Genomic DNA, 72089 nt, shown 5'->3' with positions numbered 1-72089 from the left:
GTGAGGGAGCGTGTGAGGGTGCGTGTGAGGGTGCGTGTGAGGGTGCGTGTGGGGGAGCGTGTGGGGGAGCGTGTGAGGGTGCGTGTGAGGGAGCGTGTGAGGGAGCGTGTGAGGGTGCGTGTGGGGAAGCGTGTGAGGGTGCGTGTGAGGGAGCGTGTGGGGGAGCGTGTGAGGGTGCGTGTGGGGGAGCGTGTGAGGGTGTGTGAGGGAGCATGTGGGGGAGCGTGTGAGGAAGCGGGGAGCGTGTGAGGGTGCGTGTGGGGGAGCGTGTGAGGGTGCGTGTGGGGGAGCGTGTGAGGGTGCGTGTGAGGGTGCGTGTGGGGGAGCGTGTGAGGGTGCGTGTGAGGGTGCGTGTGGGGGAGCGTGTGAGGGTGCGTGTGGGGGAGCGTGTGAGGGAGCGTGTGGGGGAGCGTGTGAGGGTGCGTGTGAGGGTGCGTGTGGGGGAGCGTGTGAGGGTGCGTGTGAGGAAGCGGGGAGCGTGTGAGGGTGCGTGTGGGGGAGCGTGTGGGGGAGCGTGTGGGGGAGCGTGTGAGGGTGCGTGTGGGGGAGCGTGTGGGGGAGCGTGTGAGGGAGCGTGTGAGGGAGCGTGTGGGGGAGCGTGTGAGGGTGCGTGTGAGGGTGCGTGTGAGGAAGCGGGGAGCGTGTGAGGGTGCGTGTGGGGGAGCGTGTGGGGGAGCGTGTGAGGGTGCGTGTGGGGGAGCGTGTGGGGGAGCGTGTGAGGGTGCGTGTGAGGGTGCGTGTGGGGGAGCGTGTGGGGGAGCGTGTGTGTTGTTCATTTATCACTGATCTGCTTGGTCGGTTCTGAAAGAGGAAACCAGGGGTCTCATGTACTAAGACTTGCGTGGAATTCCTGCTGAGATATTGCATACACTCAGAGCTCAAATGTATACAATAAGCAGGTTGCCAAAAATCAGTGTCTCAGAACATTTGAATATTATATAAGACCAGTTGGTACTTTCTGCAGTGTGGGCAGTGTGCCAAGTCCTGCTGGAAAATGAAATCCACATCTCCATAAAAGTTGTCAGTAGCAGAGGGAAGCTGTAAGATATGAAGTGCTGTAAGATTTTGTGGGAAAACAAAACTGCACTGACTTTAGACTTGATAATAAAACACAGTGGATCAACAGCAGCAGATGACATGTCTCTCCAAACCATCACTGATCATCAGTACATTTTACATTTCATTTGTAAATCAAGGGAACAGAGTCTGGATGAAGAGTGGAGAGTCTTTGGATGTATGATGATAATATAATACAATTCACCCTGTTACTTAGAGAGTCACCAGCCTACTGAAATTGCTCAAAAAGGGCACGGACAACTCATCCAGGAGGTCACAAACGAACCCAGAAAAGCATCTAAAGTATGCAGGTCTCACTTTCCTCAGAAAAGTCATACTATACTGTTTTTGTAGTCTGGTATTTTGACCCATACCTGTTTTCGACTTCGTCTCTAGTACGGCCTGTTCTTGACAGATTTGAAGAATCCAAATTAAAATTTTCTTACAATCATTTGAAGGTTCATGCTTTAAAGATTTTTTTTTTCTGAAGCAGTCCCTGGTTCTGGTTTAAAGTCCTGCTGGAAAATGAAATCCGCATCTCCATAAAAGTTGTCAGCAGCAGAGGGAAGCATGAAGTGCTGTAAGATTTTGTGGGAAAACCAAACTGCACTGACTTTAGACTTGATAATAAAACACAGTGGATCAACACCAGCAGATGATAGACATGTCTCTCCAAACCATCAGTGATCATCAGTAAATTTTACATTTCATTTGTAAATCAAGGCAGCAGAGTCTGGAGGAAAAGTGGAGAGTCTTTGGATGTATGATGATAATATAATACAATTCACCCTGTCACGTGTAACCAGCCTATTGAAATTGCTCAAAAAGGGCATGGACAACTCATCCAAGAGGTCACAAACCAATCCAGAAAAACATCTAAAGAGTGAAGGTCTCACTTTCCTCAGAAAAGTCATACTATACTGTTTTTGTAGTCTGGTATTTTGACCCATACCTGTTTTCGACCTCGTCTCTGGTACGGCTCGTTCTTGACAGATTTGAAGAATCCAAATTAAAATGTTCTTACAATCATTTGAAGGTTCATGCTTTAGAGGTTTTTTTTTTTCTTCTGAAGCAGTCCCTGGTTCTGGTTTAAAGTCCTGCCATTCCGCATCACCAGCTCTCTCATGTTAGACACATGAAAAGTCAGAGCAGTGGGAGATCCAGCCATTCACTGCTGTGAGGTTCCCTTACACGCTGCAGGAGCTTGAGAAAACACGCAAAAGCACAAGAGCTGGCAACCCTGCATAGTGGAAAATGTATAGGCTGATATATGATAGCTCGCCTGCAGTAGCAGACCCTACCCCTCTGTGTGACGAGATGAAATGCAAGCCAAGGAATTGAAGTCGCGAGTTAAATCAGATTTTTTAGCACATTGATGTGTTTTAACGCACCATGTGCTCCCACCAGCTTGAGCGCATTGCACTACAGTGCAATGGCCCATCTATTATAAAACAGATATACACTGCCTAATATATACAATATATAGAGATATACAAGGCCTAATATTTGGTTGGATCGTCTTTAGCTTTGATTGCAGCACACATTCACTGTGGAATTGTTCTTGCAAGATCTTGCAGCAGCATTGATGATGGTAGAGTCTGACAGCTGCACAAAGCCTCTCTTCTCCATCCAGCACATCCCAAAGATTCTTAAGCTTAAGGTTAAGCTCTGAACTCTCTCAATCCATGTGTGAAAATGATGATCTCATGCTCCCTGAACCCTGAACTCTTTCACAATTCCAGCGCCATGAATCCTGGCATTGTTATCTTGGAATATGGCCGTGTTCATCAGGGAAGAAAAAAAAATCAAATCCATTGATGGAATAACCTGGTCTATATTAAGTATATTCAGGTAGTCAGCTGACCTCATTCTTACAGCACATGCTGTTGCTGAACCTAAACCTGCAGACCAACTGCAGCGTCATCAACCATCACGTCATTTACTTACTTACTTGACTTGTTTGGGGCCAGGCAGTGTATCACACTCAGCAACAAAAACAGGCAGGTACGTAAATGATTACGTAAATGAAAAGTGTAATGGGATGAAATGATACAGACTAGTAGCTCTCCAGCCCAGAGGGTTGTTGAACCCAATGGCAGAACAGTTGATCTCAAATCAGGTAAACCCAAGAAGAAATGAAAAAATAAACACTTATACAGACAAAGGTAGTAATGAAAATTATTTTTAAAAATAGTAACGTACAGTTACTTTAATAAATCATTTTAATCTGATTACTGGATTGGACATACTAATGTGTTAGATTTCTCATTACTGGACAAATGGACAGATTAGAGTAATGTGTCACTAAATAACTGACATCTCTGGACCTCTGGATCTCTGAGTGGATGAGTATCAGAATCATCTCAGCATCTGAGAGATAACTCCAGCAATCACGCTTTCTAAAGACTGATCCTCACAATCTCCCGCACTAGATATAAGAGCACCACAGCCAGGGTTCTCTCAGAGGTCTGCTGTAAGAGCCAATCAAACGTCACTATAAAGAAAAGCAATTTACCAGAGTTTGATCTGAGTGTGAAGGCCAGCTGACCATAACACCGAATGCAAGCTTAGAAACACAAGTGTAAAAATTGCTTTTTTTTGTTTTGTTTAAAGTTGAATCAAATAAATGGAAAATAGTAATTGTATTTAGTTTGGCTTCAGCTTTTTGCTACAATTCACTCTTGTTGTGAGTTCAGAAGGTAGAACCCCCCAACACGCGCCCAACACGCGCCCAACACGCGCCCAACACGCGCCCAACACGCGCCCAACACGCGCCCAACACGCGCCCAACACGCGCTCAACACGCGCTCAACACGCGCTTAAGGTATTGACAAAGAGAGATGTTGAGAAAACACAAGGTATTAATGAAGAGAGACCCAACACACCCAACACACACCCAACATGCACCAAACATATGCCAAACACATGCCCAACACACGGTACCCAAGGTATTGAGAAAAAGAGATGTTGAGAAAGCAAAAGGTATTGAAGAAGAGACACCGAACACGCTTCAAACACATGCCCAACACACACCCAACACATTCCAGACACATGCCCAACACACGCCAAACACGCTCCAAACACATACCCAACACACTCCAAACACATGCCCAACACACACCCAACACATTCCAGGCACATGCCCAACACATACCCAACACACTCCAAACACATGCCCAACAACTCCAAACACATGCCAAACACACACTCAACACATTCCAGGCACATGCCCAACACACGCCAAACACATGCCCAACACACCAACAACACATGCCCAACGCATACCCAACACACACCCGACACACACCCAAGGTATTGAGAAAGAGAGATGTTGAGAAAGTAAAAGGTATTGAAGAAGAGATACCGAACACACTCCAAACACATGCCCAACACATACCCAACACACACCCGACACACAACCAAGGTATTGAGAAAGAGAGATGTTGAGAAAGCAAAAGGTATTGAAGAAGAGATACCGAACACACTCCAAACACATGCCCAACACACACCCAACACATTCCAGGCGCCCAACATGCATCAAACATACACCAAACACATGCCCAACACACCTACATTTAAACCCTGGCTTAAGAACTGCCCCATAACATAATAAGTATTATCATAAACTGTTTTAGTAAAGTTTTTGTATGTTTAATAGTAGCATTTATTAATTATAATGTTACTTTATATGTTTAATAATTGCTCATATATAGTAATATTCTTTATTGTTGGTATTGATGTTGCTTTCCTGAAGCAGTGCAGTGTTGTATCATTAGTCTGAAGTCTATATACATATATCAGCAGATTTACACTCTCGTGTGTGTGTGTTAGTGTGTGTTTGGTGTGTGTGTTGCTTGGCCGATGTAAAAAGCAGATATTAGAGATGTGGGTCAGGCTGATTACCCAGAATGCACTGGGCGGTATGGACCAGGGGAAATGGAGGCTTATGGTATTGATTCTGTCGCAGGATGAGATGCTCTGGAATGCCATCGTTTGCTAGTTAGCGCGGCTAGCTAACTCTGACACGGGAGCTAATCAATCGGCTGCATGCCCACTAGCACTACCGATAAGGAGTGTGTCCTCGGGGACTCCAGGAACTATACACACTGCCGGTTACACACACACACACACACACACACTGCCGCCATTGCAGTTCTATAAAAGCATTAACGGCTCACATTCGTACAGAGTGAGAGAGAATGGGTATAGATTCCACTGAAGATGAGGGAAAATTTCTTAATACATGTGACGACAACAGGTCTGACCCATCTCCGAAGTACTTTGGGACACTGATATGGACGTTGCATACAGTCTTATCTAAGATATTTTCCTGTGAAGTGCACTAGTTTTTTTCCTTTTTGCTGCACATGAGCCTCAAAAACCTCTCAAATAACCTGAAAACAAAGATTGTTCAACATCATGGTTTAGAGGAAGGATAGAAAAAGCTCAGTGATCCACAGGCACAGTTCTAGTTAAGACCCGAAGTGGCAAAACAAGAAAAATCTCAGATAATCAGAGGAGAAGGATGGTGAGAACAGTTACAGTCAACCTACAGACCTCCAGACCAGCTCCAAACACCTACAACATCATCCTGCTACAGATGGAGTCACTGTGCATCATTCACTATTCACTACTATTCAGCTCACTTTACAGAGGCTGTATGGGAGAGTAATTAATGCAGAAGAAGCCTTTTCTGAGCAAACAGAGTCACTTCAGGTATGCTAAAGATAAAGCTAAAGAACATTTGAACAAGCCAGCTTCTGGAATTTTGGAATACGGTTCTGATGAAGGTGATAAAGACTGATGAAGCTAAAATTGAGTTATTTGAAGGGTGGTTATTTTTATGCATGGAGGAAAAAGAACACAGCATTCCAACACATACACTTTACTGCTCCCCACAGTAAAAATTAGTGCCAGTTCCATCATGCCGTGGGGCTGTGTGATCAGTGCAGGTACTGGGAATCTTGTTAAAGTTGAGGGTCACATGGATTCCAGTCAATATCAGCAGATTCTTCAGAACAATTTAAGTTTAAGAATCTATGAGAAAGTTGAATCAGTTGAAGTTAAAGCGACGAGGCTGAATACTGCAACAAGTCAAGTCAATAGGCTTTTATTGTCATTACATCTGAGTGTAATGAAATTACGTTCCTCCGGAACCATGGTGCAACATGGAACAACAAGCAATAGACAACATAAAGTGCAGGAGTGACGACAGTGCAACATAAAATTATAAAATTATAACACTAAATAACAATAAATACAATAAATACAAAAGACGAGACAATTTAAAGACAGGACAGTGCAGTACCGATACGGTATAATAAAGTGTGTAGTGGGGATAAGGTGCAGAGATGTGTGACATACTGTAACATATATAATCACAGCAGTTACTGAGGTAGAGTTTATAGTTTTTAAGAGTGCAGCAAATATTGCTGAAGGGAATAAAGTCATGTCAGCCTCTGTGTGCTGACTGTGTGTGTGTGTGTGTGTGTGTGTGTGTGTGTGAGTGAAGTTCAGTTCTTTGTGTGTGTAAAGGGGAGGGTGGGGTGTACAGTTTAGTTTTGTGCGAGTGTGTTGGGTGAGTGGTGGGTGGGGTGGGGGTTCAGTTCTGTCTCTGTGCGTTGAGAAGTCTGACTGCCTGGTGGATGAAGCTGTTGCAGAGTCTAGTAGCGGAGGCTCGGATGCTCCTGTATCTTCTGCCGGACGGCATCAGAGCGAAGAGTCCGTGTGAGGGACGGGTGGGGTCGTCCACAATGCTGGTGGCTTTGCGGATGCAGCGTGTGGTGTAGATCTCAGTGATGGAGGGAAGAGGGACTCCGATGATTTTCTCAGCTGTCCGCACTATCCGCTGTAGGGTCTTGCGGTCTGAGGTGTTGCAGTTCCCAAACCAGACGGTAATGCAGGTGCTCAGGATGCTTTCTACAGTCCCTCTGTAGAACATGGTGAGGATGGGAGGTGGGAGATGTGCTTTCCTCAGTCTTCGCAGGAAGTAGAGGCGCTGCTGGGCTTTCTTGGTTATGGAGCTGGTGTTGAGGGACCAGGTGAGGTTCTCTGCAATGTGAACACCGAGGAACTTGGTGTTATCCACAATTTCCACAGCAGAGCCGTTGATGTTCAGCGGGTGGTGGACACCTGGAGCTCTCGACCCTAAACACTTTAAACACTGCTCTAAATCTACTAAAGCACTAAAGCATTCAAACCTGACTGAACTGTAAAGAAGAATGATCTAAAATACCTTCAACCAGAAGACTCATTCAACCAGACTCTCATTGGAAGCTTTAAGAAGCATTTAGAGGCTGTTTTTACTGTAAAAAGAGGATCTACTAAAAATGTATGTATTTTTTCTGTTGGGGTGCTTAAATGTACGCACCTGCCTAATTGTGTTTAAATAATTATTGCACACTTTCTGTAAATCCTATAAACTTTATTTCACTTCTTAATTATCACAGTGTTCATCTGCTATATGATACTGTATAGGGGTGCACAAACATTTTCATACCACTGTACCTATCCCTGCGCCCCACTCATTCCTGTGCTTGTGCTAAGCTAATTTCTGTGCATATGCTATTGCATTTTCTCATCATTTCTCTAACTACACCGTGCTGATTTCCCTGCTTACTTCCACGCTTCCGTTACATTTGTTTCAGTTCTTACGCTACGCTCATATCCGTATTTACACTACGCTCACTTCACATTTACACGGTGGTGCTACACCTACGGTTTCCATGGTTACGTCATTTCCTTTTCCATAGTTCTGCTGGAGGTAATGAGTTCTGATGAGGTGTGGTTCTGGTGTATCATCAGATGCGTGGATCAGGATCTCAGGATTGCACAGTGTGTGTGTGTGTGTGTGTGCTGCTTTGTTCTGTGATTGGTTATCAGGCCTGAATCCAGCAGCCTGTCAAACCCTTGTCCAGGACCTGAGTGAAAGCTGTTAATGGGTTTATCTTGGCGGAGCTTCATCTTATTCGTGTATAAAGGAAACAGGATCAGTGTTGAAACAGAGGGATGCAGATTTATCTCTCTGTATTGTTAAAATATTATTATATTATTTTTGCTCTGCATTTTAATCATTAGGCTGATATTTATCATTAAAACATGGTATAGAAGCTGTGTTTTTATTCTGCACATTGAAATTTTTACATTGAATTAACATAATTTTCTCAACCTTCTGCCTTTTGAATCAACATTTTAAATTTCGTCACCATATAATTTCTAAAAACGGTTGGATGGAGAAATGAAACAGTGTTTTACTTCTATTTTTAAATTTTTCTGTTTTTAATTTAACATCATGTTCATGTTCTAATAGATTTACTGTCATACCTGTCAAATTTTAGATTAAAAAATAAGGGATATTTTCCTCTGTCTGCTTAAAGTTGTCCCACCAGCCCAACGAAGGTTCAGTATCCCTTACATTTTAAGACAGGCTTACAAAAAATCTAAAATAACCACATGTGAACCATTTACACACAATCAGATTATCAGAATCTGAAATGTTGTGGACATTCCTACATATGTCATTCTTTTAATACAGCCAAATTAAAAATCCTTTTCTAGATATAAAAAAAAAAGTTAAGATTTCATGTCTTTTTTGCCATAAATGCACTCTTTTATATTATATATTTATTTATTTATTTAATAGATTTAAAATTGAACAAAGGGTGCACAAATTCTGCAAAATGAATGTAGGTGACCTAAAAATAGTATTATGAGCTTTTACTAAAAGGACATGGACCACATATATTCCATCAGTAAAAATTAGTCCTAAGTGGCCTGCACAATTAATCATTTTTAATTAATACTTCTTTCTTTTGATCACTCAACCCCTGATCAGTTAATTTCGGTCCTCTTCACATTTCTAGTTAAACTGAGTCACAAGCTGTAATTTTTTTATTTTAAAAGGTTTAATCTGAAGAAAAATCGCTGAATATCCAGATATGTTTTAACATCAGCAGCTCCGACTAGCTGCCTGAACTCACAGCGAGGAGGGCGGGGCTTCACCACACTGACTCTCCTTTGCAAGCTGATTGGCTGTTTCTCCTGAAAGGCGGGACTTTCTCCTTGAACAGGCTCCACGATTGGTTAAGAGACACAGCGCGGTCAGCTCCCTGTCTCCTCAATAATATATATTTTTTAATCTTAATATAATAAGGGAAATTTACGGGAAAATACTAATACGGGAGGACGGCGGGAAAGAGGAGTAAAATACGGTAGTTTCCCGGCCAAAACGGGAGACTTGACAGGTATGTTACTGTTTTAGTGTTTTTGAGATCAGATGTTCAGTAATCAGATTGGTAGTAGTGGTGGCTTTATACTCAGATTTACTACAGTGATGTGAGTTTATTGTAAACACTTTATTAACCATAGGATTTTCTCATTTAAGTGAGCTATGGTTTATTAAAGGTTAAACGTGTGACATTGAAACAACATTGCCATATCAACGTTAATTCACTTTTTAATATCAACAGTTGATTCAACGTTGAAATGCCAGCTGGGTAGCTTCAATGTTTAAACTTCAATGTTTAAAGCTTCATAATTTTACAAATATGAACAAAAATGTAGAGCTAAGTCAGGTATCATCCTTTCTACTTACAGGCAATGCTAATACTTGTGTTTATAAGAGTGGATGGATCTTAATGCTTCTTTAGGCAGATACACAATGGCTGCATCCAGAAACCCTAACAGTATGTGCGAGGTGCACATCAAGCTACGGCATAGGGCAGGGTGAAGGTGTAAGGGGTAAGCGACTACGCGATGTATGCAGCTCCACAGAGCTGAGCTTTCAGTGCGCTAGCTTGTTACGCTAACTGGCTAGCATTAGCTAGCGAGCTGTCCCAGTGTGTTTCTTTGGGGGTGCTGTTCTACACAGCGCACCGCAGCGCCTCTAGCGGTGTGGAGGCATGTGAAAAATGCATACCGGTTACTGCCAGCATTACTGACAATTTAGCAATTTTACCAAGAAAGTTGAAATAGAAAGTAATTTTAGTTGAGGTAATTAATTTAAAAATGTGATGTAAAAATCCTTAAAGAATTTAAGAACAATTTTAAGATCTGTTTTTTTTTTTGCAGTGTTTGTTTGCAAGAGAAAGAAAAAATACTGTGAGAGTTATTAGTTATGAGATTGAATTCATATTTCAGTATCTATAACTGAACTCTGCATTTTTAAGTCACAAATTAAAATTATATATACTAATAATAAAGCTAATAAACCACCAGGCTCTTTAAAAACAGTAGCATATTCATCATAATTCATCATTTTAGCACATTTGGACCCACAATTAAAGTTTCCAGATGAATTGCATGCTCTGCTCAGTACCTATGGATGAGTTATCAATGCTCCTTCAAAAACGAGTAGAAAACCTGTTTTTAATACTCTAGATTTTAGTAGAAACAGTGAATGAGCAGGCGTCCCAATGGTTTACAGAACATATAGAAGTTTAAACCCAGCAGAGATAGAGGAGGAAGATCTGGAGACACTGACAGAAGGTGGATCTCTCGGGGAAAGCTGTGGGATGTGAGCTGGGAGAAGCTGGATCGTTACGGTCAGACAGTTTTACCGGGATCCGTCTGTTCGGCCCAGATCTCATCAGCGGATCGATATCTCAGGAGTTCCTCAGAGGAGGTTCTGAAGAGCTGGAGCAGCCGGGCCTGTCCGTTTAACCCCAGTGTCCTTCTCTTCTCCAGAACAGAGCCAATAACTTTATTTCAAACTTTTCTCAACAAACAGCAGGTCAGCGCACTTTTCACTTTAATAGCAGAAATAAGTTTTTAATATTCCTCAGTTTACATTCTGCTATTAAAGAGATTTATCATCTTTCAGAACCAAGGGCGTAGGAGCAGGTTTGATATTGGGGGGGACACATTTGCCAATATGAACCCAAGCCCACCCTAGAGTTTCCTAGAACAACATTTGTGGAAATTACTTTTAATTACAAATAATATTTTTTTTCTGTATTTTGTTTTTTATGAGTTAACAAGGTGATTTTACAACCTAAACATGTTACTTCACATTACATTTACTGTTGTAAGAAAAAAATATGCAAATACATATACATATGACAAAAATGATCAGTTATCACCTAATATTTAAAATAATATAACAGATTTGGTTATTATTATTATTATTATTATTATTATTATTATTATAATCATGTATTGGCATGTCAATTCTGTTGTATATTTACATTTTCTCCACTCTTTAAAAAAAATCCTCCGCTTTTATTTTTCTATTAAGAGCTCTTCTAAAGATTGGTGTCCTTTTATGTAAAAGAATGTAACTTTACGTTTCATAAAGATTTTAATTATAAACGTCAGGACATGTGGCCTTACTGTGAACCCTGTTCTTCCAGATCTTAATCAGCTGAAGCTGCTGCAGCCCGATCCCGCCGCTAAATCTCACAGCGAGGGGGCGGGGCTTCCCCCACTAGCACACCGCGGGCCGCAAAACCAGCAAGATGATTGGCTGTTTGTGCTGAGAGGCGGGACTTAATACCTGAACCGGCTCCGTGATTGGTCCGGTCTGTCTCCTCATTAATAGTACAGCTGATCTGAGCGAAACTATATAATTTTTGGGGGGGACAAATCCACCTGTTTCCAATCCACCCATCCCCCCCGGTTCCTACGCCAATGTTCAGAACTGGAAAAGTGGAGGCAACCATACTAGCAGTCCTGAACTATGGTGATGTAATTTAAACCATTAAATTCAATCTACCATTCTGCTCTGAGACTTATAACAGGTGACCCTTACACTACTCACCTCTGCTCACTATACCATAGAGCTGGTTGGTCCTCACTAGCTGCACCAACAGAATCTAATTGGCTAATTTTTATTTATAAATCACTTTCTGGCCATTTGCCAGCTTAGATCACTTCTATTATCACATTTAATAGCAGTAATGATCAGACTCGCTCCAGTTTTCACTGCGCTGTAAAACCTGATAACTCAAAACTTTTGTTGCAACCGATTACCTAATACATTTTAAGTTAATGTAATATAATTTTTAAGTACAACCTAACCTAGCCCCGGGGGGGAATCACTACACACTGATGGTGAATGTAAGTCAGAAACTGGGGGACACACCCAGTATGCAAATCGATTGTGACAGAAGCCAATAGAAAAGAAGCTGTTAATGACAAAACAGATTGATTCAACTCAAAGATCTCACTTGAATAGTACAGTATATGTGCCCACGAATGTTCAACTAACTCAAAATAGTTGAGTTTTGTTTAGAAATCTCCAATTTTATGTAAAACAGACTTAAATCATTTGAGTTCAAACAACGAATGGGTTTACAGTGTGAACCGAACTGAAAATCTGATTTTAGCTACAGAGAGAGAGAGCAGTAGTGAGCTGAAATTCACTACAGGAAACAATAAAGCTCTCAAATTAAGCTCACTGGGGTCTCTGAATCATTAATTTTTTATTTGTTTTATTTTTATTTTTTAATTTGTTTTATTGAATTTTATTGATTTTTTCATTAATTCATAATTTCTTTACTTTTTGTTATGTTTTTTTATAATGTTTTTTATTCCTATCTTCTTAGTTCATTATTATTCATTTTATAATTTTTTAATCATTCTTATTATTTTACTTTACTTTTACTAATATTATCTTTTTATTTATTTTACATTTTATAAATCCGTTACTTTTTATGTGCCAATCTGTTTTTTATGATCTTTTTTAGAATTTTCTTTTTTTTCTTTTTACATATATATTTTATTAATCTATATAAATGTTGATTTAAAATGAGTATTTATTTTATTTATTACATTTTACTATTTTGTTCCATATTATTTTAAACTGTAAATGTACTCCTGAGTGGAAATGAAGGTTGATTGATTTGTATATGCGTGTATGTTACACATCTGCATACATCATATTTGTGTATTACACATTAATACTAAGGTATATAAGGTCTATATTAATTTTAATAGAGTAAGTTTAGCTGGTTAGGATCAGAAATATGAATGAAAAACCTCAGTAAAGGATGTATGTATTTAAAACATACATTCAGATTATTATATTATATTATATTTTAGATATTATATTATTTTTAGGTAATGTTTTACAGTCTCTTAACCTACACTCTGCTGGTTTTACTGATACTGAAATATAGGTAATATAGGTAATATAGGAGCAGACGAAGAAGCAGAGCAGATGGGAGGTGGATTTATATGCGGGTAAGAACAAACTTTAATAAATAACAAATAAACAAATAAGGGAAAACGAATATATATATATATATATATATATATATATATATATAAACAAACAAACAGGGAGTAACGAAAAACAGATAATAACTAAACCGGGCTAGGGAATATATACAAGGATAAATACGTAAATATGTACAAAACAAGGAATAGTAACAAAAAAGAGATATAAACAAATAATACAAACTAAACAAAGAACCAGAAACGTGGAGAAGAGCAAATTACGATACGTGGCAAAACTAAAGCTAAGATGTGACGAGACAGACAACGTAGGAAGGTGCAAAGACCAACGTTATGTTTTATGTTACAACACCTGGGGAGACAGGTAACGAGGGGCGGAGCTACAAATTACACACACGTGACGGAAAACTACTGGAGAAACACACTAGGAAACGAGGAAAACACAGGGAAACATAGCGAGGCCGTGACAGAACAGGCCCGTAGCCAGGGGGCCCGCAGGCCCCCCCCCCCCCCTCCCCCGCCTGCCCCCAGAGAAGTGACGAGTAAGAAAAATTGTTAATGTTTCTCTTTACACATTTTGTTCAGACTGTTTTACACCAATCCAGTAGGTGGCGGTAATTCCCACATTTCTGTTCTTAGCTTGTGGAAAGAATAAGAATCAGGGGAAAGTTACTTGAGAAAATGGGTAAAAAAGAAGACAAGGAGCGAAAACGGAAGAAATCGGCGGTAACATTGTCCCAAAACATTGGTGACTTGTTCAAAAAAAGGCCCAAACTTGGTAAGTTACTGAGTGCAGGGCTTCTATTTCTTTACAACTCCCCTGCATTAACAGTGCCGGGCTCGGCTAAGCCCAATAGTATATTGTACATGTAACACCGGATTATTACTGTTATTATTGCGATAACTCCAAAGTCTGGATTTTAGTTGATTTTTAAGAAATGTAGGTTAAGTGACAATAACATTCAGTCACTCACTCTGCAATGCTGACGATCAAGCTAGGGTGTGTTTTACTCTCAACATGCCTGTTGCTCCTAAAATACAGTATAGAGGTGTAAAAAGAGGGGGTTAACCTCTTAACACGCCCACGAAAAATATCATATTTAATATCTGGCTGTGTTTATGAATACTTATAGGTTCAATATAGACACCCAATATGCCATTTTAAAGCTTTTCAGTTATCTAGCCTATTTAGCCGTATCTCCTTTCAGAAAATAAACATTTAGGGCGAAATATGCCTAATTTATGAAAGTTATGAAATATTATTTTCATATTTGCGCTTTTCGTACGTCCATATTTGATCGAATGCGGACATGTTATACACCGAACCGTCTGCCTCTCCGGATTAAGGAACTGTGTTTAGAGTTTAAATCTGCTTGTGTTTCGCTTTGTGTTTACCTCAGGACACTCGAGACACACACCCAACTCCCTCCAGCGCTTCCCCCACACTCTTACCTTCAAAACGCCTCCAAACTTAAGAAAATCCATCAATCCAGTCACCAGTAATTCTCACATATATCCAAGCAGTGCTTGAAATAATTTGAGGCAGAAAAAAATAATATCAACTTTAATGCGTTATTAAAAGCGGATTATTGGTCGCTCCACGACTCCACGCATATCTAATGAATCAGCAGACCCTCACAGACCAGACGGTATGCAAATGAGCTCTGTCAGCCAATCAGGCGCCGAGTTAAGCGAGCTAAAAGGGATAAGCAACAGAGACAATGGAACAAAGCAACAGACAACTGAGGTGAGCAACAGAGACAGACAATGAAGTCACATCACAGATGTAGGAAGTTTGAGTAACAATTACATTTATATCAAATTTATGTTAACAGTGGGGAGCAACAGACGAACAAATAAGGACAGCAACAACAGATTCACAACAAACTTATAATGAATAAAATATGTTTAAATTAAAAGGTTTGAAGTGTGCTCGTGTATTTAGGGGGCATTGGAGTAGAGAGCCAAATGAAGTCCACTTTTGGGGGAAAAAGATCCCCCCCATCACAATGCTGGCTACGGGCCTGCAGAAAGACACTTTTTTCCTGTTAACTACGTCATTCCATACGTGTCCCTTAACTGTTAAGATAAATAAGATAAATAAATAACATAAAAAACAGCAGATTCTTGTCTTCATGCGTTCTTTTCCAATTTCTTTATATATATTATTTTTTTTTGTAGACCAGAATAATCTGTAAAGTGATTTACCTCAGTGTTCATCACTGTGAATAAAGCTGAAGGTAATTTTAATGGCAGTGTTTATTCATCTGGTTTACTGCATATTCGCTGCAGGCTGGACGTGGGCCAGCTGGGGCTTCCTGCAAACTTCCCATGAACCTTTACTACCTCGCCTGACCTCCAGCTCTGAACCCATGTGGGTCGCCAGTCATCCCCAACCTTAACGAGTAATTACACCCTCAGGATAGATTTATAAACATGCGCTAGAATGATAAACTGTGCTTATCTTGTAATGTTTAAATAATACGAGTTTAGTGCAAAGAAAACTGCAGAAAAAACGGCTGTTTTTCTTTTAATGATCCTCCAGTAGAAACAAAACAGAGCTGGAAAAATGGGGCAAACCCAAAACCCTCAGACTGTTACATCACAGTATTGACTCATTATATATTTTTATTTTTTTGGGGTGTTTTCCTAACAACCCTTAATGTTAATAATAACAATAAACAGGGTTGGGATTAATTATGTTAGGAGTTAAAATTCAACTTCCCACAATGCATTCTGTCTCCTGATTTTGCTTCACTCCTAGCATGAGGTAATTTTGGGGGCAATTTCTGGATTTCTTGTTTTTTTTTGTTTGTGGTGTGTGTGTGTGTGTGTGTGTGTAGGTAAATAGGATTTGGTTGTAAAGGTATAAAGTAATTAAGTACTGAAATACTTTGTTACGTTACTTAAGTAGAAATGTTAGTTATCTATACTTTACTGGAGTATTTATTATTATTTTTACATTTCCGCACAATTATCTGAACTTTCTACTTCTTACATTTTAAAAATAGCCTCGTTACTTTAAAAAAGTACTTTAATATTAATGTTTGAAAGTCAAATTTGGTCAATAATCATGTAATTCAATATACTTCTAAAATACTTCTTTTCAAACATACTTTTGTACATTTTAAGCAAAATGTGTTAAAAACTGCTGTTACAGTAGTTCACTTAAAGTGCAATGTATTATGTATTTTTTTGGAAAATATATTTAATTACTATGACTAATTTAATAAAATTAAAGTAAATTTGTGGTATTTTTATGTCCAATGAAGTATATTAGAAGTGAGCTACTTACAAAAAACAGAAACAAGAAGTATATTTGTGCTCTAATGTAAATAGATCACATATATTTAACATCAATTCTTAGTACATGTACTCTAATATACCTGGTGTATAATAAATAGTGATACAGCTGTAATACTCTAAGAATTAAATGTATTATAATTTTACTGTGAGCATATTTAAAATATGTTATGGGGTTACATACATGAAGTAGTTTAAATGTTTACTTATTAAGTATATTTTAAATAATTTCATTTTAGTACAGTTAGCACAGTTTAAATAAGACTTTTGTTCTATTTTTATGCTACAATTAAATTATAATAAGTACAAAAAGAAAGTTGTTCCATTTTATCACTCTTTAAATATACTGATTAATAATAATGTGGCTACAAGAACACTTTAGTGCACTATAGCATAATAATGCTTAGTATACTTCTAAATCTAAAGTATTTTCATTATTGGTCCTAATGAGTGCCAGTTTCATCATTATACCGTTTTTGATGTTTTTTATTTTCAGTGACTACACTTGAAGATACTTTCAAAGTTCTTGAAAATCTTCTTTTCACATTGACATTGACCCATTTTCATTGTTTCGTAAAGTATTTTGTCTTTACTTTAGTGCACTATAGCATAATCATGCTTAGTATACTTTAATTTATTTATTTTTCACTAGGGAAAATTAGTTATTCAACCAACTCAGGTCCCCACACTCACAATGTTCATATAGTGATCAGACAGGAGCTCACAATGACTGAAATACACACACACACACACACACACACACCCTGAGTGTACATGATTAATTTCACACATTTGATAAGATCATAATAATAATGTAAGAAAGTACATACATCTGTTAATATATTATTATTAATTAACTATTAATTATATTGTTTTACTAATTCAGAGTTCAGAAGCTTCAGCTATTACGTCTGGGATAAATTAGATCAATAACTAATTGTTACGCCCTCCCTATGTTTTCCTGTGTTTTCCCCGTTTCCTAGTGTGTTTCTCTTGTACTTTTCCGTCACGTGTGTCTAATTTGTAGCTCCGCCCCTCGTTACCTGTTTCCCCAGGTGTTCATTGTTTCATGTTTAGTATAAATAGTACCTGTTAGTCTACGTTTGCGGTCGGTCTTTATGTAACGCTGGGAGGAGACGGGAGGCGGATTTAAATGCGGGTAAGTCAGACTTTAATGAATAACGAATAAACAAATAAACAAACAGGGGAATAACGAATAAATATATATACATAAACAAACAGGGAAAACCAACACAGAGCTAAGCTAAACAGATAAGTACAAACAAGGCTAGGGATATATATACAAAGGATAAATACGAAAATATATACAAAATAAACAAAGAAACGAACAGAAAATAAACGTGACTAGAAATAACGTGAAAGACAATAAACAAGAGCCAGTAAATAAGAAACGTAGAGAAAGCAATAACGTGACGTGACAAAACAACAGGGGAAGGTGCAAAGACCGACAGCAAACGTAGACTAACAGGTACTATTTATACTAAACATGAAACAATGAACACCTGGGGAGACAGGTAACGAGGGGCGGAGCTACAAATTACACACACGTGATGGAAAAGTACAAGAGAAACACACTAGGAAACGGGGAAAACACAGGAAAACATAGCGAGGGCGTAACACTAATCATCTTTTATCATTATCAACCTCACTAATGCCATCATATCCTCACAGCAATCTTCTTAAATTGAGTGTAAGGCTTGGCAGAATAATAAAGTATTTTATTGAAGTGAAGAAAAAAAAAAAACAAGACATTTTGGAGGAGTTTTATATTGTAAAAATAAATAAATAAATAAATAACAACACACCACATTCACCACTTTTCATCATAATTACTAGAAAAAGGCAGAAACAGAAACACAGGAAGACGTCTGGCTGACCCACATGGAAAATTAAAGTTATTCAACTAACCCAGGTCCCCACATTCACAATGCTCATATAGTGATCAAACAGGAGCTCACAATGACTGAAATACACACACACACACACACACACACACACACACACACACACACACACACACACACACACACACCCTGAGTGGTCAGGTTTCATTGCATGGCTGCATGGTAAATGAGTTTATCTGAGAGGCTTGTGCTGAAAGAGGTAAAACAATACATCAGCAGCAGCAGCAGCAGCAGCAGCAGCAGCAGCGCTAACTCCGCTACGTCACAGTGACTGGAAAAAACTGCTATACTGATAAATATAACCCGGCTTTCATCCAATCAAAACCTTATTTATCACCCGACTCAACATGTAGACCAATAACAGGCTGAAACCACAATATTTATATTTATACACACCATTCATCTGAACAGCAGATCAGCAACGTGAAAAAAACAGGCTTCATTTCATTTTTTTTTAATAAACTTTATTTAGAGAAAAATGTTCTTACAATTACGAATTACAAAAACATACAATATTACATACATCAAGTAATAAAAATTAAAACTTTACACTTATAAATGCCAGTAAAATGCCAGACAAAAGTCCAATTTGTCCATAGTTCTTCTCCTCTTCAATTATTTTACAATATTATTAAAAAAAATGTAGTGCTTGGAACAAAAATTTGGTCAGTGGTCATCCTTGTTCTTGTATTCCACAGCTGATTTTTTTTTTTTTGCGATGCATATTAATAACCATATTATTTTAATGATCCTGTCATAACAGTGTAATAACACATGTATAAACGTTTAATTACACTGTTATAAAGCTTCATTTAACATATCCTGTATGAACAGATCATATGCTATCAATTATAATATGATTAAAAATGTTTTTGAGCTAAATTACATTATAGACTGTATCCAGCAGTGGTTATATCACGTCAGTTAAAAGCATTTCTATTGGTCCATTCTTTTTATAAAATTCTAATGCAACTGCCAGATTCACATTGTGTGATAAGTGAGTTCAGCTACAGTATAGTGCATTACTTGTGTAAGTGCTACATTAAAGCACTGCTAATATTACAGGAGCTTTAAATGTGTAAAAAAACAGAGGAGCTGACTAATTCAGAGTGCAGATCAATAACTAATTATCAATAATCATTACCTGACCTCACTAATGCCATCAAATCCTCACAGCAATCTTCCAAAATCTACTGTAAGGCTTAGCAGAAGAATAGAGTCTGTTATTGAAGTAAAAGGAGAGCAAAGAAGACATTTTGGAGGAGTTTTATATCGTAAAAAACATAAATAGCAGCAGCACATTTATACTTTTGATCATATTTACTAGAAAAAAAGACACAGAAACAGAGAGAACTCTGTTAAAACTATTAAAAGTAGAAGTTCTTTTCTTTTCTTTAGAGAAATTACAGATACAGAAGTCAGAGAGCGGTGAGTACTGTTTCCTACACCTTCAAATAAAGAGTCACGTCTGGCTGACCCACATGGAAACAGCAGCTTTAGCCTTTAGCTCAGATTAACATGATTAAGGACTGAGAATTAGGCCTAATCCCATTTCACTCCTTGGCCCTACCCTGATTCTCGTTAGGCTGGAGGGGTAGATTAGGGGAATAAATAAGGCGATTTTTCAGAGGCTCACTTTAAACAAAGGGTAATGAGAATCACTGGTAAGATGGCGCAACACAAAAGTGATGATTAGCACTATTTTACCATAGTTTAATGTCTAGTTTCAATGTTTTATGGTTGATTTCTTCATAACAAGCATAGAAAAGATCACTAGCAGTTTGTCTCAGTAGTTAGCTAGCTAGCTAACCTTTCCATTCCACCTTAAATGGTGCAACATACAGCAGAAGTTGCAGCATTTAAGGCGGAATGGAAACATAAAGTAAAATAAAAGCTAATCAAAGCTAATTTCAGCTCCCCATCACAGAGGAATTAAGAAATGGACAATAATAATTCATTTCTCCACCACCTCTCCCCTTTTTAAAGACATACAATAAACCCTAAAATTATTTAGTTAACCAGCAGCAGCAGCTATAGGTTACTAAAATTTATGATGACGTATCAGGTGCTTGAAGGGTTTTCCCATTTTTAGTGGAAGGATTTTACCCCTAACCCTTCTAACCCTGTTCTAAGAGGAAGGAAGAACTGCAGTAATAAAGCCATTGATAAAATATATATAAAATATAAAAACTGAAGATATCTATAAAGGAATACAAATGGAATAAAGTAATATTTGTTATATTTTAGACAAAATAGCAGCTTAAGCTTTGATGCAGCTACCTTGACATTCTTTTATTCAGCTTTATGAGGAAGAACCTGACATTTTTAACTAATCTATATATTTGTGGAATGGACTGTAATTCAATAGTCCTCCTATGTGTAAAGGTTTTTAAACTGTAACTGTGAGTTCCTGAAATGTTTTTGTAAATTCTCAAAAAATCTTTATATCATTACTTTCATGCATCTATCTCAATAGAAGTCTTTATAATGTTATAGTTTATTCCTATAAAATGTATGGCATTTCTATTTATTTATGTTTCCACTAAAGTAGATGTGAGTTAACCCTCCTGTTCTGTTCTGGGTCAAATTTACCCGTTTTAAAGTTTGAAGATCTATGAAAAATAGCTAAAAGTATTTTTTTTTTAGTATAAAACTTTATACTTCATACTTAATTAGTTTATTCAACTTATAATATAAAAATGGTTCATCTCACATATTTGCAAAAAATACAACTAAAACAAAATGGCAAAAATAACAAATATATATGTTGATCTTTCAAAAGTAATAAAGTAGTGAAACATTAAAAAAAGTTTGAACATGCATTTTTTTTATGAAAATAGAGTGAATTATCCTAATTGAAGCATTACCTGTTAGAGGTAAGAAACATATCTTCACTAAATATTGATAGAATAATTAGTAATGGAGTTAGTAATGATATATTCACACTGCTTTTTAGGATTTTTTGGGGTTTTAGACATTTTTTGGATAATTAAACGTGCACCGGTTCAAACTGACCCAGGAAAACCATTGCTGTTCCTGATAAATGAACATAACAGGAGGGTTAAACTGGTTCAAACCAGGTTAAATCAATGTTCTACAGCCCACAGATAATGTATTTATATCAGTGTGTTTAATATATTCTGTACAGTGTGTGCTGACTCTGCTCTATTGGACTGAATGGAGATAGGTGGTCTAATTAAACCGCTGTTCGCTTCTGTAGTTTTAGTACCTGATGAAGCTCCGTACCGCCTGAACCACCCCACCAACCAGCTGTTCCACCCCCACCCAGCCCCCACCCACTACTACACCCCCACACTTCCTACTGGCCCAGCCTGTAACCCACACCAGAGCCCTTAATGAATTAATGATCCTTCACCCGGAGGCCGAGCCGGCCAGCAAACGCTGTGGAGGAGAAGCAGCGTCCGAAAGGGTTCAGCCGGAGGAGTGAGGAGGAGAAGAGAGGGATTACAGAAGAGAGGAGAGAGAGAGAGAGAGCTGAACATAGAAAAAAACTGAAAAAAGGAGTGAGATAAAGACGAGGTAGAGGAAAAGAAAGAGAAACGAGAAGAGAAGTGTCGGGTTGAGGCAAGGTAGAGGATAAAATGGAAACAGAAGAAAGCAGTGAGGTAGAGAGGAGGTAAAGAGGTAAAGAAGAGGAGAGAGAGAGGAAGAAACAAGAGAGAAATGATGTACAGACAAGATAGAGTAGAAAGGTAAAAAAAGAAGAGAGGAGAAGAAAGGAAACAGAAGAGAGATGAGGTAAAGGAGAAGAAAGGAAACAGAGAAAAGGAAATAGAAGAGAGACGAGGTAGAGGAGAAGAAAGGAAACAGAGAAAAGAAAATAGAAGAGAGATGAGGTAGAGTAGAAGAAAGGAAACAGAAGAAAGGAAACAGGAAAGAGATGAGGTAGAAGAGAAAAAAGGAAGCAGAAGAGAGACGAGGTAGAGGAGAAGAAAGAAGAAAAAAGAGACGAGATAGAGAAGAAGAAAGGAGAAAAAAATAGACGAATTAGAGGAGAAGAAAGGAGAAAGAAAAGAGAGAAGGTAGAAGAGTAGAAAGGAGAAAGAAAAGAGACAAGGTTAAGGAGAAGAAAGGAAAGCAGAAGAGAGACGAGGTAGAGGAGAACAAAAGAGAAAGAAAAGAGGCGAGGTAGAGGAGAAGAAGAAGGGAGAAAAAAGAGACGAGGTAGAGGAGAAGAAAGGAGAAAGAAAAGAGGCAAGGTAGAGGAGAAGAAAGGAGAAAGAAAAGAGACAAGGTAGAGGAGAAGAAAAGATACAGAGCAGAGGAAATAGAGGAGAGACGAGGTAGAGGAGAAGAAAGGAGAAAGAAGAGAGACTATGTAGAAAAGAAGAAAGGACAGAAAGGACAGAAGAGAGGAAACAGAGGAGAGACCAGATAGAGAAGAAGAAGGGAGACAGAAGAGAGACGAGGTAGAGGAGAAGGAAGGAAACAGAAGAGAGAAAACAAAAGAGAGACAAGGTAGAGGAGAAGAAAGGAAATAGAGGAGAGGAAATAGATGAGGTAAAGGTAAAGGAGTAAAAAAGAGGTAAACTGTGGAGACACAAAGTTAAGGAGACAAGAGGAGATTGAGATAAAAATGAGGAGAAGAGTGAGGAACAAGTGAGAAATTAGTTACAGATGAGGTAGAGGAGTTCAAAGGTAAAAAAGAAGAAAAGTACACATGAAAGAGGGGAGTGAGGTATAGACAGAGTAAAGGAGAAGAGAGGAGAGTGAGACAGAGAAGAGGTAGAGGAGAAGAGGCGAGTGAGGAGAGGAGGGGGTTTGGCAGCTTCGGTCTGTCTGACCATCAATCAGCCGGTCCTATCACCGTGGTCCTGCCCACCGGAGAGAGAGAGAGAGAGACGGAGAGAAGGAGGAGCAAAAGAGAGAGAGATGAAAAGAATGGCGTCTGATCGGCCTACCCATCCTCCGCCGGCGCTGGTGCCGCTGCTGGTCAGTGCCGGGGCGGTTCTGGTGTCTCAGTACTTCTTCAACGCGGCGGCGCAGGTCCCCGACCCGGCGGTAAGATCACTGTTTCTGTAGCTGATCTCCGGCAGCACCGCGCTTATTCCACTTTATTACAGCCGTAAATTACAGCGCCGCTACGGCACGACCGACACGCTGCGGAACAGCAGAGAAAAAGCCTGTAATGTACAGAGATCTCACACGTTCAGACACCAGCCTGGCTGAGTTATGAACCACTATGGCAGTGTTCGGTTAATCGAAGGGTCTAGAGACATCTAGCAGAATTTACCAGGTGCTCTGCAGTAACTTCACATCAGTTTCTGAATCAGTTTCTCTAATTTTGCTATTTATAGGTTTATGTTTGAGTAAAATGAACATTGTTGTTTTATTCTATAAACTACAGACAACATTTCTCCCAAATTCCAAATAAAAATATTCTCATTTAGAGCATTTATTTACAGAAAATGAGAAATGACTGAAACAACAAAAAAAGATGCAGAGCTTTCAGACCTCAAATAATGCAAAGAAAACAAGTTCATATTCATAAAGTTTTAAGAGTTCAGAAATAATCAATATTTGGTGGAATAACCCTGGTTTTTAATCACAGTTTTAATTTCATGCATCTTGGCATCATGTTCTCCTCCACCAGTTTTACACACTGCTTTTGGATAACTTTATGCTTCTTTACTCCTGGTGCAGAAAAAAAATTCAAGCAGTTCAGTTTCGTTTGATGGCTTGTGATCATCCATAGTTCGTCGAGGACCACCAGTGGTAATTCTGGTAATTTTGTCCCCTCGTGTTTAATAAAATAGATATTTGTCCACTGCCGCGCACCGTTACACTTTAGCCGCATGTTTCCACGGAGATCCATGTTAAACACAACAGTGAGTGGAAATGGAGGAGCTACTGAACGCCTACTGATGTCATGTGACCGAGAAAGCCTAAAAACTCACTGATCCTCCTGTTTTTTCAATTGCAGTCCGGATGCAGGAGTTTTATCACTGAGTAGAAGTGTAAAATATTTTTCAAAGACGTCCCCCTGAGAAAAATATGGCAAATAAAACAAACAAAAAAAAAAATAATGTGACTGAAACCCTTAAATTTATCCTTAACTGTGTAACCATAACTGTGACTGTAGTTGCACTGGTTTGATTTTTAATATTTTATAATTAAAATAAACTAAGCCAGTGTTTAGAGTGGTGATATATAAATGAGGGTGTTCATTTGAGCAGTTTCCCTTGTTAGCTTGTTAGCTTAGCATAGCTTAGCTACCTATCTGAAAAATGTGCACTCCGTCCTACAGTAGAAAGCCTAATTACATGTCAAAGTCCAGTTTTCATCAAGATTACAGTTTTTATTCTCAGATGCCCTCGTGTTTTTGAGGCTGTGTGCTTTGCAGTGTGCCATATGGAAGCTAAGCTTTGGAAGCTAAGGAAGCTAAGCTAATGCCCACATGATACCCCATTTTAATAAATAAACTATATATACTGTAGTATGTGAAAAAAAAAGTAGAATTTCTCTACAGATGGAATGGGCACTAAGAGCAACTAGTGTTGCTATACACCTGAATATATTAGATGGTAACACTTTCTATGAATGTCATCTTTATAAGAATCTATAAACATACTCATAACACATTATGATGCATTCATAAGGCATTATAAACATGGCTATACATATTTATAATAATTTATAACTCATTATAGCCATGTTTATTATGCATCATGAACTGTGATTATAATGCATTAATAGCTGTGTTTATAACATGTTATACATCAATAGCAAAAAACTCAGACTGTATCATGACTTAAAAAGCTTCCAACTTATAAACACACCCTCAATAATCCTATAAATATATTTTTAACAACTCATAAATTATTCTTGTCTTGAATATAATATTATTTATAGTCAATTATAATGCATTATAACAGGTCTTTGTGCGCTCTAAGTAAAGTGCCAGACATTTATTGTAGGACTAGATTATTAATGATAGAGAGATACTATTTTAGCATATATATTATAAGCACAGTTATAATGTATTATGATCACAGGTCATAATGCTTAATAAACATGGTCATAATGGGTTATGCATTTTTATAAATATTTATAGCCATGTTTATAATGTCTTATGAATGCATTATAATATGTTATGAATGTGGTTATAGCGTCTAATAAAGATGACATTCATAGAAAGTGTAACCTATTAGACCTTAGATTCTCTGTCCTGTGATCACGTTTCTGTAAAGCTGCTTTGTGACAACATCAGTTGTAAAATGCACTATATACTACAGTATGTATAAATTAGATTTGATTTAAGAGCGACCAAGCTAAGCTAAGCTAATCTAGGCTAAACTAGACTAAGCTAAACTGGCTGGGATGTGGCTAGTGATACCTAAATCAGATGATTTTAGTTATTAGTCATGATAATGATTTTTTTTTTTTTACTTTTTATAGTTTTTCTTCTTAATTATTGACCATTGAGAAGACCAGAAATTAGGGTCCAAATATGGCAAACAAAGCAACAAATAATGTGACTGAAACCCTACAATTCATTCATCCTTTACAGTAACTATAACTGTAAAGAACGCGGCAGCACGACTCGTCTTCAATCTTCCGAAGTTCAGTCATGTGACTCCTTTGCTGCGTTCCCTCCACTGGCTTCCTGTTGCCGCCCGCATCCGATTCAAAACCCTGACGCTGGCCTACAAGGCAAAAAACGGACCAGCACCTTCATACCTGATGGCGCTGATGGTCAAAGCCAGATCTGCACCAAGAGCTCTTAGAGCTTCCAGTACGGCTCGGCTCGAACCTCCATCACTCAAAACACACAGAAAACAGACATCCAGACTCTTCTCTGTGCTGCACCAAGGTGGTGGAATGAACTTCCACTGGATGTCAGAACAGCAGAGTCACTCACGGTCTTCAAACGTCGACTGAAGACACATCTTTTCAAAGAGTTCCTAAACTAATAATAAATAAAAAATAAAAAAAGGTTCCTAGGGTTCTTAACATGATTAAGCTCTATGTATCTCTTGATCCTAGTCTACAAACTAGCTTTGGATAACTTAAGTAACTTTGAAGCACTGTTGTAAGTCGCTCTGGATAAGGGCGTCTGCTAAATACCATAAATGTAAATGTAATGTAACTGTAACTGCACTGGTTATATTATGTTTAACATTTTAATATTATAATAAACTAAGCCAGTGTTTAGAGTGGTGATATGTAAATGAGGGTGTTAATTTGAGCTGTAGGCAGTAATGTGAGGAGGGTAAATATTAGCATTAGCGCTGAGTGAGCGGACGGCGCTATAGCGGTTAGCGACAGCAGGCTGATTTATACAGTGGCTGATTGGCTTTAGTGAGCTGATCTGTTTGTTTTCCGGCCTCATTACTTCAAGGTACACAGATAAATGAAGTGGGTCAGATCTGAGCCTGAAGCTCTCGCTGTCTACTAATATCTGTTCTGTTCCAGAGATGAATCTGATAACAGAACGAGGGGTTCATCTCCAAAAAAAACAGACCTTTCTGAAGTCAGACTTATTTTATTTTGTCTCTACTGGAGTAATTCTTCTTATTTTTACATTTTAACACAATTATCTGAACTTTCTACTCCTTATATTTGAATAAAATAAAATAAAATTTTAATTCCGGCTTCTCATCGTTCAATAAAACGCCTATCCAGATAAATCTCTCCATCCAGATAGAGTGAATCTGATTGAGATTGGATGTAGAGATCATATATACCATTCCCACTCCCTATTGGTTTATACTACAGACAAACTCCAGTCCAACTAAGCACCTCTAATATTTTTATATAATTTTTATGTTCTGTATGTAAAATACATTCATTTTCATATATAAGCACATATGCAGCTGAAACTCTCTAGGGAACAGCCGAGTGCAAAATCCCAAATTATATTATCAACATAAACATTTAAATATTTTAACATTATAGTTAAATGGCTTTTAGAAAAATTGTGTTTTGGGGAGGGGGGCGTGGCCTAAGCTTTTGTTCTTAATGGCTTTTTTAGTTTTTTCTCCTTACACTACTTTTACTTTTATACTTTAAATAGATTTAAAGCCAGTACTTTTTTAAAACACTTTTACTTGATTCAGTTGATTCTTTTTCAACTTCTACAGAAGTATTTTATTAAATTCTAGTATCTACAAATATACTTCTACCTATAGACTACAAAGTAATGAATGGAGATACTTTTCTGTGCTAAAAAGACCATATTATTTATGTATATCGTTTTACCCCCAGAAATCAGTTAATAACCCTCATTCTGCTTTAATATTGTAAGAAGAGGGGGTGCTTTTCATGGCGGGGGTGCAGATTTTGGCACTGCTATGCTGCTGAATTCAGCACCCCCTCCAGGAAAAGCACCTCCTTATGGGAGAGGATGCAGGTGACATGATTATTTTTAATTATTTATTAGGAGTCAGCATAGTCAGAGATAGAGAAATGCATCTTGGGTATTTTCATTTTCCTAAAAAAGACCCTCCCGAGAGTGTCAGGAAGTGACCCAGGCAGGGAGATGAGGAGGCGGACACAAATGCAGGTAAGGGAAAAATGAATGATTTAAAAAATAAATAACAAGTAACTAATCTAGACAATAAACACAAAGCAGGGATATATATAAGGAGCTTAGGGAGACGGAAATAAACAGGAAACTAGAAACATAAAACTAGAGATAAACACAGAGACTAAGGCGTGAGGAACAGAGGCAATGAAACACAGAGAAACGCTGAGAGACAAAACGACAGGGGAAGGTGCAAAGACCGACAGAGGACAAGGTGGCAGAGGAGGGCTATTTATAGTAACAGGAAACACTAAAATTAGAAACACCTGGGGAAGGGGCGGAGCTACAAATGAGACACAGGTGGAAAAGTACTGAGACAGGAGACACAGGGGAGCACAGGTCACGTGGGGAAGACACAGAGACACGAGACGAGACCAGGATGTGACAGAGAGAGGGTGCTTTTTCTGGCGGGGTGCTGAATTCGCCACAACATCGGCACGGTGACATGCGTTGAAGAAAAAAGTGCTAGTGGACACAGTGCTAGTGCCGTAAGGCTTGGTCTGGGAGAAGGGGGCGGGGCTTCAAAATGAGTAAACAGGGATAAGTCAGGCGAAGAATTTAGCTTAATTTCTATAGAACAGTAGTGAATGGAAACACAGGGTCCATGCTTATATATAGTACAGATATTACCTCTGATTAAATACAGATTATGAATGATTTAATTGGCTGGTCGTTTGAGTTGGGCGTGTTTAATGCTATTATTTACGTATTGAGTTGTTTTGGTAAATGAAGGGAAGGTGATTAATCAGCTGCTGGGAGAGTTTGATATAAACTCATCAGTATTCAGTGGGTCTGATGGTGTTAATCACGCTCAATACAGATTTGATTAAAATTCATCCAGTGACACGTCTGATGTGATGCAGCATTCAGGGGCAGATTTAGCAGATTGCTGTTTGTGTCTCAGGTTTATATTAAACAGCGTGAGTTCTGGAGTCTGACTGCAGAGCTGTATTACTGCTGCGGAGATGAGCACAAGAGTGTAGAGTGATTTATTTTAATATTTTTTTATAATATCTAACTCCATTTACTCCCCAATTACACGGCCAATTACCCAACCCACTCATTAGGACTCCCCCTATCACTAGTGATGCCCCAACAGCAGGAAGGTGAAGACTTGCACACGCCTCCTCCGACACATGTGAAGTCAGATATCAGACTCTGCCTCTTTTTGATCTGCTGCTGATGCTGTAGCATTGCCGAGTAGCATCACAGCGCTAACACTCGGAGGAAAGCGCAGCGACTCGGTTCTGATACATCAGCTCACAGACGCAGCCTTGTGCTGATCCACATCACCCCAGGAGTGATGACAGGAAAGAGCTCCATCTGCTGTATCCACCCTGTTTATTCGGTTGTCATTAATCTAAATTTAATATACTTTATGAAAATACATATTAAATATACTTTCTCTGTATTTTCGTGAAATGTAATTTTAAGCAATATACTTTAAATTAAACTTTGTGTTTGAGCTATTCACTGTATACCTGTAACTCTACCTCTTCACTACTTTACTTTAACTGATGCTCTCAAACACTTTATTAAGAGACAAGAAATTCAAGTAATTAACTCTTGATGAGTTCAGCACAGCTGTTAACTGAAAGCCTGAATTCCAGGTGTCTCTACCTCATAAAACGATGTATATAAAAAATATATACAGCTCTAGAAAAAAATAAGAGACCAATTAGAAATGAGTTTCTTTGATTTTACCAAATTAAAAACCTCTGGAATATAATCAAGAGGAAGATGGATGATCACAAGCCATCAAACCACCAAACTGAACTGCTTGAATTTTTGCACCAGGAGTAAAGCAGCATAAAGTTATCCAAAAGCAGTGTGTAAGACTGGTGGAGGAGGAGAACATGATGCCAAGATGCATGAAAAAAACTGTGATTAAAAACCAACCAGGGTTATTCCACTAAATATTGATTATTTCTGAACTCTTAAAACTTTATGAATATGAACTTGTTTTCTTTGCATTATTTGAGGTCTGAAAGCTCTGCATCTTTTTTGTTATTTCAGTCATTTCTCATTTTCTGTAAATAAATGCTCTAAATGAGAATATTTTTATTTGTAATTTGGGAGAAATGTTGTCTGTAGTTTATAGAATAAAACAATACTGTTCATTTTACTCAAACATAAACCTGTAAATTACTATAGATAATTGTAGTAATGCATATTCTTTTTTACTGTACTGCTGTTAAAATAAAACAAGAATTTCTTTTTTGGAGATTAATACAGTATTTGATAACCTTTGATCTACAAGAAAAAAAGGTTTATTTCTCCCAGGCATTTCCACTAATGCCACACCCTATTTTATTCATTTTAACAAATGCAGGTTTAGAAGTGGAATTTACATTTTTATTTATTTTATTGAATTCTGATTAGTTGTTTAATAGCCTATATTAACATAATAACTACTTTTAAATCTAAAATCATACGAGTATCTACACTCTAAAAACAGAGGTACGATATGAGTACTTTTTTTGTACTCAAAGGTACACTCCTCATAATTTACCCTCAATGGTACAATATTGGTCTTTACAGGGTCAGATTTGTTCCCTCTGAAGTACTAAGTAATTTCTAACAGCAATAAGTACAGATTTGTACCATTTAACCTGCAGACAAAGGGTACATTCAGTATTCTGTATCACTGCACTAATAAACTATATATACTTTAATTGCACATTTTATTTGAAAGCCAATCATCAAGTTTTTGAGCCATATTCAGTTGATGATAATGTTTATAATCTTTATAATCTTTACTGGAACAAAAACCATGGGTACAAAAAAGGACTTTCACTGAAAGGTACTTTTTTGCACCTCAATATAAGGTACAGCCCCAGCGACAAGCTTTGTACTCTTTTAAGTACAAATCTGTACTTACTTTTCTTAGTGTGTATACTGTGTATCAGTTATCGAGGTGTTTGGTGTGTTTGGGGTTCTTGTTGGTGTGTGTGTTTATGGTGTAAAAGTGTGTGTGCTGTAGAGCCTCATCATTCAGGGCAGATCCTGCAGTGTTGAGATTTTTTAGTTAGAATCTGATTATTTGTGGGGTTTCTCAGACTCTGAATGCTTCAGTATCGTTTAGGAAGTGTCCTGTGGTGTGGGCGGGTTTAGGGTGGTGGTAATTGTGGAGGACGCTGGAGAAATGAGGTGATTTCTGGTGCACGTATTGATGGTGGTAACAGATGTTGCTCATGCTGTCTCCCTGCGCTCCCACTGTAAACTGGAGGGAAGCACAGGTGTGATAAATTCATCCGGCACGAGTCTGTTCAGCGGGGGGTCACGCGGGAAGCACTAACTTCACTTAATAGCTGTGCTACCGGGATGCGCTGTATTTTTAGACCTGAATTGGGGGCGTTTTTTTATTGAACCTCTTCAGGGGAGCTGCAGGTGATGATGTGTGTACATAAATATATACCATTATGTCCAATATAACTCAGAGCTGCTGAGCTGAGGGGGAAGGTTAGCATGTGATAAGCTAGCTGAGTTAGATTAGGAGCTCAGTAGATATAAAGGAAATGTTTTTTGGTGGAAAAAGCAGTTCAGTCTGTTGATGAGCGGAAAATAATCTGATGTGAAGTGTTTACACACGCTTACATAACTGATTTTTTCTGTATACTCAATGTAAACCATGCTAATGGCTAATGATCTTAGCTGCAATTAAAATGATGGCTGAGCTGTTGATGTATCTCTGCTGTAGGTTGAATGGATACGGCTAAAAACAGCCAAAAAATAAATAAGAAAATAAAAAAATACAGTGGTGTAAAAAAAGGGGCTTGCCTTCAAGATTTCTTCATCTTTTGCATGTTTTTCTCTCTTAAATGTTTCAGATTATCTAACAAATTTAAATATTAGACAAAGACAACACAAGTAAACACACAAAAAAAAACAGTTTTTAAATAAAGGTTTTTATCATGAAGAGAGAAAAAAAAAATCCAAACCTACATGATCCTGTGAAAAAAAGTGTTTCCCCTTCAGTTAAAACAGTTTAACTGTTTTATCTCACCTGAGTTCAATTTCTCTAAAGAGCTAATTAATGTTTTCAATCAAGAAATCACTTAAATAGGACCTGCCTGACAAAAAGACGTAGACGAAACGATACTCAAAGGTACTTAAAAGTTAGACATCATGCCAATATCCCCAAAAAAATGTAGGGACAAATGTCAGTACAGAAGAAAGAAACTTTGATCTATTAGTCTGGAAAAAAAAGTTATAAAGCCATTGCTAAAGTTTTAGGACTTGGAATAGAGTCTCAAAAACGTAGAACAGTGGTGAACCTTCCCAGGAATGGCTACCCCAAGAGTGCAGCAACAACTCATCCAAGAGGTCACAGAAGATCTCACAAAAACCCGGAGATCGGCTAGTTCCCCCGCGCTGACGCCGTGCAAACAGCCCCGGAGATCGGCTCTTTCCTGCTGGACATCCTTTCCTTAATTTTCTTTCTTTTTTCTTTTTTTCGTTTTTTTTTTGTCAACCTTTTGGCCAGCAGGGGGCCCCAAGCAATTGCATGGTTTGCGTGGTGGTAAAATCCATCAAGCCAATAGCCACCATAATTCGCACCCTGTCTGTATCCTCTTCTTATCCTAATGATATGCTGACCCACATGGATGCTACAGCAGCCGACCTGCCGGCCAGAACCCACCTGTAGGCGTCGCAGGAGGGAGGGAGGGGCGGAGCTGTGGAGGGAATAATAATGAGCCTGTGGCTGAAAGTGGAGATGTGTGAACTCTGCGGTGTGTGTGTGTGTGTGTTCAGGTGTGTGTGTGTGTTCAGGTGTGTGTGTGTGTGTGTTCTCTGGTGTTTCCCTCACAGCAGGACAGAGCTGAGCAGCAGATTCCTCTGAGAGCTGCAGAGACGAGGAGAATTTAGCTCATTTCTCTCTGATCTGCGTCTCCTGGTGTGACTCCTGGTCCTCAGTGCGCTTTTTAAAACCCTTCTTTGACCATTTCCTCCTTTTTTCTCTTTCTTTTCTTCCTCCTCTGTTCTGCAGTGGGATTTATCTTATTCCTCCAGAGCAGAGGACTCTACAGCAGACTGGAAAAACACTGATATATATCTTTATATATTACTACATAGAGATAATACACTCAATATGGTAACACTTTATTTATTCAAGGAACACAAGTTAGGCGCTTATTAATGTTTTATTATTTGCTTATAAATCCTTATTTAGGCATTTGTAAACGATTTATTGACTACTTATTAGGCTTTATTCTGTGTTATAAGTGTTTTTGGTGCTTAAATAGGGGTCTGTTATGTGTAAATGATTAATAAGGGCTGTATTAGTTGTTATAGCGCACAATAAACAGTTATGTTAGCACCCTGTTAAACAGATTAAATTATTAAGCATTAACTATTAGCTAATTCTACATGTTATTAGTGTTATTATAATTGGCAGCAGTTTGATCTGTGTGAGTTTGGGAAGGTTATGGCTGTGCTGGAGTTTATTAAGAGTTAATAAGGGGTTAATAATATAAGTCACTATTAGACCAAGATGTGCACCATATTCTAAAGTGAGATTCTGTTTATCACTAATTAGACACTAAAAAGAACTGAATAAATATTTAATCAATCACAGACCCCTAATTAAGCACCAATAACACTTAATAACACAGAACGAAGCCTAATAAAGTGTTACCCTTAACGGGACTTGAGAAACTTCTAAGTATGCTGTAAATATAGTAAAAGATTAATCTACTTACTTAAAATATATGAAACATACATTAATATTATGCTTTCATCAAATAATTGAAAGTCAACTTCGATCATACTTTTTAAAAAGTACAATACATATAGTGTATTTTAAATAAATAAACTATTTTAAAATATTATAAACTATTATAAAACAATTTTAAATAAACAAAAAAAAACAATATATATATATTATAATAATATAATAAAGTACTATGAAGTACACTTTTAGTTTAGTGCAATTTAATATACTTCTAAAATACTTATTTTCTAAATATACTTTTGTATATATTTTTAGCATTTTAAGCGCGTTAAAAACAACTGTTACAGTGGTCCACTTAAAGACCAATGTATCATGTAACTTTTTAGAAAGTTTAAATTAAATTACTACTACTAATTTAAAAATTAAGTAAAGTACTGTATCTTAAAATATTTTTTATGACCAACATATTAGTCTAATAGATATGTAAATAGATCACATATATTTAACATCAATTCTTAGTACATTTCTAATATACCTGATGTATAATAAATAATAATAGTGATACAGTAATAAACATTATTTAATGAATTATAATTATTTTACTGTAAGCATATTTATAATATATGGTTACATATATGAAGTAGTTTAAATGTTTAAATGTTACTTTTAAACGTATATTTAAAATAGCTCCATTTTAGTACAGTTCAGTACACTTTAAGAACAATTTAAGTAAGACTTTTATACTATTTATATACTGTAATTAAAGTTATTTTAGCACTCTTTAAATATACTGATTAATAATAATAATGTGGCTACAAGAACACTTTAGTGCACTATAGTGTAATAATGCTTAATATACTTTAATCTTCTTTTTTTCACTAGGGATATAACCAGAAAATCATGTGGCAGTGGTTCAGTGTATAAAATGATGTACAGTATCAGTTAAAAGTTTGTACACACCTCAGAGTATTTTCATTATTGGTCCTAATGAGTGCCAGTTTCATCATTATATCGTTTTTGATGTTTTTTTCAGTGACTACTCTCGAGGATACTTTCACATTCTTGAAATTCTTCTTTTCATATTGACTGAACTTTATTTTTTCTTTATAGTATTTTTTTATTTATTTAGTTGAGTATTTGTTTTTTCTCATAACCTGGATTCGAACATATACTCAAATATTCACTATTCACTGTATACCTGTAACTCTACCTCTTCACTACTTTACTTTAACTGATGCTCTCAAACACTTTATTAAGAGACAAGAAATTCAAGTAATTAACTCTTGATGAGTTCAGCACAGCTGTTAACTGAAAGCCTGAATTCCAGGTGACTCTACCTCATAAAGCTGACTGAGAAAATCCAACAGAAGATGTGTAAAACTGATTATCTAAACAAGAGGTGCAAGTTAATTTATATGGCACCTTTCATACACAATGGTCATTCTAAGTGATTTACAGATTAGAAAATACAAAGGGAAACAAACATGTAACAACAAAAATGGAAATAAAAGATTAAAATAAAAATAAAGCATGGATAAAACATGTTTAAAACAAAGAGAAGTCAATTAGTTGTCATATTAGTGTTCATCTACAACGCATCACATTTTAAAATAATGAAAAGCCACTTATTTTAAGATGTGTCCAGACTTTTGACTGGTTCACTGCATAAACAACAAACACTAATCTGCATAAACAACAGAACCCGTCCAATTACATGGTGGCCAGTCCTGTCCAGTCACTCGAACCTAAACCCCTCTAAAGCTGGAGGATTTTTTTTAGTGTGTGCTGGAGGTGATAAATCCTGAGCTGGTATTGAATGGGCTCTACAGTCTGTGTTTTTAGACTGAGACGTTTACGTCAATATTAATCTGCTTTCTGTCAAACGCGAGTGTGTGGTGTGGTGTGGTCCTCACACCGTCCCATTCCCCGTAAACACCAACAATCAATCAGCCTGCCTCACACTGATGCTCCAGATACTGATGCAAATGGTTCTTTCACACGTTCTGAACCTCAACCTTTCCTCAATCTTTCCTCAAATTTTCCTCAACCTTTCCTTAATTTTTCCTCAATCATTCCTTAATCTTTCCTCAACCTTTCCTCATCCTTTCCTTACTCTGTCCTCAGTCTTTCCTCAGCCTTTCCTCAACATTTCCTCAACCTTTCATTAATCTTTCCACAATCTTTCCTCAAACTTTATTTAATCTTTCCTCAATCTTTCCTTAATCTTTCCTCAATCTTTTCTTAATCTTTCATTAACCTTTCCCCAATCTTTCCCCAATCTTTCCCCAATCTTTCCTCAATCTTTCCTTAATCTTTCCTCAATCTTTCCTTAATCTTTCCTCAATTTTTCCTTAACCTTTCCTCAATCTTTCCTTAATCTTTCCTCAATCTTTCCTTCACCTTTTTTTCAATCTTTCCTCAATCTTTCCTCAACCTTTCCTAAATCTTTCTTCAATCTTTCCTCAATCTTTCCTAAACCTTTTCCTCAATCTTTCTTCAATCTTTACCTAATCTTTCCTCAAACTTACTTCAATCTTTCCTCAACCTTTCCTCAACCTTTCCTTAATCTATCCTCAACCTTTCCTTTATCTTTCCTTAGTCTTTCCTTAAACTTTCCTTAACCTTTCCTTAATATTTCTTCAACTTTTCCTTAATCTTTCCTCAATCTTTCCTTAACCTTTCCTCAATCTTTCCTCAAACTTTCCTTAACCTTTCCTTAATCTTTCTTCATTCTTTCCTCAACCTTTCCTCAACCTTTCCTCAAACTTTCCTCAACCTTTCCTCAATCTTTCCTCAATCTTTCCTAAACCTTTTCCTCAATCTTTCTTCAATCTTTACCTAATCTTTCCTCAAACTTTCTTCAATCTTTTCTCAACCTTTGCTCATCCTTTCCTCATCCTTTCCTTAATCTATCCTCAACCTTTCCTTTATCTTTCCTTAGTCTTTCCTTAAACTTTCCTTAACCTTTCCTTAATATTTCTTCAACTTTTCCTTAATCTTTCCTCAACCTTTCCTCAATCTTTCCTCAATCTTTCCTTAATCTTTACTCAACCTTTTCTCCGTCTTTCCCCAACCTTTCCTCAACCTTTCCTCAATCTTTTCTCAACCTTTAATCAACCTTTTCTTGACCTAATTTTTAACCTGAAGGTCTTTAAAACCACAGCACCTCTCAGCAGGTCGTACTGCACTGGTGATGAGATGAAAGAAATGACTCAACCGTCAGAAAGATAAGAGTGATGAAAGTCATAACCTGTAATGATGGGCTGACAAATGAGAAGAAATCATTTAACTATCGCTACATCTGCTGTAAACATGCCTGCTGGCCTGCAGAAGCACAAATCTTTATTGCCAATAAATGGCTCCCTGGCTAATGCTATTAGGCTAATCCCAAAGAGCTATCGCTAATGCAGAAAGAAGATATTCAGATATTGCTAGACAGCTCAGTACCACTCACTGTAATTGTATAAATGTCATGATCACAGTGGAGAGCAGGCTTCAGCAGTGACTTATCTGTTGTTGAATGGTTCATTTTTTATTATTGCACAGTAACATTTTAGCCAGCTTCACGATTCTGACATACAATACTCCAAAATTCAGTACAATAAAATAACCATATTTCACTCCCCTATGAAAAATTAACAATACAATATAATAGATTAAACACAAATAATATTTGCAAAGAAAGTGTGGTTTTTAACCACTACATTTATTAGAACCAAACTTCTTTTAGTTAATCTTCTTATAATTTTAGTATTATTTATAGTTCTTATATCAATACCTGGTTTGGTTCTTTCCTCAATGTTTCCTTAAACTCACCTTAATCTTTCCTCAATCTTTCCTTAAACTCACCTCAACCTTTCCTCAATCTTTCCTTAAACTCACCTTAATCTTTCCTCAACCTTTCCTCAACCTTTCCTCAATCTTTCCTTAACCTTTTCTCCGTCTTTTCTCAACCTTTCCTCAATCTTTCCTCAACCTTTCCTCAATCTTTCCTCAACCTTTCCTCAATCTTTCCTCAACCTTTCCTTAATCTTTCCTCAACCTTTTCTCAACCTTTCCTCAATCTTTCCTCAATCTTTCCTCAATCTTTCCTCAACCTTTCCTCAATCTTTCCTCAATCTTTCCTCAATCTTTTCTCAACCTTTCTTCATTCTTTCCTCAACCTTTCCTCAATCTTTCCTTAATCTTTCCTCAACCTTTTCTCCGTCTTTCCTCAATCTTTCCTCAATCTTTCCTCAAACTCACCTTAATCTTTCCTCAATCTTTCCTCAATCTTTCCTTAACCTTTCCTCAACCTTTGCTCAAGCTTTCCTCAAATTTTTCCTTAACCTTTCCTTAACCTTTCCTTAATCTTTCCTCAACATTTCCTTAACCTCTCCTCAACCTTTCCTCAACCTTTCCTTAATCTTTCCTTAATCTTTTCTCAACCTTTTCTCAGTCTTTTCTCAGTCTTTTCTCAACCTTTTCTCAGTCTTTTCTCAGTCTTTTCTCAGTCTTTTCTCAACCTTTCCTCAATCTATCCTCAACCTTTCCTCAATTTTTCTTTAATCTTTCCTCAATAATTCCTTAAATTTACCTTAACCTTTCCTTTACTTTTCTCATTACTTCCTCAATTTCTTTCTTAAATTTTCCTCAAGCTTTCCTAAATTGTTCCTCAACTTTCTGTTCTATTTAACTACTTATAGTTCTCATATTAATACCTGGTTTGGTAAACTTTGTTAACATATTTTTTTAGGTCTCCTTCCTGTTTTCCCGCTAAATCCACTGACTACATGTCCCATAATCCCTCTCTTTCTGAGGATGAGGCACATGCCACCTGTCATCTAATCAAATGGGAACTTTCCCCATGCTCATCTTCCCCTGAGTACTGATTTGACTGTATTTCATTTACTTTTTTTCCATTTACGATGGAGTGTTTTTTTTTTTACACTGCAAGCAAACTGAACCATTGTTTTTTTTTTTTATACAAATGTTGGTCTTTTAATCTGGACTGTGGCTTTGCATCAGCTTTAAAAAAAATCTTGCTATTTAGTTTCAAACCCCTTTGAAAGGTCCAAATATCCAGTACAAACAAGATAGGTGTGAAAGCAGCTTATATGCAAGAACTAAGATTTAAAGAACATGAAATCTCTTCATTTCAGGCAAACTGGATTCTATAGACTCTACATACATATAGTGCAGGCCCAAATTAACAAAAAAACATAGGGTTAAAGAAGGATTTCACATTGGGATGAGCCTGATCCAGTGGTAGGCAGCCACTGGCACCCAACCACTAATAAAAATGTAAAGATCCATGCCATGTATTGTTTTTACTCCAAAAAGAAACCAAACCATAAGACCATCACTTTTGTTTAGACCAAATGTTGGTCTTTTAAAAATCTGCAGATCTGCGAATTGTAGTTTTGCAGAAGCTTTATGTGCAAAATCTTAGATTTTAACTACATGAAATTTCTTTTTTTCTTTATTTCATCCGAGAATAAAGTGGAATCTGCAGACTTACACACACAACCTTACATAACTAGACTACAGTGTTACGGGACCTCATTGTAAATGCATGTAGTATCTCACACACACACACTTAATCATATTCAAAGCTTCATCGCCACACACCGCGTCTATCTGATCCCTATTCCCTCGACACACACACAGTCACACACACTCACACACACTCCACGCATTCACACGAGACGCCTCTCTCGCATCCGAACATGAAAGCCCAGCGTAATCCTGGAATTGGATTTACAGGTGACTTGCTGAGTCCCGCTGTCGGAAACCGGCAGCACATTCCTGACTCAGTTCTGCAGAACTGCTCTCCAAATCCCGAATCCCAGACCTAATTCGTCCTCGTGTCCCACCGTGCCCTTGGACTCTACTGGCAGCTCCTTCAGGATCTTTTGGTAGACATTTCCATTTATCACAGCAAGTCTTCCAGATCCAGACGCAGCAAAACAGCCCCAGACCATCACTCTACCACCACCATGTTTTACTGTTGGTATAATGATCTTTTTCTGGAAAGCAGTGTTTTTTTTTTTACGCCAGATGTACTGGGACACACACCTTCCAAAAAGTCCAACTTTTGTCTCATCGGTCTACAGAATGTTTTCCCAAAAGTCTTGGGGATCAAGATGTGTTCTGGAAAAGTTGAGACGAGCTTTAATGTTCTTTTTGCTCAGCAGTGGTTTTCGTCTAGGAACTCTGCCATGTAGGCCATTTTTACCCAGTCTCTTCCTGATGGTGGAGGCATGAACACTGACCTGAACTGAGGCGAGTGAGGCCTGCAGTTTTTTAGATGTTGTTTTAAGATCTTTTGTGACCTCTTGGATGAGTCGTTGCTGCACTCTTGAGGTAATTTTGTGCGGCCGGCCACTCCTGGGAAGGTTCACCACTGTTCCATGTCTTCACCATTTGTGGACAATGGCTCTCACTGTGGTTCTCTGGATTCCCAAAGTTTTGGTAATGGCTTTATAACCCCTTCCTTCCTTCCTTCCTTCCTTCCTTCCTTCCTTCCTTCCTTCCTTACTTCCTTCCTTCCTTCCTTACTTCCTTCCTTCCTTACTTACTTACTTCCTTACTTACTTACTTCCTTACTTCCTTCCTTACTTCCTTACTTCCTTCCTTACTTCCTTCCTTACTTCCTTCCTTACTTACTTCCTTACTTCCTTCCTTCCTTCCTTCCTTCCTTACTTACTTACTTACTTACTTACTTACTTAAGCAGAATTCAGTGGACATCTTGTGTATTGGAAAAGTTATTTTATGGTATATATATATATATAATACAATATCAATACAATATTATTGTTATTTACAGACATGTATGATAAGATCATTACATAATAATACATTTATTTATTCCCTAGTGTAATAGTGGTGTTAGTAGTAGTAGTGGTCAATTTAGTAACAGTAACAGTAAGTCTTCTATCAAAGTTCAAACGCTTTTTAAAAAAAAAAAACACTTGATTTTAGTAGAAACAGTGAAAGGAGAGAAACGTTTGTGCTGTATCTGGTCTGTATGTTCTTCTTTGGTGCTCTGTTGCTCCACGTTGCACCATGACCCTGGAGGAACATCATCTCACTCCACGCTGTGTTTTATACAGGCAATAAAATAAATGGCAATAAGAGCCTCTTTTCTTGACTTTTAACTTCTTAAAAAAAGTGTTTTTCACACTCAAAGTGTGTCTTTAAAGACACTAGGGATAAAAACAAAAGTTTTTACTGTGTACTTTAATGGAATCTCTCTCAGGACCCTCTTTATCTCCTCTTTATTCACCTCGGTTTTTGTTTCAAATGCGTTTTAGAGGACGGAGAATCGAAAAAGCGATAAAGAAGAATTAAGAGAGGGGTAAAGAGGTCAGCAGACGCTGTGTAATCCAAGAACATCTCACACACTTTACACTTACACTTCCTGATCTGCTCGTCCTCTGTGTGCGCAGCTCCTTCAGACGGAGGGTTATATATGGTTTTGTTCTATAGAGCCTCAGACTGGGGGGTCCGGCCCAAAGTCCAATTACTGCTGATGTATTTCCTGTAAGAGCTCGGGTCTCTCGTCTCTCTCTGATCTTCAACAACCAGTTTTTGAGGAGTGATGATCAAACCCGAGCAGAAGTCCGATTTAAAGTGATATTTCATACCCAGACCCCCCCAAACCCCCACCGGCTCGGCCTGACCTTCGCTCTTATTGCTGTTTAATCTGAAGTGTTAAATCTGAGCTGCAGAGCTTCACGCTGAGTCTCTGTGTGTTTCCAGATCTTTCTAATGAAGCTGATCCTCCTGCATCACCCTGAGATAGACCATCTCACCATACATCATACCAGGACTGATCTACTCAGTTAAAAACGCAGTGTTTATCTGACCTTTCGACTAAATATTTAAAAAAAAGAAATGTAGTATTACTTTGCACATGATTTTAGTTTGTATTTAATTGGGACATATCAGGATTGAAATTTAACACTTGCAGTTTGTGTACAGATTTTCGAGCAGTTCAGTTATTCAGTGATTTAAACTAGGGATGCACAAATACCATATCATATGCGCGCTCTCTCTCTCTCTCTCCCTCTCCCTCTCTCGCTCTATCACAATCTCTCTCTTCCTTTGTCTATTGCAATCTAACTCTCGGAATCTCTCGCAAATCTCTCTTTATATCACAATCTCAGTCACCGTCTCTCTCACAATCTCTCTTTCTCTAACAATCTCTCTCTTACAGTCTCTCTCTCTCATAATCTCTCTCGCTATCACAATCTTTCTCTAACAATCTCTCTCTCTTACAGTCTCTCTCGCTATCACAATCTTTCTCTAACAATCTCTCTCTCTTACAATCTCTCTATCACAATCTTTCTCTAACAATCTCTCTCTCTAACAATCTCTCTCTCTCATAATCTCTCTCGCTATCACAATCTTTCTCTAACAATCTCTCTCACAATCTCTATCTCTCTGTTGCAATCTCTCTCGCTATCACAATCTATCTCTCTCTCTCACAATCTCTATCTCTGTCGCTATTACAGTTTTTCTCTCTCGCAATCTCTCTCTCTATACCAGAATCTATATCACTATCTATCTTTTTGGCAATCTCTCTCTTTATCGCAATTCCTCTCTCTCTCAGAATCTCTGTCTCTATTGCAATCTCTCCCTCTCTCTATATCAATCCCCCTCTCTCTACACCTCTCTCTCCCTTTCTTTATCGCAATCTCTCTCTATCACATTCTTTCTCTCCCTTTCTTTATCGCAATCTCTCTCTATCACATTCTTTCTCTCCCTTTATCGTAATCTCTCTCTATCACAATCTCTCTCTCCCTTTCTTTATCGTAATCTCTCTCTATCACAATCTCTCTCTCCCTTTCTTTATCGTAATCTCTCTCTATTGCAATCTCTCTCTTTCCCTTTTTTGTTGCAATCTCTCTGTATCATAATCTCTCTCTCTCCCTTTTCTTTATTGCAACCTATCACAATCTCTCTCTCCCTTTCTTTATCGCATCTCCCTCTCTCTATTACAGTCTGTCTCTTTTTCTATAGCAGTCTATCTCTCTCTCTTTCTCTCTATCGCAATCTCTCTCTCCCTCTTAATATCACAATCTCTCTATCGCAATCTCTCTACATAACAGTCTCTCTTCCACAATCTCTCTCACTGTGTCTATCACAATCTCCCTCTCTCTTTCTCTTGTTCTATCTCTCTCTCCCCCCTCCCTTTCTCTCTATCTCTCCCTCTTTCTTGCGCCCACATTATGTCTCTTTCTCTCTCTTTTTCTCTCTCTCCCGTTATCTCTCTTTGTGTCTGACTTTAAATGGTTACAAAACACACCAGAATTCAGTAAATGGTATCCAATATTAAATTGTGTACTTATTACATTGTTGCAGTAATACTGTTGTACCTGGTATACTTAACTTTACATACTGTGTAATTACAAAGTATGTACCAAATAATATTTCAGAATTACTATGTTTTAGCCATGAAATACTAACTTGATTCCCTGTTTCTTATCATTTCTCTTTTCTTTTTATTCTGTATTTATTGGTTTATTCTGTCTACACTACCCTAACATTACAGACCCTGTTAAAGGATCTCTTAAACCCTAAATATCTTTCTATTTCTGTAATTCTTTCTCTCTCTCTCGCTCTCTCTCTCTCTCTCTCTCTCTCTCTCTCTCTCTCTGAGTGATGTTTCTACAGCAGGGTTTAAATGTCAGGAGCTGGTTAAGGACAGAATGGATCTGATTTATTTATTTGCGTTTTTTTGACGCACGTCACCGTGAAGCGTAACCCGTCTAAATCCAGAATCCAGCGCTCTGACAGTTCTGATATTAAACCTGAACTGCCGTCTTTCTCACCTGCTGAAGTGACACGTCTCTAAATGTAGCTCAGGTTTATTTACTCAGAAACCTTTTAAACGTGTTTTTCTCTGGATTTAACCTTTTTAAAGATACTGCTTTAAGTCACACAGAGTCGTAGAGTATCACCGGTATAGAGTAGAGTAGAGTAGAGTAGAGTATCAATGGCAAAACAGAAGAACTTTCAATCACATTTTTTTCACAATATACTGAAATTCTACCTCCTTTATTTAAATGCAGCAGCTAGTGTAACCTCTGCTTATATCGTCACACTTTTATATCCCCACAGAATTCGTTTTTTTAAAACTTTATTCATCTCTATTCAAAAAAGGTGTGGTTATTGTAAAAGGGCTGGTTATGGGCGGGACCAATAACGGACCGTCAGCTCCGCTCCGCCCCGCTCTGCAGCCTGTGACCTCGAGGCAGCCCTCAGGGGCGGGGTTATTTAAATGAGTAGGCTGTCTCTTCACAGTCTTTCTCCCTCCTCTGGTCTCTACTGCGCTCTACAGACTCGGGTTTCAGGATCGACAACATGGAGGAAGATTTTGGCTTCATTTTCATTGAATGAATGGAAACGCCGACACGACGTCCATCTTTTTTTACAGTCTCTGATATTACCTAATTACAATTACTCCATTTATATAATATTACTCAAATAATTTATGATACATAATATATTATAATTCCTGTAAATTAATTTTTTTTTTGTTAAAACACACATATTACACTGTCTCAACACATGGATGGCATGTAATACATTCTTTTAAGTATACTAATCCAAGAATGTATTACATGCCATCCATGTGTTGAGACAGTGTAATATGTGTGATTTAACTAAAAAAATATTTAAATTACAGGAATTATAATATATTATACATTAATACATCTAAATAATACATCCTCTATACATCCTCCTTCCACAGCTCCTGCCTACAGATCCCCCACCCAAGCCGGACCCCATCACCTCCGAGACAGTGGTGTTCTGGGGGCTGAGGTTATGGCAGGTCGTCGGCATCTTCTCCATGTTCATCCTGGCGATCAGTAAGTTCTAGTCTAAGTTTCTAGTCAAAGAAATACAGGTGCATCTCAAAATATTAAAATATCAGTGTGAAACTTATATATTATATAGATGTATTAAACACAGAGTGATCTATTTTAACCCTTTATTTCTTTTACTGTTGAGTATGTATGATTATGAAGCTTACAGCCAATGGAAACCCAAAAATCAGCGTCTCAGAAAATTAGAATATTATATAACTAAGACCAATTGGTACTGTTGGTAAGCAGTGTGGGCAGTGTGCCAAGTCCTGCTGGAAAATGAAATCCACATCTCTATAAAAGTTGTCAGTAGCAGAGGGAAGCTGTAAGATATGAAGTGCTGTAAGATTTTGTGGGAAAACAAAACTGCACTGACTTTAGACTTGATAATAAAACACAGTGGATCAACACCAGCAGATGACAGACATGTCTCTCCAAACCATCACTGATTGGTGGAAACTTCACAATAGACCTCGAGCAGTTTGGACTGTGTGTCTCTCCACTCTTCCTCCAGACTCTGATCCCTTGATTTCCTTTAAATGAAATGTAAAATTTACTGATGATCAGTGATGATTTGGAGAGACATGTCTGTCATCTGCTGGTGTTGATCCACTGTGTTTTATTATCAAGTATAAAGTCAGTGCAGTTTTGTTCTCCCACAAAATCTTACAGCACTTCATATCTTACAGCTTCCCTCTGCTGATAACAACTTTTATGGAGATGTGGATTTCATTTTCCAGCAGGACTTGGCACACTGCCCACACTGCCAAAAGTACTAAGTGGACTTATGTGTATATAATATTCTCATTTTCTGAGACACTGATTTTTGGGTTTTCATTGGCTGTAATCCATAATCATCATAATCATTAACAATAAAATAAATAAATGCATAAAATAGATAATTCTGTGTTTAATACATCTATATAATATATGAGTTACACATTTTCAACTGAATTACTGAAATAAAGTAACTTTTCAAAGATATTCTAATTTTTAAGATGCATCTGGAGTTTGATGAACAGTAAAACTGACGTACAATACCAGTCAAAAGTTTGGACACACCTTCTTATTTAATATTTAGGAAAGAAATAAGGAATCATGTAGTAACTTAAAATGGTTAAACAAACCAAAATACTCTTTATTATCTGGATTTTCTGTTAACGTACTGTTTCTGAGGCTGGTATCTCATTAATGAACTTATCCTAACAGAGGAAACTCTTACCCTTCTTTTCCTGGGACCTGGTAAGTGCCTGTTTCATCAGAAAAATGTTTTTTTTCAAAAATTCGTCATTTTGGATGGTCTTTGTGGTAACTGCACTGAATATATTTTTTATAAAGTTCTTGAAATTCTAGAAATGTGCATTGACTGTCCTTCATTCCTTCATGAATTCATTTTTTATTTACTTGTTGACAAGATCTTGCCATAATCTGGATTAGAACATTACTCAAATATTCCGTATTCACTGTATACCTGTAACTCTACCTCTTTACTACTTTACTTTAACTGATGCTCTCAAACACTTTATTAAGAGACAAGAAATTCAGGTAATTAACTCTTCACAGGACACTGTGCTCTATCTCTAGTGTTGATTTCCCCTTGGCTCAGACCTGTGGTTTTTAATGCAGCTCATTCAGAACTCATGCCTGTGAGAAAACCCATATTTCCAGGTACAATTTTCAACTCTGAGGTCAAGATAAAGTCATTTAAAGTCTATTTCTTCTTTCACAGTCATTACACTGTGCTGTATCTTCAAATGCCGGATTCCCCGCACCAAGAAAGAGATCGAGGCGAGGAACGCTCAGAGAAACGCCGCCAAAACCTACGCTAACACCCTGGAGACGGTTCCTCCACTCAACGAACTCACCGAAATACCAGGAGGTAAAAAACACAACCATTTCCTTTATCCTTTACTAACAATCACAGTTCAACCTTACATATCCTGTATTAACCAATCACAGTTAAACCCTACATATCCTTCATTAACCAATCACAGCTAAACCCTACATATCCTTCATTAACCAATCACAGTTAAACCCTACATATCCTTCATTAACCAATCACAGTTAAACCCCACATATCCTTCATTAACCAATCACAGCTAAACCCTACATATCATTCATTAACCAATCACAGCTAAACCCTACATATCCTCCATTAACCAATCACTGATAAACCCTACATATCCTTCAATAACCAATCACAGTTAAACCCTACATATCCTTCATTAACCAATTACAGCTAAACCCTACATATCCTCCATTAACCAATCACAGTTAAACCCTACATATCCTTCATTAACCAATCACAGCTAAATCCTACATATCCTTCATTAACCAATCACAGCTAAACCCTACATATCCTTCATTAACCAATCACAGCTAAACTTTACATATCCTTCATTAACCAATCACTGATAAACCCTTCATATCCTCCATTAACCAATCACAGTTAATCACTACATATCCTTCATTAACCAATCGCTGTTAAACCCTACATATCCTTCATTAACCAATCACAGCTAAACCCTACATATCCTTCATTAACCAATCACAGCTAAACCCTACATATCCTTCATTAATCAATCACAGTTAAGTAAACCCTACATATCCTTCATTAACCAATCACAGCTAAACCCTACATATCCTTCATTAACCAATCACAGCTAAACCCTACATATCCTTCATTAATCAATCACAGTTAAGTAAACCCTACATATCCTTCATTAACCAATCACAGTTAAACCCTACATATCCTTCATTAACCAATCACAGTTCAACCCTTCATATGCTTCATTAACCAATCACATTTAAACCCTATATATCCTTCATTAACCAATAACAGTTAATTTAACTCTACATATCCTTTATTAACCAATCACAGCTAAACCCTACATATCCTTCATTAACCAATCACAGTTAATCACTACATATCCTTAATTAACCAATCGCTGTTAAACCCTACATATCCTTCATTAACCAATCACAGTTAAACCCTACATATCCTTCATTAACCAATCACAGCTAAACCCTACATATCCTTCATTAACCAATCACAGTTAATCACTACATATCCTTCATTAACCAATCGCTGTTAAACCCTACATATCCTTCATTAACCAATCACAACTAAACCCTACATATCCTTCATTAACCAATCACAGTTAAACCCTACATATCCTTCATTAACCAATCACAGTTAATCACTACATATCCTTCATTAACCAATCGCTGTTAAACCCTACATATCCTTCATTAACCAATCACAACTAAACCCTACATATCCTTCATTAACCAATCACAGTTAAACCCTACATATCCTTCATTAACCAATCACAGCTAAACCCTACATATCCTTCATTAACCAATCACAGTTAAACCCTACATATCCTTCATTAACCAATCACAGCTAAACTTTACATATCCTTCATTAACCAATCACAGTTAAACCCTACATATCCTTCATTAACCAATCACAGTTAAACCCTACATATCCTTCATTAACCAATCACAGTTCAACCCTTCATATGCTTCATTAACCAATCACATTTAAACCCTACATATCCTTCATTAACCAATCACAGTTCAACCCTACATATCCTTCATTAACCAATCACAGTTAATTTAACTCTACATATCCTTTATTAACCAATCACAGCTAAACCCTACATATCCTTCATTAACCAATCACAGTTAAACCCTACATATCCTTCATTAACCAATCACAGCTAAACCCTACATATCCTTCATTAACCAATCACAGTTAAACCCTACATATCCTTCATTAACCAATCACAGCTAAACTTTACATATCCTTCATTAACCAATCACAGTTAAACCCTACATATCCTTCATTAACCAATCACAGTTAAACCCTACATATCCTTCATTAACCAATCACAGTTCAACCCTTCATATGCTTCATTAACCAATCACATTTAAACCCTACATATCCTTCATTAACCAATCACAGTTCAACCCTACATATCCTTCATTAACCAATCACAGTTAATTTAACTCTACATATCCTTTATTAACCAATCACAGCTAAACCCTACATATCCTTCATTAACCAATCGCTGTTAAACCCTACATATCCTTCATTAACCAATCACAACTAAACCCTACATATCCTTCATTAACCAATCACAGTTAAACCCTACATATCCTTCATTAACCAATCACAGCTAAACCCTACATATCCTTCATTAATCAATCACAGTTAAGTAAACCCTACATATCCTTCATTAACCAATCACAGCTAAACCCTACATATCCTTCATTAATCAATCACAGTTAAGTAAACCCTACATATCCTTCATTAACCAATCACAGTTAAACCCTACATATCCTTCATTAACCAATCACAGTTCAACCCTTCATATGCTTCATTAACCAATCACATTTAAACCCTACATATCCTTCATTAACCAATCACAGTTAATTTAACCCTACATATCCTTCATTAATCAATCACAGTTAAGTAAACCCTACATATCCTTTATTAACCAATCACAATTAAACCCTACATATCCTTCATTAACCAATCACAGTTCAACCCTACATATCCTTCATTAACCAATCACAGTTAAACCCGACATATCCTTCATTAACAAATCACAGCTAAACCCTACATATCCTTCATTAACAAATCACAGCTAAACCCTACATATCCTTCATTAACCAATCACAGCTAAACCCTACATATCCTTCATTAACCAATCACTGATAAACCCTTCATATCCTTCATTAACCAATCACAGCTAAACCCTACATATCCTTCATTAACCAATCACAGTTAAACCCTACATATCCTTCATTAACCAATCACAGTTCAACCCTTCATATGCTTCATTAACCAATCACATTTAAACCCTACATATCCTTCATTAACCAATCACAGTTAATTTAACTCTACATATCCTTTATTAACCAATCACAATTAAACCCTACATATCCTTCATTAACCAATCACAGTTCAACCCTACATATCCTTCATTAACCAATCACAGCTAAACTCTATATATCCTTCATTAACCAATCACAGCTAAACCCTACATATCCTTCATTAACCAATCACAGTTAATTTAACTCTACATATCCTTTATTAACCAATCACAGTTAATTTAACTCTACATATCCTTTACTAACCAATCACAGCTAAACCCTACATATCCTTCATTAACCAATCACAGCTAAACCCTACATATCCTTCATTAACCAATCACAGTTAAACCCTACATATCCTTCATTAACCAATCACAGTTAAACCCTACATATCCTTCATTAACCAATCTCAGTTAAACCCTACATATCCTTCATTAACCAATCACAGCTAAACCCTTCATATCCTTCATTAACCAATCACAGTTAATTTAACTCTACCTATCCTTTATTAACCAATCACAGTTAATTTAACTCTACATATCCTTTATTAACCAATCACAGTTAAACTCTACATATCCTTCATTAACCAATCACAGTTAATTAAACCCTACATATCCTTCATTAACCAATCATAATTAAACTCTACATATCCTTTATTAATCAATAATAAATATATATATATATATATATATATATATATATATATATATATATATATATATATATATATATCCTACATATTTTGCAATATGGAGTAATGGCTGCAATATTTTCTATATAATTCTTTTGATGGTTTTCTTTATATTTTTCTAGATACATTATAAATATTTTAATTATTTCACACCCACAGATTAGCAACAGCCAACAGCGCTTTGTACGATTTATATAACATGACTCTGAATCAGAGGATGTTTTTCTCAGGAAAATGCTAATAATGGTAGCGATGCTAATAATGAGTGGAATCTTATGTGGGTCAGTGAGGTGAAATTTGCAGACAGATTTGTGCTTTAATCAGGAATGTCTGTAATGATAATGAGCAGAATCTGATTAGTCTTTACATAAGGAAAATATGCAGCTATTACTTTTTTATTATGAATACTGATGTTTTAAATACAGAAACAGAGCGCACATAACAGTTACAAACAGCTTGTTACTAATTGCATTATAAGGTGCGCTATCAATAAACGTCTATTTTCTGGTTTAGTTTCATACGGTGCATCGGATTATAAGGCACATTTTATGTGACAATAGTAAGGAACAGAGATGTCGCCATGTTTTCCTTCTAATTCTGCAGGTCATTCTTCGCTGGTTGGCTGAGCTATGCTATGCTAAGCTAAGCTAAGTAAGGTTAAAACAAAGATTTCAGATGAGTTAGACACGTCAAACGAGTGCTGGATGTTAATCTACACAGATTTATCTCCTAAAAACTGTTTATTTGGGTCAGTAAAGAGCTTTCATTTATTTGCAGTAAGCTTAGATATAAGTTGGAGCATTAGCATTAGCATTAGTGGCTAAATGCTAGCGGGTAAGGCTAATGCTGCTCCAGCAGTGCTAGTCGTGGTTAGCAGCAGGCTACAGGCTGAAAATACTCACCTCTGAATGACGAAAGAGCTAGGGTTTAGCATGTTTAGCGGCTAATGCTAATACTGCTTCAGTTTGCTTCAGGTGCTGGAGAACTAAACTAAAACACCTATATAACTCTGTACTTCAGTGGAGTGGCTTTACTGCCCCTTAATACCTGACTGATAGAATTCATACATAATGTGCACTAATGATTTTTAGGAAAATAAAAGGATTTTATGTCCAGCTTAAAGTGCAAAAAATACGGTATACATGCACTGAGAAATCCCATAGTACTTTTGGTTAAGAGTATACAACATGCACTGAGAAATCCCAGTGCATGTTTTGTTTTTTTTTGGTACGGTTGGTGAAAAATAAAATAAAAATAAATTAAATTTCAATAAATTAAAATGCTGGGCATTCTGCAAAGTCTTTATTAGCTTCGTAATAACAATTGAAGTTCATTTCTACCATGTTTTCTTCTTTTACTTTCCTCTGCATGTTTATACAGGTTTACAGTAGAGGCTCCAAACTGAAAAAAAAATTGTGCTTTAAAAATACTTTAGTAATGGCTTCAGACCTGTCTGATTTCACACCAAGAGGCTGATTAAAAAAACAGTGGGCATAGGTAGTTGGGTTGAGGTTGGGTTGTTTTTAGGTCTGGATGATGCCGCTTAATATGCGTTAGCGCAACCCATGCTGTAGTTGTGCGCTACGCAGTGGAGCAGGTTTATACTTCCGCGTGCGCATATCATCGGCTCTGCCTCGCTCTGCGAAGAATACACAAACATAAGTAATACAGTATACAATAAAAAGAGAGTATAGCATGGTTTAAACACGGTCTTTCTATCCTTACATCTAATCTAATGATTAAAACAACTGAGAATAAATACAGTATTATAACTGTATTTGTGAGTAACAGAAAGTATCGTTTCACACGGCAAGACTTCGAGATTCTACCTTTTTTATATTTCTTTCAGTTTTGGAAAGGAGCCTGACTCTCTCAGATTAGCCTTTCTGAGTGCTTTCACTCACAGCTCTGATCTCTGTAACTCAGACTCAGCTGCTGTTGGATCTCCTCACAAAGACAAATCAATCTTTCTGACGTCTGTCCAAACCTTCTAGTGTCTGAGACACCGCTAATCCATCATCTCACCGGTCCATCACAAGAGACAACGGTGATATCACCTGCAGACGAGACCCTACGGTGCAGTGATATCATGTCAGGCATTAAATAAATTGAATTAAAAACAGCTGTTGATGGTTGATGACCAAGGTGGTTAAAATCTGGATATCTGGGTGAAAAACATTCGCTATACTGGAAAATTAGGCAAATTAGCTGGTCAAAATACATGGTTTGGACAATGAAACTGAAACATCTGTCATCATTTTAGTGTCTAATCTTCATTAATTGCACATTGCACCAGTAAGAGCAGTAAGAGTGTGAAGGTTCAATTAGCAGGGTAAGAGCACAGTTCTGCTCTAAATATTGCAATGCACACAACATTATGGGTGACATACCAGAGTTCAAAAGAGGACAAATTGTTGGTGCAGGTCTTGCTGGAGCATCTGTGACCAAGACAGCAAGTCTTTGTGGTGCATCAAGAGCCACGGTATCCAGGGTAATGTCAGCATATCACCAAGAAGGACCAACCACATCCAACAGGATTAACTGTGGACGCTGTAAGAGGAAGCTGTCTGAAAGGGATGTTCGGGTGCTAACCCGGATTGAATCCAAAAAACATAAAACCACGGCTGATCAAATCACACAGAATTCAATGTACACCCCACAATACATTATTGTGCTCTAAAACCAGGTGCTTCAGTTCCATTGTCCAACCCCTGTAAATTTATTTAGGAATGTCATGGTTATAGACCAATGATCCATCAAACAACAAACAGAAACATGTCAATTACTGATCAACAGCTTTAAATCTGTGCTTTAAACCACCTCTCTTCATAACCATAACCCACCCTCATCTCCTACATTACACATTATAAAAGGTCTGTTTTTTCATGTTTAATTTATATGTTTTTAAATTATTTGAAAATGTTCTGTACAGTAGATAAATACTAAAGTAATCCAAACTATGAAGAAAAACATACAGAATTCTTACTAAACAAAAAAGTGTTAAACAAATGTTTTATATTTTACATTCTCTGCTGGATTTTCTCAGTCAGTTTTATGAGGTAGAGTCTCCTGGAATTCAGGCTTTCAGTTAACAGCTGTGCTGAACTCATCAAGAGTTAATTACTTGATTCTTTTTTTGAGAGCATCAGTTAAAGTAAAGTAGTGAAAAGGTAGAGTTACAGATATCAGTCAGTCCAAAAAAGAAGAATTTCAAAAAATGTAAAAGTATCCTCAAGTGCAGTCACTGCAAATACAATCAAAAACTTTATAATGATGAAACTGGCACTAATCAGGATTGCCCCAGGAAAGAAAAGGCAAGAGTTTCCTCTGTTGTAAATGATAAGTTATTGACTATTTTGGTTTGTTTAACACGTTTAATGTACTGCATGATTCCTGGGCAGTCACTGTTAGTTATGCTGCGGATGATTTGTAGTATATACAGTTATATATACAATTATCTGAGATCTGTATTTTCCTCAGCAGAGCTCTTCTCTCTTTTTCTTCTCTTTCATCTGCTGATTCTCTTACTCTGTATCTGTTTTCCTTCTCTTTTCTGTATTCTGTGTGTGTGTTTGGGATCTGGAGCTGATTCCTCGGCGGTGAGGACCGTATCGGAGCAGGTTCAGAGCCGAGAGGGCGCTCAGTTAGCCACCGTCCGCGAGGAAGACGACCTGACCAATCAGCTCAGCCATCCTGAGAGCGATAACTGATCTTCACCTGCACTTTCTTCAACTTTATATAATGTTTCTGCACCTCTTTCTTCCTCTCTGAACTGTTTACTGTCCTTCCCTGTCTTTTCTTAAAAATGATCACACTTCGCCATGAGCACATTCCATATCACTGCCCATTCAGTTTACATAAAAACATAGGTGCACTTCTTGATGTATTGATGTTTTGAGGGATTGGGCCAAATGAGGTTTATACTTGGCAGCCGGGGTTTTGGCACATGCAACTCGGGCTGATTCCCAAAGTATACTCAGCAGCCGGGGTTTGGTTAATGCAGCACTCGTCACAGTTTCTTATTTTAAATGTATGTTCCACCTTAAATGAGGCAGTAGCTGCAATCTGACGCTAGTAGCTAGTAGAGTAGCCTTCATGTACCGCTCCAGCGCCCCCTGCAGTCTGTACAGATCATGCGTACCGCTATTTTCTGTATTAAAGGCTTAAAGCAGTGGTTTTCAAAGTGTGGGTCTTGGGTGTCCAATGAAGGATTGGGATGATATAGGTTTGTACTCAGCAACCAGGATGTCGGCACATGTCTGGGGCCAATTGTTGTATTATACTCAGCTAATGGGGTGTTGACACATACGATTTGGCCAGATTCACATATTATACCCAGCAAACTGAAGTATTGGAATGTGTGGCTTGGGACAATTACTATATTATACTTGGCAACCAGGGAGTTGGCATATACGATTTGGCCAATTCCCATATTATACCCAGCAAACTGAGATATTGGTATATGTGGCTTGGGCCAATTGCTGTAATATACTCAACAGCCAGGGTGTTGGCACACATGATTTAGGAAAGATTCCCATATTATACTCAGCAAACTGCAGTATTGGAATGTGTGGCTTGGGCCAATTGCCATATTATACTCAGCAACCTGGGCGATGGCACATACAGTTCGGGCCGATTTCATATTATACCCAGCAAACTAAGGTGTTTGTATATGTGGCTTGGGCCAATTGCCATATTATGCTTGGCAACCGGGCCGTTGGCACATACAATTTGGGCAGATTCCCATATTATACTTAGCAAACTGAGGTATTGGTACATGTGGCTTGGGTCAATTGCCATATTATACTTGGCAACCGGGGTATTGGCAAACACAGTATGGGCCAATTGCCATATTATACTCAGCTAACTGAGGTATTGGTGTATGTGGCTTCAGCCGATTTCTATATTATACTCAGCAACCGGGGTATTGGAATATGTGGCTTGGGCCAATTGCTGTATTATACTTGGCAACCGGGGCGTTGGCACATGCAGCTTTTCCTAACTCATACGTCAGTAGCAACATGCTCCATACTGCGACACTGTTTAAGGTGGAACTGAAATAATGAGAAGCACCATTAGCAACATTTCCCATAATGCAACACTGTTTAAGGTGGAACTAAAAGCAACATGTCCCATACTGCAACACTGTTTAAGGTGGAACTGAAATAATAAGAATCACCATTAGCAGCATTTCCTATAATGCAACACTGTTCAAGGTGGAACTAAAAAGCGTCATGTCCCATACTGCAACACTATTTAAGGGGGAACTAAAAAGCGTCATGTCCCATACTGCAACACTATTTAAGGTGGAACTAAAAAGCAACATGTCCCATACTGCAACACTGTTTAAGGTGGAACTAAAAAGTAACATGTCCCATACTGCAACACTTTTTAAGGTGGAACTAAAAAGCAACATGTCCCATATTGCAACACTTTTTAAGGTGGAACTTAAAAGCAACATGTCCCATACTGCAACACTGTTTAAGGTGGAACTAAAAAGCAACATGTCCCATACTGCAACACTATTTAAGGTGGAACTAAAAAGCAACATGTCCCATACTGCAACACTATTTAAGGTGGAACTAAAAAGCAACATGTCCCATACTGCAACACTGTTTAATTGGGAACTAAAAAGCAACATTTCCAATACTGCAACACTGTTTAATGTGGAACTAAAAAAGCAACATGTCCCATACTGCAACACTGTTTAAGGGGGAACTAAAAAGCAACATGTCCCATACTGCAACACTGTTTAAGGTGGAACTAAAAAGCAACATGTCCCATACTGCAACACTGTTTAAGGGGGAACTAAAAAGCAACATTTCCAATACTGCAACACTGTTTAAGGGGGAACTAAAAAGCAACATGTCCCATACTGCAACACTGTTTAAGGTGGAACTAAAAAATAACATGTCCCATACTGCAACACTGTTTAAAGTGGAACTAAAAAGCAACATGTCCCATACTGCAACACTATTTAAGGTGGAACTAAAAAGCAACATGTCCCATACTGCAACACTATTTAAGGTGGAACTAAAAAGCAACATGTCCCATACTGCAACACTGTTTAAGGTGGAACTAAAAAGCAACATGTCCCATACTGCAACACTGTTTAAGGTGGAACTAAAAAGCAACATGTCCCATACTGCAACACTTTTTAAGGTGGAACTAAAAAGCAACATGTCCCATACTGCAACACTTTTTAAGGTGGAACTAAAAAGCAACATGTCCCATACTGCAACACTGTTTAAGGTGGAACTAAAAAAGCAACATGTCCCATACTGCAACGCTATTTAAGGTGGAACTAAAAAGCAACATGTCCCATACTGCAACACTGTTTAAGGTGGAACTAAAAAGCGTCATGTCCCATACTGCAACACTGTTTAAGGTGGAACTAAAAAGTAACATGTCCCATACTGCAACACTTTTTAAGGTGGAACTAAAAAGCAACATGTCCCATACTGCAACACTGTTTAAAGTGGAACTTAAAAGCAAAATGTCCCATACTGCAACACTTTTTAAGGTGGAACTAAAAAGCAACATGTCCCATACTGCAACACTATTTAAGGTGGAACTAAAAAGCAACATGTCCCATACTGCAACACTGTTTAAGGTGGAACTAAAAAGCAACATGTCCCATACTGCAACACTGTTTAAGGTGGAACTAAAAAGCAACATGTCCCATACTGCAACACTGTTTAAGGTGGAACTAAAAAGCAACATGTCCCATACTGCAACACTGTTTAAGGTGGAACTAAAAAGTAACATGTCCCATACTGCAACACTGTTTAAGGTGGAACTAAAAAGCAACATGTCCCATACTGAAACACTATTTAAGGTGGAACTAAAAAGCAACATGTCCCATACTGCAACACTATTTAAGGTGGAACTAAAAAGCAACATGTCCCATACTGCAACACTTTTTAAGGTGGAACTAAAAAGCAACATGTCCCATACTGCAACACTTTTTAAGGTGGAACTAAAAAGCAACATGTCCCATACTGCAACACTTTTTAAGGTGGAACTAAAAAGCAACATGTCCCATACTGCAACACTTTTTAAGGTGGAACTAAAAAGCAACATGTCCCATACTGCAACACTGTTTAAGGTGGAACTAAAAAAGCAACATGTCCCATACTGCAACACTGTTTAAGGTGGAACTAAAAAAGCAACATGTCCCATACTGCAACGCTATTTAAGGTGGAACTAAAAAGCAACATGTCCCATACTGCAACACTGTTTAAGGTGGAACTAAAAAAGCAACATGTCCCATACTGCAACGCTATTTAAGGTGGAACTAAAAAGCAACATGTCCCATACTGCAACACTGTTTAAGGTGGAACTAAAAAGCGTCATGTCCCATACTGCAACACTGTTTAAGGTGGAACTTAAATAATAAGAAGCTAACATCTGCATGGTATGTAGCGTAGCCTCTACATACTGCTGTGTTGCTTCTCTCCAGCGCCCCCTGCAGTCTGTACAGACCATGCATACCCCCGTTTTCTGTATTGAGAAATAAATAGCTGCATTAATGCACGTGTTTATTTGTTTATTTAAGGAATGTTAAAATTATGTTTATAGTTTATCAAGTTTGTCACGTGTCATCTGAAGCCAAACCAATGCAACCATGCAGTTTAGATACAGTAATATGTGCTGCTGATTAAAACTGAAGTGACTTTTTTTTTTAAATGACTGTTTTATACTGTGTTTAATATCTAATATAATACAGTCAGACTGACCTACCTGACCATTCAGATCACAGTTTCTTTATATCAGTGCAGTTACTCTGTCTTTCTCTCTGTGTGTCCAGTATGTCTGTTAATGTTAGTGTGAAGCTAGAGCTTAATTCTCCTTCAGTTTTCTTTATTTTTTTACCAGAATATCTATTCATCCTCTTTCTACTGTTTCTCATTTCTATACTTCCCTTTTAATAAAACCTCTTTACTCCGCTCTGTTATTCCCGTCTGCTGTTTCTCTTCCTCTTATTCATTCAGCCAGTCAAGGTTAACCTGCACGAATCCCTGAACTCTACAGTATATTACAGCAGTAATGACCTTTATGATGTTCTGGTCAGGAACTGGATGAATGGAGGCGTGGCCGTTCCAAGACGGATGGTGATAATGGAGAACACTGAGTACATTATTTAGGCCAGAATCAGAACAGTGAGTTCTTCACACTGTTCCTTGCACGACTACTGGTGCATGTGACTTGGTTATACACTCATACACAAACTAAATAAATAATTAAATAAATTAATAAATAAATAACTGTAAAACTAGGGCTAGCAGTTTTATACAGTATACAGTATATACTGTATAAATTATGCAGTAAGTGTGATCTGATTAGATACTGGATTAGACACAGGGGTGGGTTTCCTGAAAAAAAACGATCGATCTTAGCGAATAACGAACGAACTAACGAATGACGTGAGTAAAGAACGAGCCAGTTCTGCGAGTGTTTCCCAAAGAGCTTTACAAAGCGAAAATTAACGTACGAGTTTAAAGATCGTCTTTGTTGACTCCTCCCCCGAAACAGCGCACTCAATCCATCCACAAATATCAATTCAACACTGCCAAATATGCAGTATTTATTCACTATCACACCCTAAAAACGTAGAAATGTGTTATAAATGTGTAATAATCAATATTATACATATTCTGATATTTAAGTTACAAAAGGATAAACTTTGGCATTAATAAAATACTCCTAAAGATACATATTGTGGCGTGGAAGAGGAAGGAAGACCTGTGAGACTCATGCTGAATGCTCAACAGCTCCTTTTATTGAACCGGCTTGCCACTCACTTACAGTCTTTAACAAGACTAGGAGAGCTAAAACCAAACCCCACAGAGCTAAAATAGCCCAAAGGCCACCAACCCAGCTGTGTGTCTCCCAGATGGCAGATCCAGAGTGGTGCCCACCCTCTCTGCATAACCCCTCCCAAGGGAGATGCCCCACCCCTGTCATCCTCGCACACAGGAGAACAGAACCATGCCTACAGGCAGCCACACACACAACCCAGAGCCGCCACAATATGACTAAATAAATAAATAAAAATCTAATCTATTTTAAACTTTTTAATTTTTTTTTAAATAGACTGTAGCATTAATAGTTAGAAGTTAATTTTATTTATTAATTTAGTCATATGTGTTATTACGTATGTTCCTTATACGTATAATTATTTATCATTTTATAAACAAAAAATAATTAAACCAACCAGAATATGCACACACTTTTTAATCTCAGGGTCTTCATAAAGGTAGAGTCATCTGGAATAGTTTTCTTGAAGGAGTTCCTGGAGGTCCTGAACAATAGTTGCTGTTTTAGCTGTGAAGCTCCGGCTCATCCCAAATCACCATCTCAGTTGGGTTTACGGCGGGGCATTGTGGAGGCCATGCATCTTTTTGTGTACTATATGATTCCATATGTGTTAATTAATAGTGTTTATGGTTTTAATATTAATCTACAATGTAGAAAATAAAATACATAAAAAATAAAGAAAAACATTGAACAAGGAAGTTTTTGACTTTGCGAGTTAATACAGCCCAGAGTTTGCGCAGATGAACGGCAACAATGTTGGTTAGAAGCACCTGATTAATAAATATTTAAGCAATAGAACACGAAAGGGAGTGTGTTATCACAAATTATGTGATGTTAATTGTAATAATACACGACCTCGAGTAAACAACTTTAATAAAATCAGATTGAATATGCTTTAATATGGACTGTGCCTTCCGCCAAAAAGTAGTTCCACAAAAACTGTACAGAACAGAACTGAAACTTAACTACAAAACGGTGTATGGTTTATATGGAGTCGTCTTCAGGTGAACGCTGGTTGTTTTTTGAGCATTTCTGTTTGTTTTGCTGGGTGGTGTTAGTGGTTTTAGCTAGCCGGCTGGACTGTGGCTAGCTTAGCGTAGCTTGCTTTAACTCAGCATTAACTTAGGTTAGCCTAGCCTGCCTAGTTAGCGATTTTCTTTCCCTTTTTTCCACAAAAGACGAGTCAGCGTTGCGGGCGAGCGTGCCGCAGCTGAGCGCTAGCCTGTGCTAAGCTAACGCTGCTGCGGGTGTCCTGTGTGTATAAATACGCTGTTACTCGGCAACGCGGCGGCGGAGTGATACAGGTTTAGTGTGAGAAGGCCATGATGTTATCACAAATATCATCACGGCTAAAACACTTCTCAACCAATCGGATTGTGAGATGGGAACTAACTGCTGTATAATATTAAATAAAGACACGACAGGCGTCCCGTGCACTTAACCTACAGTACCAGGGATTTTCCCAAAAGCATGAAAATATATTGTGTTTTGCTGTAATTCCCGGTCTGTGTATAGGTGCGTGTATGGCACAGTAACTTTATAATAATTTTATAATATGATTTTTAAATAAAATTTTATAATATAATATAATATAATTTAATACAAAATTATTTAAACCACGGAAATAATATATTTCTCCCCCTTAAAATTGGCGGCCCCTGGTGTTTAAGGTGGTGAACTGCAAGCAAAATCCCCTTTAAGTATAACGTTAAGAATAACGGTTGGGTCGGGTTACTCGTTAATCTGCGAGTGAGTTTACGTAGTACTTTAGTTACACACGGGTTTGGGAAACACTCTTTAATTAACGATCAATCTTAAGTACGAGTTAACAGTTCTTAGTCTTACGAAGCTTTCGGGAAACCCACACCTGATCACCATAAGAGGGCATAAAAAAGTGCTTCCTCTGCTGCCCTCATATAGAGACTACTTTTGGGTAGTGTACCTCCTGGTGAGAGCTCGATGACTGCTGAACATGCCTCTACAACACCCTCAAAAGCCCAAACCAGAAGTAATTTTCTCTTTTAAGTTTTTTTTTAATCCTCTATGATTTTATTCCTGTCCAGAACGATCATGTACGTGTTTTTCTCAGACGTCCTCTGAGAGGAAAATTACAGGCTGAATTATCTACTGTTTTTCTCTGAACTCTTTTCTTTTTGTGGTCCTCCGGTAATTTTAGTCCTGTCCGGACGCACATCTCTGAGTTTCGTCTCCTCACGTTTAATAAAATAGCTATTTGTCCACTGCAGTGCACCGTAATTACACTTTGGGTGTGGTACAGTTTCTACGGAGATCCACATTTAAAAAAAAAAACACAACAGCGAGTAGAAATGGAGGAGCTACTGAACGCTACTGATGTCATGTGACCGAGAAAAAAGCCTAAAAACTCACTGGTCCTCCTGTTTCTCAATTGTCAGTGAGTTTATTGCACTGAAACACAGCACTGGCTTTAATGTAGAAACTCAGGGAGACTATCAGACACTAATGATGTTGTTATGCATGGTTGCATCATTACTTCATTGACTGATTTATTGGCGATGTGAGGACATGTTTTGTCAGTTCGTATCATATATTTGTGGATTCAATTGTTGTTTTTAATGAGGCGTGTGTATGAGGAGTGTGTATGAGGAGTGAGTGCATGTCTTTACAACATTGATGCTTCCAGAACAAATGAACTAAAACCAGCCTTTGGTTTGAGACCAGTGGAAAAAAAACAATGTACTGGGTGAACATTTTAATGAGTGCTGGAAAAAAACTATAGACTAGTATTCAAATTCAATCTGAGGAGTTTTATTATTACACACACAATGCAGCCCCTTAATGAGAATCACCCAGGAGACAGTAGTGCTGGACCATCGTCTGTATCGACACAACAGTGCATCACCCAACAGCATTGATTCTTATTTTTTAAAGTATTGATGGATTACTAGCTGTGATTTACACAATACATCATTCGTTGGTTGAAAGAACACATTTAAAGTCTAGAAAAAAGCTAAATTGAAAGTAATTTTTACTACATAATGTAGTTTAAAATTAAAACATAAAATATACTATTTATTTTAATAGGCAGCTAGAGGAGCTTTACTAATTTGGCATAATTGGGGAATTGGGACAAAAAAGGTTTATTCTCTGCAACCGGGGTGTTGGAACGTACACTCTGGTCAGATTCCCTGATTGCTGTATTATACTTGGCAACCGGGGTGTTGAAACATATGGTTCAGGCAAATTTCCATATTACACGCAGCAAACTGAGATATTGGTATATGTGGCTTTGCCTAATTGCCATATTATACTTGGCAACCGGAGTGTTGGTATATGTGGCTTGAGCTGATTGCCATATTATACTTGGCAACCGGGGTGTTGTAACATATGGTTCAGGCAAATTTCCATATTATACTCAGCAAGACGGGATGTTGGTAAATTTGGCTTGGGCTGATTGCCTTATTACAATTGACAATGCTGTATTATACTTGGCAACCGGGGTGTTGGAATATATGTCTTAGGCTGATTCCCATATTATACTCAGCAAACCAACAAACAATGCAGCCCCTTAAAGAGATAGATAGATAAATAGCAATCCGCCAAAGACAAAGTTTAACCTGACTGAGAATGATGGGCAAGAGACACTTTGATTGGTTAATTTCATGTTCTGCCCAAAATTAACCACACCCATATTTTTTTAATTAGGAGAATTAGTACATGCCTTTTGCTTTGCATTTTGAGGTCTTTAACACTGTATCCTATAATTTACTTATATTTATATTTTCCTAATTATAATTAGAGTATTGGAATACATTTTAACTGGTACATATATATATATATATATATACACTACCGTTCAAAAGTTTGGGGTCACTCAAACAATTTTGTGTTTTCCATGAAAAGTTGCACTTATTCACCACCATACGTTGTGAAATGAATAGAAAATAGAGTCAAGACATTGACAAGGTTAGAAATAATGATTTGTATTTGAAATAACATTGTTTTTACATCAAACTTTGCTTTCATCAAAGAATCCTCCATTTGCAGCAATTACAGCATTGCACACCTTTGGCATTCTAGCTGTTAATTTGTTGAGGTAAGCTGGAGAAATTGCACCCCACGCTTCTAGAAGCAGCTCCCACAAGTTGGATTGGTTGGATGGGCACTTCTGGCGTACCATACGGTCAAGCTGCTCCCACAACAGCTCAATGGGGTTCAGATCTGGTGACTGCGCTGGCCACTCCATTACCAATAGAATACCAGCTGCCTGCTTCTGCTGTAAATAGTTCTTGCACAATTTGGAGGTGTGTTTAGGGTCATTGTCCTGTTGTAGGACGAAATTGGCTCCGATCAGGCACTGTCCACTGGGTATGGCATGGCGTTGCAAAATGGAGTGATAGCCTTCCTTATTCAGAATCCCTTTTACCCTGTACAAATCTCCCACCTTACCAGCACCAAAGCAACCCCAGACCATCACATTACCTCCACCATGCTTAACAGATGGCGTCAGGCATTCTTCCAGCATCTTTTCATTTGTTCTGCGTCTCACAAACGTTCTTCTTTGTGATCCAAACACCTCAAACTTGGATTCATCCGTCCACAACACTTTTTTCCAGTCTTCCTCTGTCCAATGTCTGTGTTCTTTTGCCCATCTTAATCTTTTTCTTTTATTAGCCAGTCTCAGATATGGCTTTTTCTTTGCCACTCTGCCCTGAAGCCCAAAATCCCGCAGCCGCCTCTTCACTGTAGATGTTGACACTGGTGTTTTGCGGGTACTATTTAATGAAGATGCCAGTTGGGGACCTGTGAGGCGTCTGTTTCTCAAACTAGAGACTCTAATGTACATATCTTCTTGCTTAGTTGTGCAACGCGGCCTCCCACTTCTTTTTCTACTCTGGTTAGAGCCTGTTTGTGCTGTCCTCTGAAGGGAGTAGTACACACCGTTGTAGGAAATCTTCAATTTCTTAGCAATTTCTCGCATGGAATAGCCTTCATTTCTAAGAACAAGAATAGACTGTCGAGTTTCAGATGAAACTTCTCTTTTTCTGGCCATTTTGAGCGTTTAATTGACCCCACAAATGTGATGCTCCAGAAACTCATTCTGCTCAAAGGAAGGTCAGTTTTGTAGCTTCTGTAATGAGCTAGACTGTTTTCAGGTGTGTGAACATGATTGCACAAGGGTTTTCTAATCATCAATTAGCCTTCTGAGCCAATGAGCAAACACATTGTACCATTAGAACACTGGAGTGATAGTTGCTGGAAATGGGCCTCTATACACCTATGTAGATATTGCACCAAAACCAGACATTTGCAGCTAGAATAGTCATTTACCACATTAGCAATGTACAGAGTGTATTTGTTTAAAGTTAGGACTAGTTTAAAGTTATCTTCATTGAAAAGTACAGTGCTTTTCCTTCAAAAATAAGGACGTTTCAATGTGACCCCAAATTTTGAACGGTAGTGTATATATATTTAAACATTTTATAAATCTAGTAATTTAATAATATATTGTACTTTAAGTGAACTACTGTAACAGCTGTTTTTTTAACACACTTTGCTAAAAATATACAAAAGTATATTTGGAAATAAGTATTTTAGAAGTATATTGAATTACATTAAACTAAAAGTGTACTTCATAGTCGTCTATTTATTTAAAATACTCTATATTGTTCTTTTTAAAAAGTATGATCAAAGTTTACTTTCAAACATTTTATGAAAACACAATATTAATGTACTTTTAATATATTTACATAGTACATAAATGTGTTAGTATTTTTACAGCACACAGCAGACATTTCTCAATATGTTTTAGGTACAATTAAGTATATATATATATTTTTTCACCAGGGTGTTTAGAGTAAGAAGGCTTTTCTAAGGGAATAAAATGAGCTCTGAAAAAGTCTGTGAGACAGTTTAACTAAAGCCAGCTCTGTGGTAAAGTCTGAAAACCCAATATTACTGTGTGAGATGTCTATTTATCTTGTTGTCACAAGATCAGACCCGGCAGTGGCATCCAGGTAATAGAGCACTGCAGGGTTTCCACCATCCTCTTAACACCAACACCTCCACCCCCTGCAGCCATTACACCACACTGTACCTGCATTTATCATCACCTGACTGCTGAATCAGCAACACACACAGTTCAGATGACCTCATGAACAGTGAACAATAAAACTTTAAACTTTGAAAGTCTATTCAATGCTAAAGTTCTGTTCTTCATCAAAAAAGTGCCAATCAGCTTCACTGCTTACACCTCACTGCTTTTATTTAACTAAATTTAACTCGTATATAATTATATTTGCCAAAAATAAGGCAAAATATTGCTGCACTGTCATGTCTTCAGCTCAGAAGCACTTTAGGGACTGTAAGGAAAAATATCGCCAAATAAATTGACTTGTATTGGATGGAGCTCCATCATTCCAGCATACATGGTTCATTATATTCCAGAGGTTTTCAATTTGGCAGAGAAAGGCAGAGAAGAAGAATGGTGAGAACAGTCAAGGACAATCCACACAGACCACCTCCAAAGAGCTGCAGCATCATCTTGCTGCAGATGGTGTCACTGTGCATCGGTCAACAATACAGCGCACTTTACACAAGGAGAAGCTGTATGGGAGAGTGATGCGAAAGAAGCCATTTCTGCAAGCACGCCACAAACAGAGTCGCCTGAGGTATGCAAAAGCAAAAGCACACCTCAGGCGACTCTGTGCAGAAATGACTCTCCGATACAGCTTCTCCTTGTGCAAAGTGAGCTGTATTGTTGACACCTGGCTATGAAGTTCAAAGCTCAATGAGGTTACCAAACCAATTTAGTGCTTCAGTAAGTCAGTAAAAAGTAGTTAGGAGTATTCAAATCAATAAAATGATAAGGGTGCCCATACTTTTGCACCGGTCAAACCCAAACTTTTTCATATGAATGTAACAATAGGATGGCATGTAATACATTCTTTTTACTAGTATACTAAACATGCCATCCGTGTGTTGAGACATAATCTTTGAGATTATGTAAACATTTGAATGTGTGTCTTAATTAAAAATATTTAAATTTCAGTAATATTGTAAAAATTAAGTAATTGTATTTTGGTAATTTTGTATGCAGAAATGAAGTAAAGGTTACTAAAAGAAAGGATTGACTGAAGTTCAGTTTACTTATTTACTCTATATTTACTCATTTAAGTCTTGAAACCGAGTTGAAGTTTCTTAAATTTATCTGGAATTAAATTTACTTAAAAAAGCAAATGCAGAAAGTTGCGAAAATGTTTTTTTAGTGTAGTTAATATCACATTTTTGACACTATCATCATCATTATTCTTGCTATACAGTGGAATACTAATTACATAAATACAGTATATGGTTACATAATAAATCACATTTGTATTTGAGGTTATTTTTCCACAAAACAGACCTGAAAACACCATAATGTGTTAAAATTATATAAAACACTTTGCCAGATTTATCACACCATTATAAACAGCCATGTGATGCCTTATTTCCTGCTGTATCCTGTATCTACTCTGACAGACACACAGAAGGTCTCAGATGTTCATATTGTTCTTCAGTGAAGAGGATCAGCTGTGCTGGATGACTCTGATCTCTCTCTTCTTTTCTGCTGGAGATTCTTAAACAATGACTTAATCTGAAGAGCAGGACCATGTGAGACCCACCATGCAGTGGGATGAAGACTGTGGAAGCTCTGGAGATGATATGGCAGCTAAATTAGGAGATTTAAACCCCACTGAGTGTGGGCGGGGAGTGTGTGGAGAAGATTAAAACCAACCGCTGATGGATAAACGTGGAGAGCGTTTCATTTAGGTCATTTTAAAGAATCTTCACTACACTGTAAATATCTTTACTACATCTTATCTTTGCCTTCTGTCTGTTAATCTACAGTTACAGTAGATACAGAATCACCAGCACTGTAATCTGTTGTACCCATACTGCTCTGTAATTAATCTACAGTTACAGTAGATACAGAATCACCAGCACTGTAATCTGTTGTACCCGTACTGCTCTGTAGTTAATCTACAGTTACAGTAGATACAGAATCACCAGCACAGTAATCTGTTGTACCCATACTGCTCTGTAATTAATCTACAGTTACAGTAGATACAGAATCACCAGCACTGTAATCTGTTGTACCCATACTGCTCTGTAATTAATCTACAGTTACAGTAGATACAGAATCACCAGCACTGTAATCTGTTGTACCCATACTGCTCTGTAATTAATCTACAGTTACAGTAGATACAGAATCACCAGCACTGTAATATGTTGTACCCGTACTGCTCTGTAGTTAATCTACAGTTACAGTAGATACAGAATCACCAGCACTGTAATCTGTTGTACCCATACTGCTCTGTAATTAATCTACGGTTACAGTAGATACAGAATCACCAGCACTGTAATCTGTTGTACCCGTAGTGCTCTGTAATTAATCTACAGTTACAGTAGATACAGAATCACCAGCACCGTAATCTGTTGTACCCGTACTGCTCTGTAATTAATCTACAGTTACAGTAGATACAGAATCACCAGCACTGTAATCTGTTGTACCCGTACTGCTCTGTAATTAATCTACAGTTACAGTAGATACAGAATCACCAGCACCGTAATCTGTTGTACCCGTACTGCTCTATAGTTAATCTACAGTTACAGTAGATACAGAATCACCAGCACCGTAATCTGTTGTTCTCATACCCTATTTTATTGATCTATAGGTGAACCATGAACTGCGCACTTAATTTAGGGCGTCAGTGTCTTTGCTATCGTAACGACAGGAAAAGTACTCATTGCATGGCTCTAAATGCACAAAAGTCATGTACTAATTCTCTTAATTAATTAAGAGTTAATCAGAGTGTCTCTTGCTTATCATTCTCTTTAAGAGTAGAACCAGGTGAGCTCTGACTTTGGTGGATTGCTATTTTAACGGTGCAGCTACCTGGACGTGTCCAACAAACGCTTCCCAGCAGAGGAAACTTATTTACAGGAACACCAATGTTATTTGTTTAGTATTCTGCTTATCGTTGATGTAAAAGTTGGGTTTGTGCACTGCTGCATGTTCATGTGCGGTGCGCATGGGTTGCCAAGATAGCAATGAACGTAGACTGACTATTTATCTGAACACACCTCATTTCCAGAACACCACGCTCATCAGTGTAGATACTGTACATTCAGAAGCTCTGTTGCTATTTAAACCAGGCAAGAGGAAAGTGTGAAAATAGATTGTTGGCTGGGTGTTAAGATAGCAATGAGCATCACAATCCATGCGTAGTGCAGAGTGTAAGATGGGGGCCCATATGTTTAAGTAAAAAGGTCTTTATTTAGGAAATCCCGGCTTATAGAGTTAAAACGGTGTCGATATCTTTAAAACTGCAGGGTGTTGCTTTGTAGCAGTAGATTTAATTGGATGACCCTTTTTACCAAAGTGTAAATGAGTGTGTGTGTTTGTGTGTGTGTTTTTGTGAGTGTGTGTGTGTTGTAAATAATAAAAATGCAGATTTGGTGCAATACATACTCGCCCCATCTGAAATAGGCCAGTCCATAAACTCTAGCACGTCCAGAGCTCTAGCACGAAGGGGGAATTTACACAAACTAGGCAACCCATGACATAATTTTCCAGTAATTAAGGCTAAAGACGTCCTAATGGGGGAATTCTCAGCGCTCATTCGGGCCGATTAGGGCAGGAAGTGACCCGGCGAGGGGGTGGCCGGGTCAGCCTGGCCTTGGCCTGAACTCCAGCGTGTTTCCACCGCCGCCGCGGCTAAAATAATTAGGCTAATTGCGACGCGACGCCTTTAAATTCTGGCGTTAGAGGAATGTGATGATTGGCATGTGTGCTCTGTCTGTAGAGATGTGAGCAGACGCATTGTTTCACAGCATTTACAGCATTTTCACATGAAATAAAGCAGTAAAGACGGGATGCATGTGTTCATTACTTGGTGGCCCGTGACTAACGCCCGTGTTCGGCAGGAATGAAGTGCCTACAGGATGCCTGAGCATGAAATACGTTCTCAATAACTATTCATTATTCATGTGAAGGAGACAGAAAGCAAGCATGGCCTTCAGAATAGAAATGAACTCATGAGACCTCGCTCAGAGCATTTAATATTCAGAACTGTGGGACTGTGCTGCGTATAATGGTCATGGCTGTGCTGTGATTATGCATTTAACTCCGGCAGGAAATGGTAAAACCCATTAAAGATTGAACCATTAAAAAGGTCAATGAAGACCAGTTACTCAGTTAGAGTGTGTTTGGTGAAGCGACTGGTAGCACTTTTCATTTTAAGAAACTAAAGAAACCAGGGCTTTATTGAATTAACGTCCTGTTCAATGCTTTAACATTTTTGTAAATGATGTATTACTATTACTACTACCCAGAGGTGGAAAAAGTACTGAAAAATTGTATTTAAGTAAAAGTACCTTTACTTTGCTAAAATTCTACTCAAGTAAAAGTAAAAGTACCCATCTAAGTAAAAAAAAGTACTCAATTTAAAATTTACTTTGAGTAAAAGTTACATAGTTACTTTTATTTATTTGATGTAAAAAAGTTAAAACAAATCATAAATTAAATATTTTTAATGAATTATTATTCCACATAATAATTTGGACCTTTTAGACAGTATTTGTTCAGACCACCCCATAAAACATTTTCAAGGACAAGTAGCATAGATTATAGGTTTCTATGACCCATCTTTTTCTTTACTATTAAAAAGTGATGGTCATATATGTGACTATAAACTGTATTTTTATAGTTTTACAGTTCATTATTATTTTTTAACTTGCCATTGCTCTGCTTTAACTGAGATTTACATGTTTTCTTTACATTTAAGCAGACTGTTTAATGATAAAATATATCCACCATAGGTTTGACATGTAAGTTTTCCACGCGCAAACATCCGTGCCATTTTTTTTTTAATTCGGACAATTGCTTTTTTTTTCCCCCAGCATTTAATTTCATTATTTACTCAGTAATCAGGAGTTTTCCAATGTAGCAAAGTCAATTACTTGTGTCAAAATGTACTTGAGTAAAAGTAAAATTACCTATTTTAAAAACTACTTTAAAAATGACAAATTACTCATAAAATCTACTCAATTACAGTAACTTGAGTAAATGTAATTAATTACTTTCCACCTCTGCTACTACCTATCAAGATTTACTCTTTCTTACCATTATTAGCATATAGTACCTAGGATTGGTTACACTTTACATTATGATTACATCAAATATCAGTACCTACAGTAGCATTAAACACGATTAAATGGTTCAATAATGCCTCAACTATTTTTTAATTGACACTAATTCAGACATCATGAAACATTACATTACATAAATGTGGTAATACTTTATAATAACTTTCATTAATATACCATAATATATATAAGATAACTAATGATTAATAACTGCTATTTCACACTGTCACATTGTTATAAACTGAAAAGTTGCTATCATATGTGTAAATACTAATAAACGCATTGGCAACATGAACTGCAGTTGATAAACATTTGCCCGGTTTAAAGTTCGTATTTACTAGCAATTTATTAATATTCTAATCATTTGCTAACATTTCTAAATATAAATTTCCATGCTGATAAATAAGTGTCATGTGTGAGCATTTGTTAATATTCAAATTCTGATGAACTACTGCTTTGTTCACATCTACTGATCATTAGTTAAACATATATTAATGAAAGTTATTATAAAGTGTTTCCCAAATTATTAATGCTTAAGGATGTGAGGTGTATTCTGTACTATGGATGTTTGTCACTTCTTGTTTGTGAGGCCTTTAGCCCAGATAAGTTCATGTGTCCAGCTAAACTATTCCTGAGAAGTCCATTTCTATACATGATTGGCATGTCACAAGTGGTTTCAGGTAAACAACATGCCGCTTCTCAAAAGGTCATTTTACATATATGGTAAAGCTGTAAATAGGGTGCTTGGAATTTGTTAGGTATGAGAGCTATAGGAGTGACTGTGAGGGACTATTTAAACGGTTTAGACCACAAGACTGAGAGAGAGAGAAACCTGGGACACCGAGAATTGACGAGCTCTCTCCCACACTTTGCTTCTGATTGAAATAAATATTTTATTCCAGTAAAGAAGGCAGTGTGCACTGAGTTTTATTTCAAGAAACAACAGCCTTCCAAGAACACCCAAAGAGGAGTCCACAAGAGACAAGAAGACACAATAGATGTTATAAAATAGTTATTAGTCATTAGTTAAAAATCATGTAATAATGTCTTAACTAGTGTTAATTAATATTAATAATAAGGTTATACATTCTATTCTAAGAATAGTTAATTATTGTATCTTTATTGTAATGTGTTACTGTTACGGAAGTGAGAGGATTATATAATTATATTTATTAAATTAACAAACTAAAACAAATTAACAAACAAACAAACAAAATAAACCAAAGTTACACTGAATACAAAACTACAGAACACTAAACTTGAAAACAGGAAGCTAACAAACATCAAGAGACATGAAACAAACCTGAACACGGACAGCAAACAAACCAACAAAAGACTAGACAAAGAAGGCTTGAAACAAAGGGGCTTATATACACACAAGGAGCGAACAGGAAACTGGAAACACCTGAGGATCATTCAAGAGGGGGCGGGGTTACAAATAACTAATGACAGGGTGGGGCTAGGGCGGAGACAGGACCAAAACACAACAGAAGCACATGGCTGGGAAACACATGACAGGAAAACAGAGGGGCAGGAGCACAAGAGACCAAATGAGGGAGAAACAGAAGACAGACATGGGCTAAGCTGTGACAGTTACATGTTATGTAGGGTCTGTTATGTGGAAATAATTAAGCGTTGATGTATTTGCTGTTATAAATCACAATAAACACTGTGTGTGTGTGTGTGTTTGTGTGTGTTACCAAGCTGCACATTATTGAGCATAAACTATTATATAATGCAATATTGATAGCAGCTTTTATTGTATTTGCATTAATTGAGTTAATAAGAGTTTAATAAGGCATTTATCACCAATCACAGAGTAAAAATCTGAAAATATATTTTTGGTGCATTAGTGCCTACTATTAAACTCGTATTACCTCAGTGAATACAAATACAGAAAAAAACCTTCAATATCTAAAACTCTAATAAATCAAACTCCTGCCAATTACATGCTAATGACATCTATCTACAATTATCTTAAAAGAATGG

The 72089-nt window shown here is 37.5% G+C and overlaps 2 protein-coding genes across 2 annotated transcripts in view; one reads left to right on the top strand and one right to left on the bottom strand.

The window, feature by feature from the left end:
* LOC111196178 (putative uncharacterized protein ENSP00000383309) overlaps positions 1–776 on the bottom strand; it is a 1743-nt gene extending 967 nt beyond the window's left edge. The window contains exon 1 of the mRNA XM_022685369.2: positions 1–776. This exon is cut by the window's left edge and continues 967 nt beyond it. Coding sequence (XP_022541090.2) covers positions 1–776 — 776 coding nt within the window.
* A 21097-nt stretch (positions 777–21873) lies between these two features.
* Positions 21874–55940, top strand: tmie (transmembrane inner ear). The gene is made up of 6 exons (XM_049481937.1): positions 21874–23480; positions 44422–44539; positions 46266–46415; positions 53697–55327; positions 55373–55462; positions 55824–55940. The coding sequence occupies exons 1-4, from the start codon at positions 23352–23354 to the stop codon at positions 53819–53821; spliced, it is 522 nt and encodes a 173-aa protein (XP_049337894.1). The 5' UTR covers positions 21874–23351; the 3' UTR covers positions 53822–55327; positions 55373–55462; positions 55824–55940.
* Positions 55941–72089: the final 16149 nt, after the last annotated feature.

Source organism: Astyanax mexicanus, chromosome 8 (assembly GCF_023375975.1).
Source record: "Astyanax mexicanus isolate ESR-SI-001 chromosome 8, AstMex3_surface, whole genome shotgun sequence".
Lineage (NCBI taxonomy): Eukaryota > Metazoa > Chordata > Actinopteri > Characiformes > Acestrorhamphidae > Astyanax > Astyanax mexicanus.
Note: the sequence above shows the minus strand (reverse complement) of the source record. Positions and strands in the feature narration are given on the sequence as shown.

Coding starts and splice junctions, on each gene's coding strand:
- tmie (XM_049481937.1), top strand. CDS start 23,352: ATGAAAAGAATGGCGTCTGATCGGCCTACCCATCCTCCGCCGGCGCTG. Junction 23,481..44,421: donor CGCAGGTCCCCGACCCGGCG/GTAAGATCACTG, acceptor CTCCTTCCACAG/CTCCTGCCTACAGATCCCCC. Junction 46,416..53,696: donor ACTCACCGAAATACCAGGAG/GTAAAAAACACA, acceptor TGGGATCTGGAG/CTGATTCCTCGGCGGTGAGG.